Genomic DNA, 72,089 nt, shown 5'->3' with positions numbered 1-72,089 from the left:
CTTCAGGTTTCCTCAGAAAAGAAGTATCTCAAACCAATCGCTTCATGTCATTAAACTTTCCGAACTAGAATTGTTCATTTGAGTCTGATTTCAAATCCCCATACAGATATTCATTAACCAGACATTCGCTATTCATTTGTATTTGCTTAATAAAATCTAAGGCATTTACAATGACATTTGAATTTAGCCTCCATGTTGAAGATGTGATGCTGATTGAATATGATGGCAAGAAATATTATTATAGTGAAGGGATAAGATAGGTTTCATGCGTTATCTATTAGTTGTTGTAAGAAAAAGTTTAAACCGCTCTACAGAAAGGCAATACATTTTATCTAAGGCAAGTTATTCTGTCATGTCATCACTGTTGCTGACACTGCCCTCAGAAATATTGCCAACCTCTCAAATCAATGGTCCATTACAACAGATATCATAAATTTCATTCACGTCTTAAATATCTGTATCTATTGTTCGGCTCCATCCAATCGTTGAACTTCCTTTCATTGATTCACGCTCGTCAATATTGAAAGAAAGTGTTAATGTTATTTCACGACGAGAAATGGTAATAAACTGAATCAAGGAAACACATTACTCCCCATAGCTTTTGAGTCACAAAAATAACGTGGCAACACGCAACAGCAGACCTGGGCAATAAAGTATTTTTCTTTAAATGTTGACAACGTTACAATAAGATATGAAATACTGAAAGTGATGTAATATTCGAAATAATGGAAGGATATTTTGAATTTCTCATAAGTTTGGCCAAGTCCGTACATGCATGGATATATGAAGTAATAAAAATGGAAATAAGAAAGAAGCAACTAGTTAAATGTATACGTATATAGATATGCTTTCTTATACTACAATTTATGTACTGTGTATATCTTAACCGTGTATGGATATAGCAGTGTCAGCGTTGCAAAATATTCTGTTACATTCTTGACACTCAGACGATGAGTGAAAACATAGCATATCAGTATAATTCATTTAAAGTTAATCAAAAATATATTCAAAAACTTAATGAACTTTATTACACGATATTTTTAACATGGTATTATTGCAAACTTTCATCAGATTATAAAAATTGCTTATTGCTATTTACAATAGATGGTAAAAAGCACAATGGAGCTATTGACATAGCACAATATAAAATGGAAGACGTTCTGCATATGTAAACACGCAACCTATACTCTTTTATTCTAATGTAAAGAAAGTTGCTGAAGAAAACAAAATAAAATTTATAAATTATAACTTTCTTGAACAAGTTTAGAGGGTGTTCTCCCACAGCAATTCTTTTATGAGAAAAGATGAAACGAGTAACAAAGGCACGGCGGTTATTGGCAACATTTTCTTCAAACGCTTTCCTTCTTTTGGAGGCAGAGCGGTCCACTGGAAAATAATGATTAAATCATTAACAATGATATAAATTATTTTAACGATATTGATATCACATTGCTAATTTAGGACAAGTAACATAACCGCCAGTACCGATTTTCCTAGCGTTGATTGATAAGCAAGGAATTAAAAGAATACCGTTTTTCCTGCCATATTAGTTCGCGATGCCCCGGGGCATTATGCTGCCAATCTTCTGTTGACTTAATTGCATCTGTTTTGAGGGAAATGTTGAAAAATATCTTTGCGCCATAATGGTTTTTTTGCAGAGCTAAACAGTAAATTAACGACTCGAAATTTATAAAAGTCTAACCCTTTTTGCATATGTTTGTTTCTTTGTATGGTGCCATAAAAAACATAGCTTTCGAAGGTTTGTCTGTCAAATAATTGTATACGTTAAAACATATAAATTAACATATACCATGATTATTTGATAAATTGCATTTTCATCTTTGACATTTCCAAAGATTCATTTAAACGTTTGATATAAAGTAAAATCACATAGCTTGCATGAACATAAAACCTTCCTAAATTATTGACATTTAAATAATTTACGAGCGTTTAACAACAAATATTTCGATAACAGTATGGCAGGAACACATAAATAACTTAAATTTTGATGGCTTCTTCGAAAAATACCAGCTTCCCTAATGGACCTAATTGGGTAAGACGAGATCTAGCGATAATTTTACTAAATGAATTAAATTGACCATAATTATATCCCACTGATGTTTAAGACAGATTCATCTTGCAAACACGCGACCAGTACAAAGCTTAACAGGACGTCAAATCTGTAAAATGACACCCAACTCGCCATAAAATGATTAAGACGAACACTCAGAGCACTTCAGATCTGCGTTTAGTTAGATTTTCTCCTTTGGCGAGACCGTATGACTCAGCTAGCCGTCTATTGATGAGCCGATGTTCTTAGTTCTGGCTGTTGGAGGAAAATAGTCAAATATACACTACAAACAACATCAACGCGTAGTGATTTTACTGCAAAAAACTCGTCTTAAAATAGACGACTCCAAAATACTGAAATTATAATTTTTAAATTCCAATAAGTAACCATATATCTATTATGTCTTTTCTCTGCCCTAGTTTGTCTGAATTTGAATATAGTTATCACTGGTTACATACACATTAGCAATTTTAACAAGAAAACCTACTCATGGGTTAAAACCCAACCTCGTGTGCGTGTGACCGAGTTTTTAAAATGTAATCATATAAATAATGTAACATATACTCAATTCCAAACAATATATTGTAGTTATTCTTTATGGTCGTTACTTATTTGTTTCAACTCCTATTCTTTGATAATGCAGCGATTCGGAATAAAATGTCTAATACCTAAATAGAACGATCTATCAACTGAAACTGCTTCATCCTTCTTAGAAAAAAGTCATGAGCATATCCAACAGAAATAATCAAATTGGACTTCGTTTACACGGTGTGTGTTTGTTAATTTGCTTACTATAATTTGCTTAAATGTCCTATTTCCAATGATGAAAACAACTAGACTCAACCCGATATCGAGGCCGTAATAGCATGTGAAATAGCCATAGCGGTCATTTTAAGATACTATTTCTTAAAATAAAAAAGCTTAAATGTGTCTGTTGGAGCATGTTTGACAGCTTTAGCAATCAATGTTATTGTGATTGAAAGGTCGGGAGTACATACTGGCAATGAAATAGGATCAAGAAAAGATATACAGGTAACGAAACTGCAGAACATGACAACCAAAACGACTATAGCATGTAAGTATTATATTTAACTTTTTGTTTGTACATAATTAGATCCGGAAAGGGAGCAAAATTATCAGAAGGCTTACTCTGCATTGGATAGTTTTAGACAAGTCAGGTAGTTGATACAGCGTGCTAATCTAACTATTGTGAAAATAATAGTTTATACCGATACTCTGACAGAATCAATTGTTACTAACATTAGTAATGTATTTTATAGTATATACTTAAGGCTATATTATTCATAAAATGTTCAAAATATATACACAATATTGTTTTCTAAATTACAGATATTTTCTAAACGGGGTTATTACCGATGTATCACATCGCTTACATAGGTATCTTGAGCAGTTTTTGCAGATTAACTAGTATTACCAACTCGGCTCGGCCTTAATCCTAGCAATTGTCGCCTCTCTGGTGAACAACATCAGGTTTGCATTCTTTTTTGCAGGAGTACTAAGCCATGATTGATGAACCAGCGAACGTGTGGTCCTGGAATATATTGAAATGTTGAGAAGAAATACATGGATAGGAATAATGCAAATTAATTTTAAGATTGTTGCCATAAATATTACATATATACGTGGTCAGTTCATGTTGTCACAGTGATATAGTGTATTTTGACAAGTACATATAGTATTATCAAATACGAGTAATGTAAAAGAAAATGGATGTGAATTACTTTAAAAGGAAGAGACAATAGATGCAAGATAAAAGAAAATTGAATCTTACTTACCGATGTATCACATCGCTTACATAGGTATCTTGTGCAGTTTTTGCATATTTTTCCAATGCGAAATTTACTTGGTTTGTCTACCACGTAAATCTCAGTGAATTTAAGAATAGCATCGGAAATTGTATCTGTACTACTCACATGACCTTCACATGCTAAATATACACATAATAATAAATGTACTCAATACTTTATTATTAGAATATTACGGTTGACAAATAATGGAAATCTGCTTAATTCCCCATATATTGCGACATTGCTTGCTGACAGTTTAACACTCAGTAACGCTTACGAAATCGTAAGTGAATCAGTTCGATGTCGTTCTATTTTGTAAACCCCCACACCTCTAATGAATATTTCAGAAAAGACGTTACATGCAAATAAAAAAACACAAATGCGTTAGTTTATTCAATTGGTTTCATCTGATAAAGAGGTTACTAAAACTTGTTTCTTTATAACGCAGTTTTGGTTAGATCAGTTGATATGTATGCATCTTTATGATTGTATGTGTAGTGTGTGTCTGTTCGTTTTATTCATGTACCGTTGATGATATTGTAAATGTAGTTACTTACCAATATTTTGATTTGCATACATGTATGAGTGATCAATTCATGACATGACATATTTAGATTAACTTTAATAATGTAGTTGCTGCTTATTCGATATTTGGTCTTTTTTATGTTAGTTTTTTTAATTTTGTAATATATATGCATTAAATTACCTTAAAACAATATACTGTATATGTTGACATGGGCCATGGCCATCTTGACACCTTTTACTTGTGTTTTCTTTAAATTGATTTTTTGTTTGCGAATTGGAAATATTCATGTTATAAAGATTACAAAAAATTGAAGACACTACGTTGCAATAACATGCGTACACTATACAACTACATTTAACCTCATTTTAGGCATGCCCTGAGGTATGGTAAATGAACCCCCGTTGGTAAATCATGTCATATACAATTGATTTGTCCAAGGGGGTATTTTGATTTTGCAGGGTTTTACAGTAAAATAATGGTAACAAAAACGTTTGTTTTATATTTCATTTATTCTGTCAAACCTTTTTGAAATTTCTCGGCAGAGCGTTTCTACAATGAACTGGAATGTTTTATACATCATGTTTATTTCCGATTTAACTTAAAAAAGGAGACTCATGTGCTATCACAATGAAATGCTAAACGTACAAAACACATTTTAAAAAAAACGCAATCGCACTCCCATTTCAGCCGATGGGTTTGAATTTGGAAGTTATTCATTTTAGACTTCTTCTCCTTCCTCTTCTTCTTCTTCTTCTTCATTATTATATTATACCTTGTTGTCTGTACTGAAATCAATTGCTTATACTTCAGGTTTCCTCAGAAAAGAAGTATCGTCAAACCAATCGCTTCATGTCATTAAACTTTCTGATCTAGAATGGTTCATTTGAGTCTGATTACATACAGATATTCATTAACCAGACATTCGCTATTCATTTGTATTTGCTTAATAAAATCTAAGGCACTTACAATGACATTTGAATTTAGCCTCCAGGTTGAAGATGTGATGCTGATTGAAAAAGATGGCAAGAAATATTATTATAGTGTAGGGATAAGATAGTTGTCATGCGTTATCTATTAGTTGCTGTAAGAAAAAGATTAAACCTCTCTACAGAAAGGCAATACATTTTATCTAAGGCAAGTTATTCTGTCTTGTCATCACTGTTGCTGACACTGTCCTCAGAAATATTGCCAACCTCTCAAATCAATGGTCCATTACAACAGATATCATAAATTGCATTCACGTCTTAATTATCTGTATCTATTGTTCGGCTTCATCCAATCGTTGAACTTCCTTTCATTGATTCACACTCGTCAATGTTGAAAGAAAGTGTTAATGTTATTTCACGGCTAGAAAGGGTAATAAACTGAATCAAGGAAACACATTAATCCCCATAGCTTTTGAGTCACGAAAATAGCGTAACAACACGCAACAACAGACCTGGGCAATAAAGTATTTTCTTTAAATGTTGACAACGTTACAATACGATATATAATATTGAAAGTGATGTAATATTCGAAATGTTGGAAGGATATTTTGATCTTCTTATAGGTTTGGCCAAGTCAGTACATGCATGGATATATGAAGTAATAAAAATGGAAATAAGAAAGAGGCAACAAATTAAATGTAAACGTATATAGATGTGCTTTCTTATAATAAAATTTATGTATGGGATAATCGTGTATGGATAGAGTAGTGTCAGCGCTGCAAAATATTTTGTTAAATTCTTGACACTCAGATGATATGTGAACACATAGCATATCAGTATGATTCATTTAAAGTTAATCCAAAATATATTCAAAAACTTAATGAACTTTATTGAATAATATTTTTAACACAGTATTATTGCAAATTTTCATCAGCTTAAGATTAAATGGCTTATTACAATTTACAATAGATCGTAAAAAGCACAATGTAGTTATTGACATAGCAAAATATAAAATGGAATATGTTCTGCATATGTTAAAATGCAACATATACTCTTTTTTCTAATGTGAAAAAAATGCTGAAGAAAACAATATACAATTATTAATTATAACTTTCTTGAACAAGTTCAGAGGGTGTTCTCACACAGCAATTCTTTTATGGGAAAAGATGAAACGAGTAACAAAGGCACGGCGATTATAGGCAATATTTTCTTCAAACAATCCTTCTTTTGGAGGCAAAGCGGTCCACTTGAAAATAATAATTAAATCATTAACAATGAAATAAATTATTTTAACGATATTGATATCACATTGTTTATCTATGACAAGTAACATAAACGCAAGTACCGATTTTCCTAGCGTTGATTGATAAGCAAGGAATTAAAAGAATACCGTTTTTCCTGCCATATTAGTTCGCGATGCCCCGGGGCATTATGCTGCCAATCTTCTATTGACTTAACTGCATCTGTTTTGAGGGAAATGTTGAAAAAATATCTTTGCGCCGTAGTGGGTTCTTTGCTGAGCAAAACAGTAAATTAACGACTCGAAATACTATAAAAGTCTAACCCTTTTGCATATGTTTGTTTCTTTGTATGGTGTGATTAGAAAACATAGTTTTTGAAAGTTTGTTTGTCAAATAATTGTATGCGTTTAAAATTATATATTAACATACCTTGAAAAATTTAATAAATTGCATTTTCATCTTTGACATTTCCAAGGATTCATTTTAACGTTTAATATCAATAAAAATCACATAGCTTGCATGGACATAAAACTTACCTAAATTGTTGACATTTAAATAATTTACAAGCGTTTAACAGCAAATATTTCGAAAACAGTATGGCAGGAACACATAATTAACTTAAATTTCGATGGCTTCTTCGAAAAATACCAGCTTCCCTAATGACTCAAATTGGGGAAGACGAGATCTAGCGATAATTTTACTAAATGAATTAAATTGACCATAATGATATCCAACTGATGTTTAAGACAGATTCATCTTGCAAACACGCGACCAGAACAAAGCTTAACAGGACGTCAAATCTGTAAAATGACACCCAACTCGCCATAAAATGATTAAGACGAACACTCGGAGTACTTCAGATCTGCGTTACAATTTTCTCATTCGACGAGAACCTATGACTCAGGATTCTATTATGGAGCTAATGTTCAGTAAACATGTTCTGGTTTTTCAAGGATAATAGGCAAATGATACAATACAAAAAGCATCAAAGCGTATTTGATTTTACCACAGGCAAACTCGTCTAAAATTAATGTTGCAGAGAGGCGATATCCGCAACACTTTATTTATAATGTTGCCACAACTAAGAAGTTTGTTGCCATAACTTAGAAGCTTTTTGCCATAACAAAGTAACCATTGACCTCAAGATAAAGGTAGGTGAATGGAAAAAAATATACATTTTAGTAAAGGAAGTCGTTTTACCTGGACCTCAACATTTGCAAAAGCACTTGGAATAATATTTTCCATTAATAGAGATTCTTTTTTTACCAACAATATTATATCAAAATAACAGGAATTTAACAAATGTCTTAAACAATGGCAACATAGAAAATTAACCCTTTTTGGAAAAGTTAATTTAGTCAAAACATTCGCCCTACCTAAGCTATTTTTTCCTTTTACTGTGTTACCAAATCCTCCTGATCAACTGATAAACGAGATAACAAAATATATTTTTGCTTTTATATGGGATAATAAACCTGACAAAATTAAAAGAGAACAGCTATACCTCTCCCGTGAAAATGGGGGATTAGGTATCCCGAATTTAAAAATATTTATACAAGCTATTAAATCAAGCTGGATTAAAAGATTAATTGATGATTGTAATTATGGGAAATGGAAAATATTTTTTAATAAAATACTTTATAAAAAGGGTGGAAATATCATATTTGATTGTAATCTGTATGAAAACGATATCAAATTTTTATGTGGTCAAAACATTTTTTTTCAAAACATCCTTACATCTTGGAACATGTTTAAAAAGAAACAAGCCAACACACACATAAGAAAAGTCATAATTTGGAACAACTCTGAATTAAAATGAAATAATGAAACAATATATTATACAGAATGGCACGACAAGGGGATGCTCAATCTCGAACATATCTTCGCATTTAGATTTAAGAAGTTTTATTCATTTGATAACATGCAACTTCTTTACGAAATCCCCAATATTGACTATTTAAAGTATCTACAATTTTACAATAATATACCGCAACATTTGAAAAATGAACTAAAAATATCAGATATTACTGTTTTGGATGAAAAAAATTCGATGTTGGAAAAAATTAAGACCCAAAAAAAGATCACACAGTTTCTGTATAATAAACATATTCAAAATAACACTATTGAAATAAAACATAAACATATATGGGAAAAGTCTTTAAACGAAACACTTAATTGGAAGGAAGTATATTCACTGCCATATATAGCAACAATCGACACATGTATACGAGCCTTTCAGTTTAAGATAATTAACAGAAATTATATCAACAAATAAATATCTTTTGAAATGCAAATTATCCAATTCGAGTTTATGCAACTTGTGTTCCAGCTTTGAGGAAACAATAAACCACATGTTCTGGGAGTGTTATATCATACAAGACCTGTGGAATGAATTGAAACGCTTTCTCCACTCAAAAAATATTAGAATCTAACTAAATTTAAAAAAATGTTTTATTAGGAATAAAAGTTGAAATAAACTATAGCTGCATTAACTTCATAGTTATACTTCTAAAATACTACATTTTCTGTTCAAAAAACAGAGAAACAATTCCTTACTTCCGAAATTTTGAAAAATACTTATATATTCGAATCAATATCGAACGTGAAATAGCTATTATGAAAGATAAGCTAAATGTCCATTTGCAAAAATGGGCTTTTCTTTTATAATCATCTTATATAATACATTTTAGAAAGCCAGTTTGTCTCTTTTCTTTTTATTTAAATCCTTTTATGGGCATTTTCTTTCTTTTTATTTTTTATTTTTTAGCCCAATCCTCCCCCCTTTTTGCGATATCAGAAAATCGCAAAATAACAGGTTTCTTCATATGAAAAATACATTGTTTTCGATCTCATTTCATATGAGTTAATTAAAATATATGCTTATCTACAAATGGTAATCATTGCAATGACCATTATCTGCTAACCAGTTTGGCCTTCAAAATAAAAGAGCATCGGTGGTAATAATTATATTTAGCAGCCAAGCCTCTACACTCTTCATGTAAACACAATCGGATTTTAGGATTGTCACAGCCATAATTCATTCAATCTCTTTATGCGTTGTGCATTAGGTTGGATCATTGAAAATGAGTAATACAAATACAATTCGGCACGACAAACGCATGAACCCTTGTAATATGTAATGAAATAAAGCACCATCCTATTATTATCTAAGTCTACAACTTATACAAATTATTGAAAGCATAACCATCAGTATTAGTTTTACCACTGAGCCAAGTTACCATCCGAAGGACAACTTTTTCAAGTGTAATTAACTGTTTATTTCATCGCTCATGAAAATACTAATTTAAAATACCAAAGTTCTTAAAGACGCAAAATATGCTCGTTTTGTCCTTATGTTCTGGCAAATACTATAATAACAGATACAAGTATCAAAGCGCGTTATCGAAGTATTACTTACTCATAACGGCAAATGGAAAACAACTCTGAATTGGGTCGTTTAATGGTATATAGATGAAAGATAAGTAGAAAAAATTGCGTTTAGTATAATTTAAAAGTTATTCTATAAACAAATACTCGGACGGCGCCTCTGAGACTCCGAGTATTAGTAAAAAAAAGCCAACATGGCAGATTAAGGTATACAAATGCCAAATAAAAATATCAATAATTCATAGTGGCAAACAGAAAGATTAACTGTTTTGGGGGGCTAAAACGTAGAGATTCGCTGAAAGTCAATAAGTGTCAATTTATAAATACGAGGGATTCACTGCATCAAAATCCAGTTGTCGCGCCCCGAAACTGGTCGGCCTTCATTTGACTGCGGCTTATCCCTTTCTTCTCTTCTCTCGGTTGCGCAACTGTCATTCATCGTTGTTAAAGAACCACACTTTTGGGCTATATTGTTCCTTTTGGCTGTATACCGCATTCAAGGTTGAGTGTTATATCAAAAGGAAACAACGCTAAGGCCTAAATTATTATTTTTTTATTTGTTTGGCCTTTACCGACCCTAAATTTTACAGGTGGGTCGGTAGGTAGGAAAAATATTTTATTTTTTTCTGGAAAATGAGATCTATCAGGTAAATTAAAAGAAAAGATTTGGGACAAAACGTTGACATATTTCATAAACAATTATATTGTAAACCTATCTATTGAACACCATGAACTCTGGGTTTTTTTTTTGCTTGCAAATTTTTATGACAAATTGATCATTTCTGTAGAAATGTCTGATACTATCATACAAATTATAGCCAAACGAACAAAAAATGGTTGTACAGAATTAACATTTATTTAAGTATCTATAAAAAGAGTTTTTCATAGAATAAAACATTATGATGCACATTGTAAATATAAAAGATACTTAAAGTACAAGGACATATAAAATATTTAATTATATATATTAATATGATTTAAATGGCTGTCATAGGTCAGAATGTTATAATGTTTTGAAGTGATCATATTAGTAATACAATGCCTATATGGAAACTTTGGAGACACGCTCTGCAGTCAAACATTCAACAAACACCGTGTTAAGAGACACCGAATTTGGGCCCAACATACACTAAACAAGGGACACACGACGTAATAAAACAATAAAAGAAGACTTGTGATAATTTACTTACATATTATATTCTTTTTAAATTGAATACTTGTAGACATTGTGTTATTTCGTATATTCGAAAAATAGAAATAACATGCATGACAAGCAGATACGTGTTCTCGTATATAATCCCTAAATGGATTGCTTTCTTGGTCATTGGTAAATATCTTCTGGAAGCACGTTCACAATGAGTCTTAGGTTCAAGGCAAATGAACTTTAAATACCACTCCAAAACACAAATATATAGTGCTTTTTGCTTGAGGTTTCTTCGTCAAGATTATTATTTCCATGAAATAAAACAATTGAAACAAGAGGGGCAATCCGAGCAGCTAACACATGAAAGAATTTCCTGTTTAATTGCACAAGGTTAAGGCTTAACATACACTAGACAAGATAATCAAAACGTCAAAATCAGCGCGTACAGATTAAACATGCTTTTAAATACATTTATTTCCGACACATAATTCGGAGTGCAGACCGTGCGCATGTAATATAATTGCTCTATAGACCTGGACTAAAGATAATTATTATGTTTTGATGCGGAATAAATATTGCATGGCTGGTTTTAGCTCCTATGTTTTATTGGCTCGTGGTACTTATTGGCACTAGGTGCTGTTTTCACACTTTGTAATTTTGCTTCGCTCGATCCTGCTATATGCTACGATCAATTTTGTAACTAATACTGCAATATGTAACGCATTAAACAATTGCAATAGTCATTCAATACAGTGTCAGCCCCCTATCCGTACGTCTTTCCACAAGTCGATCTCTAATACTTGTCAGAATCAGACCACTACAAGAGCGCCAGTGATAATTAACTCACAAAATCCATTTGTACCTGTTCATACACGGGCAATAGTACATGCAAAACGAATGAAATTCATTAGAAGCAGCACCAGTCACCATGGAGACAGTGAAATCCAATTACATGAGGTTGCCTTCCATTGGTAAATGATGTAAATACGGTTTGGCAAATCTGATTCAACTGGAACTTTATGTCAAAGCAATTACTATTTAAACAGGGTAAATGATGAAGGCGTCTACATTGGAAGTAGTTAAACCTAACATTGACATGACACAGAGACATGCTGAAGTCTTAAAACCTATACTAATGTTAAATGTGATACAGTTCAAGAAACGATCAGAGTCAATGTGTCTTCATGTACTTGTAAATAAACAATATTGGGAAATGTTTTCTACATTTTCAAACAAATGCTACTATTCCATAAAACCCTCTAAATAAAGCCAACTATGCTCAAATTTATTTCATTGATATACGTTGAGTTAACAATGTCTGTCTTAAAATCTTTCAACTTAAATAACAAACGTCAAATAATAATTTAAATTGATACCTTCAGTAAATTATAAAACAGCTTCTTTACATTTCTCGTAATGAAATCGATTTCGGAGAGATAATGTCAGTTTATTCTTCACGGAACCTGATCATTTTGGCGTAGCATATACATCGCACATAATCAATACAGTAAGCATAATTTATTTTCAATTCAGATCTATCAAGTTGGCGGATTTTAGGTTTTTTATAGGTTATAATATGTTGCCTAATACAATATGCAAAATATGAAATTACTCGAATATTCAGATTATGAAGAAAGTTCAGTCATATTGGCCATTAATGTTGTCGTCTGGGAATTAACATGTACACATGCGAGAGTCAGATGAAAATGTCTTAATCAGTCGTTTATTTGTACCTGACGTAATCTTACTTTGTAAGAAAATACAATTTTACATTAGACGGCATTAGATACATCACCAATGGGAATTGCTTAGAACTCCTAAATGCATGCCTTTGAACGAACATGCCTATCAAATCAAACGTTAAACATTCCAAACATCATAATTTCAAAATACAGTTTCAAAAAGTTATAGTAATTAAGCTAACTGGATAACATCCATGAAAGAATTTTCGATAAACGAACATTTACTATATAGAAGTTAATCGATACGGATTGATAGCACGTATTTTGTATGTTTTGTGCCTAGTTCCAATATCCATGTCAGAGAAAGTAATTTCCAATGAGGACGGTACTAACTTCCGGTTGTATCATGCAGCGCTTTCAAGAGTTGTACTTGTGAAATGACATTTATTCAATGGATGGATCACGGGGTCATGTAGCAAAACACAGTTAGACTCTAAATAAATGGAGGCCAGAGTATAGCAAAGAAATGAGGTTCAATTATTTCAATGATGAAGAAATACTATTATGATGAAAGTTGATTGAAAACAAAACGTGTCTAAGCATACAAAACAATGTATGAATATATATATAGAACAGCATCCCAACAAACCAAATTGGTGTTCACTCACAAAAGATCTTCTTTGTAGTTTAGGTTTATATGATTCCTGGTTTTATCAAGAAATTGGAAATGTTAAGATATTTCTGTGTCTTGTTAAACAAAGGTTGAAAGATAATTGTATTCAAGATTGGCAAAGTAGATTAGACATGTCCAGTAGGGCTTGATTTTACAAAAATGTGTGGATTTAGATTTCAACCATATTTTACCATACTAAATATTACTAAATTTTGAATGTCGGTGTCCAAACTGCGGCTATCGTCACATAGATTAAGCATTGAAACGGGTCGATGGAATAGACCGCATTCGAAGCCACTAAATGATCGTAAATGCACTGTTTGTTCTTTATTAGAACATGAATACTACTTTCCTCTAGAGTGCACATTGTTTTATGAACTAAGAATGAGATTTATACCTAGGTATTATAGACAATATCCTAGTATGTATAAATTAATTGCGTTGATCAATACAGAAATTGAAACTATCTTTAAAAAATCTACTTAGGGCATTAAGGTGACCGTATATTTTTTACGGCATTAAGGAGACAATTTGTATATTTTTTGTTTTATACTTTATTTTGCTTTTTTGTTGATAATTTAGTATTGAAATGATCATTTATTATGAGTACAAAATTTATGTTTCTTAAATTAATTAACAAAAAATATACGTAATTTGCGGTCTCCTTAATAATTTGTAAGTATGTTGCAGGTTTTAAGGGGACAGGTATATATGTAGAAGGGTTTATGGAGACCAGTGTATATATAATATTATTTTTGAGGCATTAAGGGGACCATCCATATTTTATGGCATTAGGGGGACAAATTATATATATTTAACTTTTGAGAGTATAGGCTCCCGTAACCTTAAGAGACAACTTGGTGATAGTATTTTTTATAATTGTGTATAATAAATCCACAAACAATGACCAGTCGAAATGGGAGGACTGCAAATTTCATAGGATATTCATCGGAAAACTTTTACAGACCATCTCATTCATTAAATGCAAGTCAGATTCAGTCACTTGATCTCTGTACCGTTTGATAAACAAAATATATAATGACCAGGGGCGGATCCAGGAATTCTCGTTAGAATGGGGCGTTACTTAGGGGCGTTTGCAGGAGGATTGAGGGTTACTCAATCAAGTAATTTTTAACAATTTGTAGTCGGAAATGATGCATTATGTGTATATTTTATTATTTTCTTCTCATATATTGACACAAAAAGTAAACTTGGATGATTTTAGAGGGAGCGCACGCCAACTGCACCCCTTCTCAATCCGCTAGTGAATGGTGACTTAATATTTGATATATTATGGTTAAATAGAACTTTCAGTTGAATTATATAGAAACTGTAAATGCTAAATACAAGTTCTGTGCTTGTAAAAACAATAAAAGTTTCGTCTGCACACGAATGTGTCTGTTAACGCTTGAACAGTTATATAGCTCATGATTAAAGAACATTGTTCATTGGGTTCATTGTGACCCATGGAAGTTTTTTTTATTAAATTCCAACTTCCCCTTAAATTTTACTTGCCTAAAAGTTTAACCTTAGTCAATCAGGGGCCATAACTTGTATTAAGGACATGGAGTTATGTAACCTCATTGGCTTATGGTCCTGAACAATTGTGTGAAGTATTAAGTCAATTTAATGAAGGGTATAGAACGCCTTAACCAATAGGCTACGGAGACGGTTTTAATGCATGTACTCAATTGCAGATTCAGGGGGCGGGTTGGGGGTGGGGGGAATCGGTCCCAGCGCGCGCGCCGTCCCCCACCCCTTTGAATCGTCCGTTTATAATATGTTCTCAGTCAATATCGGGAAAAATACAATATTAAGATAAAAATGCACTATTTCGGACTATAAATTGGGGAAGTCTAACCCCCACCCCGGTCCAACATTTCAAGCCATTCAATTTCTGTTCTGAGGGAGGGACGGATGTGGAAAGATTAAGCCCATGAGTTTCACGTACCCCTTCTTAAGTCAATTCCAGAATCTGCCACTGATATCTGTAATCAGATTTGTTGTTTCATAATGTTATTGTTCCTTTAAACAGTTTAAACCTTTTATGTCATCAACATAAACAGACGCATGTTCAGTAAAAAAAATACTCTGTATACAACGTTCTCGTACTCCAGAGCGATGATGCTATGCATTATATTTATCACCATCTGACTGACTGAGTAACAGTCAAAACTTTTCCGTTAAAGAGACTCTCTCATGTTTTGGCACCAAACATATTTTTTCTCGTAATGCATCTGAAAACACTTATATGTATATTTATTTTACTCCTTGGTACTGAAATTGCAGAAATAATAGTAACCAGGTTGATTTTCTTACTTCAATTGCATTTTTAAAAAACGATTGAAGTATTAAAGATTAATCTTGTTCAAGTTGGGAGCAAGCACATAGGGGTGCAGATAACACATAGAATAAAAAACGGATCGCTTATCCACTCGCCCACAGGGACTCATACTAAGGTGTTGAATATTTTAACCTTAATGGAAGTTATTGGTTTATCACGTGATTATGTCAATCAACTGATTGTGCAACAGCCTTTTGTTGAATCGGGTTAGTAACGCATTTCCAAATATTGGACTTCAAAGACTATATGTTAGCACATATCAACATTTATTGAAGGGTTTCAGCCATCAATAGCTTAGCTTTAACACTTCGTTTGATACGCCATACTTTATTTCGTAATAACAATCTATAAAATCCAAGTAAGAGATGCATTTTTAAAACCCTTAACGCTTCATAATCATATCCTCTTTAGCGGCTGAGGAAGCCGGTCCAAACCATTCACATACTTTCCGAGTTTCTTAATACGAGGGTATAGCCAGAAGTTCGTGGAATTCCTTAATACAATCAACACATTTTAATATTTTTCAACGCTCGCTATAAAATCTATTTCAGCTGTAAATGACATAGAAAACTTCAAACTGATACATAAAATATAAAGGAAACTACAGCTTTTTCATTAACATGAGATCAGTATAGCCGGCGCAGTTCGAACATCAGAATCTGACGTCAACGTCATAACTTATCAAAGTAAGAGCCGTTCGCCGCAATACAACGTCGAAGTCTCTCTACCCACTGCCGCTAAATGTCACTGAACCACTATGACTTGTAAAAATACAGGCGTGTCTGAGCTTCACTCTGTAGTGCCTGAAAGTCATTGAAGCGTTTACCTTTAGTTCACATTTAAGTTTCGGAAATAGGGCAAAATCGCATGGTGGTAGGTCTGGCGAAAAAGGGGGTGTGGGGGGGGGGAGGATCTCCGCTTCAAGCTGGATTGTCGCGGTAGTCGGTGCCTCCTCCGATCTATGCGCTGATGCATTTTCCTGGTGAAGAATCCACCCATCATGCAACGCCAGTGGTCTCTTAAATGCCATCGCCCTCTACAAGTCACGCCTCAAAACCTTAAATGGAGAACATAACTGAGGCTTATAACATTTGTCGCGTTTTGCGTACTTCATCAAATATAATTAAAACTAACACTTATTCAATCCCATATTTTTAATCATAAACTTTTTAAAACATTGTTTTATGCAGATTTTATCAAGTCCTAAATATTGATAAAAATGAATTTTGTTATATATCACTTTACCTTTTAGTAGGAAGCACCCGTCACAGATTGGCTCTGCGGAACTGCATGGAGTAGGATAACATCGTGCACATCAAAGAAGAAAATGAACATATACTTTCCTATCGAGCAGGATGGTCGTGCCTTCTTCGGAGGCGGGGAACTGGTAGTCTTCCATTGACTGCTTTGCTGTTTTGTCTCAGGGTCGAAATAAAACAGTCAGGTTTCATCGCAAGTGACTATTTTCTCAAGAAAACGGTTTCCTTCCTTTTAGTACCGAGCTAACGATCGGCGTGATTCCCGTACTCTTTTGCTCATCTCATCTTCTGTCAGCAGCCGTGGAACCCAACGCGCACTCACTCGACTCATTTTCAAACTGTCTTTCATTATCCTCCGTACCGACCCATAACTCATGTCCAACATCTTGCATATTTCATAAAGAGTGACTCGACGATCAGCGTCAACGATGTTATTCACGGCCTCGACGTCACACACTGTAGTTTGTGAAACCGGTCGCCCAGACCTCACGTCGTCACAAATGCTTTCCCGCCCCTCACTGAACCGCTTGTGCCACTTGTAAACGAGCATTCGCTTCACTTGAGTTTCACTCGATGCTTCATTCATCAGTTTAAGTGTTTGCGATGGAGTTTTCCCTAGGTTTACACAGAACTGTATCACTGCCCGTTTTATCAATCTGTCTTCTGGCGTCATTTTAAACAAAATTTAACTATTCCGTTCAAGCTAAAATGTTTCCTTTGAAATAAACAAACAAACGCACTGACTTAAAACTTCACTTCATCACACGTTATTAACGTCACGTCAAATGTGCAAACCTTCGCGCCGTTTTATTGGTTTCAATGTGAGTGGTCAACAAAACAAGATATTGTCATGGGTTATTTTAGCAACTGCGGAGGAATGCGCGACCACCTGTTTCCATAGTGATCACTACGTTGTCGTTATAACATGCTTTACGATGAATCTCGCATTCTTAATTTCAAATTACCTGATTATTATTGTATGAAAGTTTAAAAGATATGCTGCATATTGTTTTCATTTTATCAAGCTTTTCCACGAACTTCTGGCTATGCCCTTGTATATAAATCTCTTATAAATTTGCCAAATAAAATTCAACATGGGTAAACAATTATAAAAAAATAACGTATTTTATGTATTGTAACATATTTATAAAAAATAGTCACTTGAATCAAATGAACATTTTCAATGTACTTTCTTTCTCGCGGAAAGTGGACATTTCATCTTACTCCAACAAGTGTGGGGTATGGTTGATTCTCTTCGTGACTGAAATCAACTTTTTTAAACACTTGGTGCATTTCAAATGTAGTCCATATAAACATCCCCTTCAGATTATTTGACGATTGCATTTCCATGGGAGATCACTGCGTAGGATAAACATACAAGTGTTGTTTAGCCACACTGTGGTTTCAATTATGTCAGGGGCGTAGCTACCCCTCTATTCATGAGGATTCATAAACGTGCTGGGGGTTCGGGGCAAACTTGAAAATTTTGAAAACCATGGTGCAATCTAGTGCATTCTGGGCGTTCCGATGTGCATTATTCAGTACTGGAAAATAACCAGTTTTAGATTCATGTAGTCAAGTTCGCATACTGCAACTTTGGTTGATTTTTTTGTCAGAATCATGTGGATTCAGCCGCGTATTCACGTATAGGCGGCTACACGCCTGTATGTTGTGCATATGAATGTGTCACCATGTGACTTTCTCTTTCAAATTCTGTTAGAAAATTTATTGTTCTTTTTTTTGGTTACATCTTATTTTTCTATGATATTTACTTTCATAATTTCCTAAAGAGACTTTTGTCAGTCATTCTAATTGCAATTGAGTGTTTTGACATTTCTGATAAGATTTTCCTGCTTCCTCTTCTTAATTATTATCAGTTAATTATCTCAGATCATAATCATAAACCTTACTCTTTGAGACTTTGACACTTCTCAATTATCTCAGACTTAATCTAATTGTAAATTTTATTTTTGACAATAATTATTTTTGAGTGACACTTTCTAAAATCTTCGATCATTATCTTTTTATCACTTAATTCTGATTGGTAACTTCTACTCTTTAAGTTAGTATATAAGTATGTACATTTTTCATTTAAGGAGAAGGAGAAATATATACATTAGATATACATATAGACTAGGAACTTTGTACTTCTTCTTTTACTAAGGAAATATCTTTGAACTACTTTTTTTGTGACTATATAATTAATTCACTTACTTTCATAACTTAATATATCACATGGACTATTGAATGTTTCTTGTTAAATAAGTCTTTGGATTTATCTTTGTTAACTATTCAACTCAAATGTGGAATTAATAAAGAACCAACTTTTAAACATCTTAATTGGACTTGAGTTGTTAATCAAAGTGAACCATTAAACGTGATCTGAACTTAAACGGTAACTCGCAGTTGTGCCAGCTAATTCCCCAAATTAATGGCCAATTGCACGTGCCCCTTAGACAGTGTGGCTCGGGCTCGGTGACCACCCCTACTATACCGGAGTGTATATACTGGCCCGTTCCCGACGCTGCACGACTTAACTGGGGTGCACGGTGCCAAATGTATAATTTGGTTTAAATGATGCATCCTTAATATAACACCTCCTTGCTGCTACACCAATAGAAACTTCATGGGATGTTAATAGTAAAAGAACTAGCACTGACGTTCCCATTTTTGTCTGGGTCATTTAAATAATAGAAAACAATTTACAAGATAAACAAATTTGTTTTGACTTCTTTAATGAATTATATAAAAACATTGTACAAAGATATCATGACACTTTTAAACAATAAGTATGGTTGTTAATTAAACAGTATGCAAGCTTTAAAGATTTAGGCAAACCATTGGAATTTTACAGCGGTCTTAAAAGGTGTATTTAAAGCTGCAATCTCACCGATTGATCGTTTTGACTACCGGTACTCTTTTATTGTTTGTCTATAAATGGACAATTTTTTGCATAAATGTCTAGACCCAATTTTAAGTGATATAAGACTGCTGAAAAAAGATCAGATAGCAGTTTATCATATTTATGTTAAAAAAATGATGTTTTATGGCTAAAAGCATTACGAACAATTTAATGTAAATGAAATTTTCGGCACTTTTACATTTCTGATGGGTTCTATTGTGAATTATCTAATATGACTGAATTAAAGGAATGATAACCAAATCAGCAGATTTTGAGACAATTTTGTGTCTTAACTGACAATCTGTAAGAGTGCAGCTTTAAGTGTTGATCTAAAGCTTCATATACACATTGTTATATTGTCAATAACTGTTTAAAAGGTCTCATGTACTAAATAAGATAATAATTTTCATACAATATCTAAAATTGATCAAAATAAATAAAGTACCATTATACCTATTTCTTAAAAGTGCCGTTTCTCATCTGACAATACCATTCAAAGCCATCATTTCAACTATGAATTTATTTTTAACTTTCAACTTTTCTATAGCATATGCAACAAAATACACCAAAAATACAAGCCATGAACAATATGATTATTCAACTTGCATTATCTTTGGCCTTTTGAAACGACCATTTTCCAGTTTTGTCTATTTGTAAGTTATGCCCTGAGGAATAAAGTATGACTGTATGAAAATAAAAAGCAATAAAAACACTAAAAATATGCCCCAACCCCTGTAATTTCTAATACAGTAGTAAAATCAAGAAATTAAACATTTAGAGCTGCACTCCCACAGATATACCGTTTTCACAACTTTTTTTGTTTTTGAATGAGCAATTTTTTGCGTAATTATCTGCAAACCAATGATAAAAGATTGCTGACAAAAGATCAGATCACAGATTTCATATTTCCGTTCAAAAATTAATGTTACTAACGGTTTAAGAAAAGTGCATAAAACATCAATGTTTTAACTTAAATAGAAAAATCTGCCATTTAATTTTTCGCAAAAATTGGATGGTTCCAATCCAAGACATAAAATGAGAAAAGTTGTCAAAACGTCCAAAATGTGAGTGCAGCTTTAACGTTTGAAAGTAACTCTGTTTGCCTCGTGCCCCTAAACAGGGTTTAATTATATTATATGCCCAGTGGGTTTGTCCCTGTATATTTGATTGTATGATTGCAGTAATGGATACTGGTCTAATTATCTTCTGACAATTTTTCACCAATTTTAAAGAAACAGAAAACACATATTAAGCTCATATAACGCTGTACAATTTAATCTCATTCATTAGGATGAGAAAAATTCCCTAAAAATATTAATTGTGGAAACATATCTCATTTAAATACATACAGGAAATGGCGACATCATGTACCCTTTAGTATGAAAAATGCAGTTTCCTGATATTTGAATAGCGGTTCTTTATTTAAGCATCTCAATTCATTCAACATACACATAGTATGTATCAAGTTTCAAAGGAAACCAAATCATCGTAACGATGGTTTTCAAAGCAAATATTCACACTCTTGACAAACTTCTTTTCCTAGTTTCAACTTTTGAGACTTTTTGATGAGCCTGCACCTTCCCCCTCTTATGCTGTGGCTTCAAGCAATAAAGCTACCAGCTCAAGTTGCACAACTGGTGAACAAGACTGCTGATAGTCGACAAACTGCACACCTGATGCCATGATAAATCATGTCCATCGACTTCCAGAATGAAGAAATGACGCAGCACAGAATTGATTTCAATTGGACCTCTCTGTACTTTCATCCCCTTGTTGTAGTCAAAGACTATATCTAAGTGTGCAGTGCGGGATCTTGAGAAGCTTTCTGCTCCTCTGATGAAGTAAGTTTGGCAGAGTGTGAAACATGCCTGGACACATGTGATCTATGTCTTCTTGTGTGTGCCCAACCATCACCTGAAATTTTTTTAGAGGAAGTTAGTGCTTGATTACAAGTCAATGTGACAAAACAAGGTCTTTCATTTATGCCACCAAGAACTAGTATTCCAAGTTTCATAACTCGTATGTTAACTCAAAGCAATTGAGCAGAAACTGTTTGGTAATTAATTTTAAGTCACTGCTTCCACTTATACTATCAGTAATATTGAACGTGAACCGACTGACCCAAATGCTATTCTAAATAATTTTTATGTGCAGAAACCTTAATCCTATTGACACATAAGTAATCCAATAGTATGTCTTCACAAAACATTCTACAACAATATTTTGTCAATTTAACTCAAAGATTGATTATTGTTTATTTGTCAGACAAACACAGAGATGGCCCTATATCGCTCACCTGATTTGAGAAAGGATTCTAACTTAGTTATTGTTTGGACACTAACTGGACACTTTTGGTCTGACTTTATAATGCTGCTGGTGAAAATATTAAAAGTCCCTAAATAATGGGCTTACAAAAACATGAAATAAAATGTATTTGTTTAAAAATTACAAAGGGCCATAACTCTTACAATATTTAAGTTTGTATTGAGCAGAATAAAAGGCTTTGCCTAAAATACAAACTTAAAACTATATTTACAAGTAAAACAAAACAAGAGCACCGCGAAACGGAGCATTATACGCCCGAAGAAGATTCGGCTCGAGGTCCTTTTAATGTAGTGATGTTTTGTATAAAGTTATTTGAAAATCGCTTTATTAGTTACCAAGTTATGGCCCGGAATTGCTAACGGACGAGTAACAAAGATGTGGCCCGGACACAGAATTGCTAACGCCCCCCCATGGTGATTCTAGTCTTTGAGGTATGGACCTGGAAATTGCGCGCGACACACCCTTTTAATGTAGTGATGATTTGTATAAAGTTATTTGAAAATTGCTTTATTAGTTACCAAGTTATGGCCCGGACACGGAATTGCTAACGGACGGACAGACTGACGGACAGACAGACAGACGGACAGACGATGGAGGCCATAACATAATACGACCCTTCGGGCGTATAAAAATCTACAAATATGTTTTTTGTATCTGGTTTTTGAGAGAGAATGATCGGAAGAAAACATCACACATTTACAATCATATTAAAAAATAATTTAGTTTTTTTTTTAAATTATATTCTATTTCAAAAACACTGCAAAAGACAAGACACTTACGTTTCAATTTCTTGATTTAATACATTGATGATTATCAATTCTTATGAAGCGAGATGGGTCTTACACTCTGACCAGTGCAACATGCATGTTCTTAGTTGCTCAGTTATTACCTTTCTTAAAATTCTTCTTTTGTTGTATTTTCCATCGGAATGTATAGCACCTCTGTGTTTCTGTTTGTCTCCTGAAATAGTAAAAGTTTATTAATAATAATCACAATAATAATAATCAGTGACTTTTACTGAAATTATTTTCACTGATTGTGCCTTGCACATTGGGGAACAAAGTTGACTTCTGAGGAGAAGATTTTTCCATATAGACATATAACAAAAAGTAGCTCCGCACCCTGGAGCAATGATTTTTATGAATCAATATCCGGTAAAGAAAATTCATACAGGGTATTGAAACATTTTTTTTCTTCAAATGAAGACTTTTAAAAAAGATAACTTAACTAGCTCTTCATCATATTAAATAAAAATTAGCAGTCTATGCCGCACACGGAGCCCCGCATTTGATCTTTTACCATAGTTTGATTGAGAGTTAAGTTTCACATCGACAAGTCTTTACAGGTCTATTAAAGCTGCACTCTCACAGATTGAACGTTTTGAAAAAGGTTATAATTTTTATCTTGGAATGAACCAATGTATGCAAAATGCATGGAAACCTGTGATATAAGACGGCTGACAAAAAATGTCTTTGAATTCCCGTCAAACATGTCCGAACCAAATTCAAACTTTGGATAATCACTGTGATTCACGATGAAATTCAGCACTTCTTGCCCAGTATATATACGTTCACTTTAAGCAAAAGGCAAATTAAAACAAACACATTTGTCCGAAAATTAATCAAGCTTTAAATGGTAGTAGAATTGTCATTTGTTCATGTAATTTTCAAGAATCAGGAAAGGAAATAAATGTTCTCATGTTGCCAATTTAGTCTCGATCATCTAGACGCTTGTATTCAGATCTATATCGTTCATTGACTCTAATTAGAGCGGCTTCATGATTGAGACTAGCCGGTTCTTTGATAATTGTTACGATCGAACAGTGGTTGAAAATGTAAAGTGAGACCTGTTTTTTTACCTGTTATTGAACAAACTATTATGTTGGCAGGACTGTCCTCCTCAGCAATGCAAAGAACAGCAATGACTGGCTGGCACTCTGTAAAATGGCGATTAAAACATTATGTCCAATTAAAACTGTCCCATTCTAAACAATCCATCAGCAATATATATAAATGAGCTGCGCCATGTGGAAATGTGTCTTGGGAAGTTGACATCATTCCATGTAATGATGTCATAAAGATGAGCAGAAGACATTACTTACTATGCAGTAAAAGTTCTTACTTTAACAGTAAAGATATCTTTTTTTGAGGAAATTAATCAAAGTGAGCTCTTTTATGTCATGTTTCTACAGTACCGTAGGTCTTGTACACATCTATGTTACATATATAAATAATAAACAGGAATAAAATGAGGAGTTGTGTACACACTAATTCCTCCTTATGTACTGTGTAACTCAAGAAAAACAATTCATAATTCTAGTAAAAACAATCCATAATTCTAGTAAATCTCTAGAATTCCCTTACTTTTCTCGCTGTACAAAAATGAATGAGGAGTTGCAAACAAGCAGGGCCATAAAACTTTTGCCATTTAAACTGTACCACAACAGCAATTTAAAGACAGTGATACTCATTGATGGAATAGGCACTTAGACAGCTACATTTTCTGAGAAATGGAGATCAGACTAAATTCTCCAGAGATAATTTATAGCTTTATTTGAAATAAAGAACATGTTACAGTGTTTATGTTAAACTTGTTACTTATCCCTGATAACACAATCATTACCTTCAAAATGGTGATAAAATAAAAACAAATATACCTTATTAAACACTGTTTACTATCACATCTGTACCCCCCCCCCCTCCCCCCTTCTTACATACCTAAGCGGCTCTTACCAAAGTAAAGAATGAAAGGTCCACAAGGCCAATTATAAACCATGAACCATGAGAATCCTGTTTACTAATTTGATTTTAAATCACCCAAAAGGCTTTCTACACATAATGGTTCCTTAATTTAAATCTAGCCTCCAAAGTTGTGATTTCATTGAAAGACTTGAGATACCTTATTTAAAAAAATGACGAAAGGAAAGCTTAAACGCAGAAGTCTGGACGGGTATACGAGCCTGGAAATAAATACACAAAAGCTCACCATGCTGCTAAGGATTCTTATATAATTCCCGGCCCAAGTTCAGCTGGAGATGTTGATTCCACACGGCTGGATAACCGGCCCAGTGCACCCAAGCTTGGCAGTATCTGCAAGAGGAGGGTGTATATCTGGGAAAACGCATTTATAATCAATTTGTGAAAGTTCTTATCCGCCATAAGTAGTGAACATGTATGTGGCTTATAGATTATCTGAAATGAAGTTTAATAAAGGAGACAAGGTTCGGTCTGGGATCTAAACCTGGATTTTGATGCTGAAATTGTAAGTTTTGTTCAAATGAAGTATAAACTTAAAGTGAGTACAGAGATATCTTGAAGCCCAGATTTATCACTTACCTGAAGTTTGTAGGGCTACAATTTGCTGTAAACTGCAGGAACTGTCCCCATGAGCCTTTTGTCTGTTAGGGGAATGGTGACTTAGGTAATTGGTGGTACCACTCTGCATTTCTTATCCACACACAACACAGTGTATCTGAAAATGACAGAGAATGGCCATGCACTTATGAAAGCTATGCTAGAAATACGCCGTTATGAGTTTATCAGATGACATTTCCACACAGAAATTGTGAGGCCACCAATACAGCAGTACTGACATCAATGACGAAAACATATATATCTGTCATGGAGCTGTGCTGGTTCTGTGGCGTCAAAACCACTGCAACTTGGCAATTCACTAGAAACATCTTTTCAGAAAAAAGAAACAACCAATACTGGGTAGCCTTTGTCACCCAGTGAACACCCAGAGCATCTTGTTACTTTGAGCATCTATTTACTTAGAAGTACAATGTAGCGTCATTAAGATCTCAAATTAACAAAAAAGTGTATCCGAAAGCTTTAAATACTGAACGAAGTGTAACTTTGAGGCGGGCTGCGAGCAAATACTTTCAAGGGCAGAAATCTCCCAGAAGTTTGAAAAAGATTATGCAAAGCTCTAGCTTGATGATTTTGGCCCAATTTCAAATTGTTACTCAGTAACACGACGGCGTAAATTTAATCAAACATCAATATAGTTACACAGGAAAATAAGAAATAGCTTTAAACTCTCTCACATTCATGGCAGAGTGTCTGGTGACGGTTAAACATTCAGCCTGGTGGCTGGGGTAACAACATATCTAAATCCCTAAATGGATGATCTGATCCCAGCCAACAGATCAGCGAAACACGAATTGTATTGCGTGTCCGGGGGGGGGGGGGGGCCAAGGATATCTTGACCCAACTTACCATAGCCGCCTTGCGGTTTTGTTCACAAAGCCGGCACACACAGTTCATTCTCAGTTTGCATGTTGTGTACTGAAAAGTTCCAGCTTTCCATGACACTCGCAATAAACCTATCCATGAATTAAAACAAATTAACAAATAACTACCAGGTAATTATGGAAATATAAATGTCATTTTTTACTTAAATTATAGATAAATACAACTTATATTGCAGTCAAACTGGATAAAATATCAGGAAAATGTGTCCTGTTCCAAAAAGTGTGTTTTGAAGTTGCAGACAATAGACCAAAGACCAAGAATTTAAGTGTTCAGACAGGGGCAGGCAAATCTTAAAAAAAATATCAAAATTTTAAAACTTAAATAAAACTAAAATTATACAAACCTTATATAAATCATGTGTTAACTTGAAAATACATACAAGAATACAATGTACACATAATCAAATGCTACCTCAGAGAATCATTTTTTTCAAGAACTACTTAAAGGGGTACTGCAACCCGCAAGCCTTTCGTTGTGGGCCGACACCTTTAAACCTCTTTCCCGCACATTAATTAAACACGTCTTATGTTTTGTCAGTGCCGGTTTTGAAGACCAGTATAAATCCAAAAGCAGTTTTTCTGCCAAAATTTACCCAAATGATTTGGATGAATGCTTAACAAGAAAGTGCACTGTACACAATCAAATAAAGTATTTAGTGTTCCAGCAATAATGAGCAATCTGAAATCTGACCCCTTACATTCCTTAAATATTCACAAAGTGTTAAGTTCATGTGTTTGTTATCTTTTTATGATTCAAATGGTAAAAAAATGGTGCAAATGTGAGAAGCCCTGAAGAGGAAAACTGATATTTTAATAGAAATAGTGATGAAATCACTGACATTATGTTTACTTAGCAACTAAAGCAACAGACCAACCAGACCTACCAGTATGCTAATCTATATTTAACTGCTAAATTTTAAAAACCCAAAACATACAGATAAGATCTGTGGCGCAGTTGTTTACATTGTGTGATTTAAATGCATATATTTTTGTTGGTGATTAGTTTAAATCCAACTGAAGCAATCTTTTATCAATATAAACGTTAGTTCATCCAACAAATTAAATATTTGAATGTTAGAGGATTTGTTTTCAGAAGATCAGCAATAATGTTTTTTCTTTAATTGTCTCAATGAAAAATGTAATGTTCAAGTTTATAGGCGCTGTTTTATCTGAGAATTTCCCTGGGTGTGAACCGCTTACTGTGTCCAAGTTATCCAAGCTGGATCTAAGACATTACTACAATATGGGCAATTTGCTCTGCCATTTTTATAGATAATACCCGGTAGTGTATTCCAAAGGTATTCTTTTGGTACATTGAACTCACAACAATATTTGAACTCCTGACGTCCAGCACCGCTGTCAGATTATCTAATCCAACCACTATGCCATTGCATGCTCTTTACTGAACGAAAGATAAATGAATACTCACAATTTTGAACAGTATTTTTTTGGTCACAGATAGCAACCTTTTAATCCCACTTAATCCTGTCTTCCCTATTTGGCAAACGGAGAATTTTTAGAAAATTTGTTATCTGATGATCCTGTAAATTTTGTGTGGATTGACTAAATACTGTTCGAATTTAGCAAATCAAAACTAACATTTTGGGTTTATTCAGTGTAGACCCTAAAATATCAATTTTGATTTATAAGTATGTAGGTTTGTTTAAAAGCTCAGTACAGTTTACTTTACTTGTTAAGTTATCCAATTTCTGTAAAAAAATATTACTTAACTTGACTATAAAATACTGTAGGGGGGCGTGTCGTAAAGTTAAGAAAAAATCCAAATAATGCAACAGTCAATTGCAGCATGGGCCCCCAAGGTCCTGCTAATAGCGGGGACTTTGACTTTCGGTCCAGCCAATCCCAGGTAAAATTCCCGCTCTGCACAGACAAACAGCTGGTAAAAGCCCTGTCAAATGAATTATGATCATTTCGTAACCGCTCATTGTTGGTCATTTCGTAACCATTGTGTTAGTCAATTCGTAACCGTTAAGAAATCGAATGGTCATATCTTAACCGTTGACTCCTATAATTATGAGGAATTAATTTAATACCATTTGAATTTACAAAATAAGTTTACTGTAAGTATAAAACATATAAATGACAACATAAACAAAGTTAAATCTAGTAGTTGTATTCCTTCTTTATTCCTAATAGTGTAGTGCGATTTGCCAATAAACTCTGAAACTATGACAAATAGAAACATTCACACTAGCTATTTTTTTATGTTGCGAAGGAAATATTATAAGCAGGCTGAATATTAAATGTAATAATTTTTTAATTCATAGATGTTCTACCATTGAGAGGAATTGTGACCTTAAGCCAATACTTTTAAATATATAGACCATATTACTTTAGAATTTCTTTTTTATTAAATTGCATAGAAGTATTGTAAAATGTAGTGAGTTTGCCGAATGAGATTATGCGCTTTTTATATGCTTATTGTATTAAGAATGTGCCGATATGTTTAATTTTGTATCTTGTTATTGGAAATTAATACCATAAGGCCAAATAAAAAATAGGTGTGTTTCAGGTAACACTGCTAAAAAAAATAGGGTAGGTAGGTCGGAATATTTTTTTTTATTTTTTTATTTTTTTATATTTTTTTTTTTTTGATATATTGATTTCAGTAACTGTTGACTCAGAAAGTAACAAAAATAAAAGTCATCAATTTTCAGGTTTATCAGTAGTTTTTAAACATGTTACATGCTTCAAAGGAAACATTCTTTATTTGTCTGGTTAAATACTTTTGACAATGATGGTTGGATTTCAACTAAGTTATGGTACACCACTCTGCTATTATTTGAGACTTTCCAGGAACGGTTTTACTTTTCTTTATGCACCCGTTTGCTTTCAATCACCCTCTGTAGAATACTAACCTCCTTGAAACATAATTACATGAAGAGTGGGACGGCAAATTTACCATATAAGCCATTAGCCAAGGAAACCTCAATGCTGTCAAGAGGACCTGGGGGTTCAGGTTTGAAGAACAAGTAACATGCAGGTTTTATTGCCAAAATTGCACACTTAAGTCTGACATATCAATCCGAAAGTCAGTATCTGACACATTTGTATCTGCCAAGAAAATATAGTTCAAGAATTGAAACATACCTGCCACACAAGCACAAACGTAATTCACCTTAAGAGTTCGGACATTCTATAAATTCGGACATCCATTATTATTTTCAAAAATAATTTATTTTAGGTACCTAATTTTCGGACACCCAAAGGACATCGACTGAACTTTTACAGTTACTAAGTCTCACAGACAAAAATTATTGATCTTTATCGTTACAATGCCTGGCTAGATTACCTAACCGTATACATCACTGTGATAAGTTAGTTGGTTACTACCCATCCTAAACGATTTATTGCCTGGTGAAAAGGATGTGTGATATATTCAATGGAGGATTAAAGAAACAACAAGGGCAATGCAGAGATTAAGAAAACACAGACATGACATGTTTGTAAAACGATCCGCCAATTAACTTTGAAACTTGTATCACACTTTTAATATAGACTTTATGAAGCAATAATCGTACAGTAATACTCATTGAAACATCAATCATGCCAAGAAATACCAGCCAATTTTTCCACTTTTCATTTCTACACAAGAGCCAATTTCAGCTACACATTAACCCCTAATTGACCGAGAATCTGACCATGTGTTTAATCATGTTTTCATATCTAGGGAGTTGCTGTGGTTTGGATCAAGATTTGGAAGAATGTATTTAATTTTGCCCAGAAAGACGTGAAGAAGTATCAAGTGTTAACTACAATTAATTAAAATTACAGAGTACTTAATTTAGTAAAACTTATTATTTACTTATTCTTAAACAAAAATATGATGTTTTTAATGAGTAACATTATCGTTTTAGACATACATGTGTATGACAGATGTTAATGAAAATGGTATGCTTAACCAACCGTTTTATTTGGAATGAAAATGTAACCTATATTACATTATATATGAATCTGGCCGTCTGGTAGGTCGAATTATATTTAAGGGTATGCTTTACTAAGCGTATGGATATTGATTTTAAAATGTCAGATTTATTGGGTTCACATTTTTTAACAAAAACACACACTCTTATTGTTCATTTTTAAAGCTTTGTTGTTTTTATTTCACTGTAAAAAATATTGAGTTCGTAAGTATACGTATACACCATGGAAAATGGGAAATATAAACGAAACTTGAAAAAATATATCACATTGGCGAAACTGAATCTCCGAATGTTAAATTTACTTCAATTTTGTTCATATTATCATGAACACATGAGGCGGTTAAAATGCATTTTCGTATAACTGATTGGGATTTGTTTTTGCAATGTTTCAATCTAAAAAAATTGCTTAGTTTTGTGTTCATCTGGCATTGTCTTCATACCGTGACCTGTGAAAGAACATGTTTTGACCGACATAAACTCACAACAATGGTCGCTGTCCTTGAGTGACTCCTTTTCTGTAAAATATTGACCCACCCCCACCCCAAATAATAACATGACTCAGAACGTTACTGTAAATAGGTATTTAACCCCACCGAACAGAACCGACTATGTTGGTCATTTAATATGTGTGCTCTTAAGTCTTAGTAATACAGGTGGTAATGCTGCAGCTATTGTTGTTGATACTGCCACTACTGCTTCTGCTATTGCCAATGTCAACACCACCGCCACAACACCACCGTCAGCACCACCACCACCACCACCACCGATGATGATGATAATGATGATGATAATGATGATGATGATACCCCTAAACTACTGCCGCTCCTGCTGAATTGTTGTTGTTGTTGTTGCCACTTCTACAACAACAGCTACTACTATTCCTTCTACTAACTATCATATAACTTCTACTGATGCTGCTAATCTTGCGTTAATCAATTATATGTTGCTGTGAATGAAGGAACTAAGCTTTTTGTATCAATGCGAAGACCCTTCATTTATCTATTTATAATGAGCGCAAAGTACAATGAACCCTTAAAGGGACTGTACACCAGATTCGCACCAAAAAAGTTTTCTTCTGTAACGAATCTCAGGACAATTATCTAATGGACTGTGTTACGCTTTATCATAATTGTAAAAAAAAGTACCAAAATGTAAAAAAAAAACTGTGTTGGAGACCGGGTTCTTCAGTTAGTAAGTTTCAATGCATTGTACTCATCAATGCCAAGTTTATGTCAGTTTTCGAAAATTTTCTCTTTTTTTTCCGCTATTTTATCATACGGAGTATAGCCCCTTTATGCAGATTTTCGACATCCACAGATAAACAACTCCCCGGTATCATTTTATTAAATATACATGAGTCATAACATTTTGAGCCGGAAGTTGATAAGTTTGACTGAAAGTGAAAGTTTGTGATTCTATTTGTTTCAAAAAACTTCCTCACGCCGGCCAAATCCTAAGAGCCTCTTATAGAACAATACCGTACTCAAGTTGTTAAATTAAACGACTTGATTACGGTATTGTTCTATAAGAGGCTATTAGGATTTGGCCGGCGTGAGGAAAATATTTAGCTGTCGGGGAACTAAGAAATATAGTTAGTACATTTGTACTTGATGTTTTCAATCTTTAAACATAATTAAACATAATAACAAGAGTGTGGTTTAGATAGTTAAATATTGTTATCAAGGAGATTGTTCATAAACAATATCAAAGATGTAATGCTTAGCTTAGTTAATTAATAATTATACTTTTTATAGTTAAGAAAATCATGTCAATACTTAATAATAAACTATTATTGAATTTTTATTTTTATTTTTGACAAGTGTCGTAATCAACAAAATGAGATGAAGCGTTAAATCTAAGAACCATGCACTATAGAAAGATTTTTCCGAAAAATGACCAAAATTATTGCTCCCCTGAATTTCATGCTGGTCGTAATGGCCATTAAATGAAATGAATTAGCTGTACAGCAGATAACTGATAAAAAATTCATGGAGAACCAAGTCAGTCCTTTAACCCTTAGCACAAAACCACTGAATGGAACATAATGCATATGCTGCTAAAATTCAGGTATATGCTGGCATACAGGGGTTTCCTTCTTAATTGAAAATTGGATAGGATTTCTTGGCATGAAAACAATAAAGTCAACACATTCAATGATACAGGTAACTATTAAATGTGATGAATTAAAGTTATAAATGCAATACTCAAGTTACAATAAAAAAACACCAGACACATTAATCCTGCATAACAATATCCATGCTCTCCATGAGATCCTCGTGGGTATAACTGAGTTATGTGACGTCACACAATGGGACTGTTTGATCTGAAGCCGATAAAAGGTGTTTACCGTAAATGACTGGGTATAAGACGATAGGGGGTATTAGACGCAGGGAAAAAATCTGTGAAAAATCCGAGAAAAAAACTTTTAATCTATGTTTTTGGTTAAAAGACGCATAGAAAAAATGTCAAAATCGCCCGGCATTTTCAGCCACCATGTTTGTTGACAGTGACAAAAAAAATTTTTTCGTGAAAATGGCGATGGTTATCTTTAAAACCATACAACCATACTGTCGAGAATGAAAAGTTATGTTATGCAAAAAATATTTTGACAGTGCCCAACTTTGCTTTTTTATATGTAAGTTTGATTATTGTTTAATTCAATTTATTATTCAAAATAAAATTGAATACCGTAATTCACAAGAGTTCGGACACTATAAATTAATTATTTTTTTCGCTCTCCGAATACATAGAAAATTATCATTTTTACATTTTATTTACATGTTTGTTTAACCTGCCTTTTTTCTTCATGTTTGCGTTTTACCACTTATTAATTTATCCGTAGTAATCAATGGTCATAAACTTATTTATTACGCCTATAAGTGTAAATCCTTCTTGAAGTTAATTAAAACACCATTTTATACATGCACTGAACTGAATAAACACATTCTATCGGCTTCAGATCAAAGAGTCACACTGTGTGACGTCACATAACTTACAGTTATACCCACGAGGATCTCGTGGAGAGCATGGACATTGCTATGCAGGATTAATGTATAACTATACGATTATTGCTTCATATAGTCTATAAGTGTGGTACAAGTTTGAAAGCTTATTGGCAGATCGTTTTACAAACATGCCATGTCGATGTTTTCTTAATCCCTTGATTGCCCTTGTTGTTTGTTTAATCCTCAAATAAATATATCACACTTCCTTTTCAACAGGCAATAAATCGTTGAGGATGGGTAGTACCTAATTAAATTGTCACAGTGGTGTATACGGTTAGGTAATCTAGCCAGGCATTGTAAAGATAAAAATCAATAATCTTCGTCTGTGAAACTTGGTAACTATGAAAGTTATGATTGATGTCCTTTGGGTGTCCGAAAATTAGGTACGCAAAATAAATTATTAATTAAATTAGGTGAATTACGGTAACTTTAATCGAAAAATATTGGAAAATTGTTGGAATTATAAACGTCTTACAATATACCGTATCCCGATCTTCAACTGCCGTTTTAACCCGTATATACTCGATCAATATGACGCGAGTAACATCCCTTTCTACATAAATCTAAACAAACTCTCGGCTTGAAATTGACCTCAGAAAAAAAGTTCAAAAAATTGTTACTGGGTATTATACGCAGGCATTTTTTTGCATCAAAATCTGAGGGAAAAAAGTGCGTCTAATACCCAGTCATTTACGGTATTCATTTCAATGCATGTATAAAATGGTGTTGAATGGGATTTTAACCATCTTGATGAAGGAGCTACAGTGACTTATAGGCGTAATAACCATTGATAACTACGGATAAATTAATAAGTGGTAAAATGCAGACATGAACAAAAAAGGCAGGTTTACCATACATGTAAATAAAATGTAAAAATGGTTATTTTCTATGAATTCGTAGAGCGAAAAATTAATTATTTTAAGGTGTCCGAACTCTAAGGTGAAGTACGGTAAATACATTAAAAAAATCCAACTCTAATACTGTCAACTTTACGTACATACATTTCGTAACAAATGCTTTTCGTACCCAAATCACATTTTTTTCAGGGAAAAATAGGTTAGGGTCGGCGGGAAAAAATAGGGTCGGTCGGGTAACCTGAAACATACCTATTTTTTTATTTGGCCTAACAAATAATTTAAGGTTGTTTTTTGTCGGTTTCGGATATAAAGTATGCAGAATATGAATCAATTGAGAAAAAAACAGAACAAAATTTTGTTCGTTTTAAACAATTCAAACAAATATAGTCAATGAAATAGGTCAAGAATGATCATTTATGTAAACGTAATTTTACTCAAAAATACATCGCGATCAGTCTTTAATTATTGTTTATAAGTAAGCAAAATGTAAGAAAATAATTAACATATTTTGGTAGTATATAAATCATTTCTACTTTAGCATGATATATATATATCTAATAACTATTGAGTAACATAAATTATTGGCTTGTTACTAGTGAGAATTCGAGTAATGTCTCCCAATTGGTGTCTTGGTTGCTGTGCCATATACATCCAGGTTCGAACAATACACTTAACGAGGTGCTAAGTGTACTATTTATCACCTTGTTAAATGGTGGTTATTATATGAGCAATTGATTACTTGACGGTTACGAATTGACTAACAGAATGGTTACGAAATAACCAAGATCAGCAGTTACGAAATGGTAAGGTAACGAAATGACCAGATCATCGTCAAATGCCCCTGGGGACATCCTAGGTTAGGCCCAATCCCTGTTATCAGCGCAAAAACAATAACACCGCATTCACTCAGCACTGCCGGTCCACCTGGAAGGTAAAAACATGGCCCATTTCCCCTGCTATCCCCGGTATAAACAAGACCTGGGCGCCATTGTTACAATTGACTGGTGCATAACTGTGGCAGAATAAGGGAAACATTTTATTGTTGCATTTATTATCAAATATGAGAATTTAAGACACATCCAAAAAGCCACAATACGAATTGGTGATAGTGTTCGTTCTGTTCTGCTATTCAAAGGTGATGAGAATGACTAATGACATGACATTGACAAACAAAATGTAAGGCATTTGTATCCTTTCGTCTTTTATTTATTAAAATCTGAGATGTTATGGGAGCAAATCACTTTTTAGATTGGAACATACCAAATAATAATAAGCGACGATGTACAGTAGTGGTAAACCAAGTTTGCTAGAAATCAATCGAGTTTCTCCAAAATACAAGCAAAAATTACACCGGATGTTGATACTAGTGATTTATAGGGCACCCGTGATTTAGTTTCGGATGAACAAAATCCGGATAAATCATTTGCTTTTCATCCAAAGGGTGGACGATTTATACAACTGTACAAAAGTCATAAAAATAAACGAAAAAACGTTGAATATGTATTTTAAACACTTACCAAGTTACCATTCTCTTTCTGTAAGAGATGAACGCCATACTGCATAATTGCACGGAGATGGTACCACGGAGATACCCGAAAATTTCCGTTATATTCCGGAAAGTTAAATTTCTGTACTGAAAATTTGGATGCTGGCCCCAATTTCTCGAAAATTCTTAAGTACGTTAACTCAATAACATGCTCAGTAAAAATAACGCTCTCAGCTGAGTAGGTTAGCTAAATCCCATTTCTTGAACGTGCTCAATAAGCTACTCAACTGAGTAAAAATAACGCGATTATCTTTTCGGTCATTTCGGTTAAAAGAGAGCTCTTCGGTAAAAAAGGTAAGAAAGTATAAAGTTCGGGAAAATCTGACAACAGACGATAGAAATGGACAATGGAAGCAAAAGAGCTCCCAACTGGACAGAAGCAGAGAAAAGTTACTGCCTCGAGCTGATATCAGTCGAGTCCGATGTACTGTTCGGAACATTTCGAGGGGCCACACAAGGTGGCAAGCTAAAAAAAACAGCCTGGGAAGGCGTTTGTAAAAAGCTTAATGCGTAAGACACAGCCCTTTTGTTCACATGTTTTTTATCAAACATGCATTATTACAGTAATTAAATAACTATACGATACAATAAACATGTTTATACAATAATTTATTATTTTGTAATATGATTTATTAAACGGTAAACAATACAGGCATGAATTTCAAACTTTTGAAAGAATCTTACCGCAAAGAATCTAGTGCCTTCTATCTTTCATTGGCTGCAACTGTATCATTTTTATTTAATTGTTAAGTCCTGGTTCACATATTTTATGTAACGTGTAAAGTTTAGTCCACCTGGTCCTTTGACGTTTATTATTTATTGTGCCAGACTCGAGACAGGGATACAGAAGAAATGTCAAAATAATAAAAAATATCCCTGATCGCTCTCGATTATTGTGGCTATTGTAAATTTAGCTTCGATCATTGTGAAATATGCTAAAAGAATCCCGTAAAAATTGAACACACCGTTGAACACAGTTGTGTCTATTTTTATCAAGACACCTTCAGCATGATTTGTTTTCACTTCCTTTTTCTAAGTGTTTGTCGATGTAAGCTTTTATATATGAGAAATAGGTTTATTTCAATTGTCTGTAAAAATCACATGTTAAATGTACTGGAATAACAGCAACTATTGTATTAACTGAACCAAATCTGAGAAAGTAGATATGGAAATTCAGCCCTATTTCCATGCGGTACTTTATGTTAACTTTCACTGATTATATGTACATCATAATATCAGTATATTACAAAAATGTTAACACGGATACACGATAATTATACATCCATTTTTCTCACAAATATTAGATTTGCACTGTGTAAAAGTATGACCGCTTTCCCTCAGGTCTGACGAATGACTGATATTTTTGAAAACTTTACACATGTCAGACATCGAACGATGACGTCATCTACACGAGCAATCAAACTGCGTGTGCGTGTTAAATTTGTGTGGTATAAAAGTTCATGTAATAGTGTATTGAATTTTTTTATCAACAGTCGTGACCCTTATTGGTTTAATACATAACGATACATATACAACAACCTTCAATCGATCTATGTTTTATTTCTTATGTCTTGCCATTACAGAACTATGGGATGTACTGCAATGTATCACCATTAATCGCAATTAATCAGTCCCGTGCTTTTATAATATGCATTCTATTGAATGCTAGTCTTTGAAAAAAAAAATATATATGATATTGTTTGACAATATTTTAACTTGTTTATATTCTATGTCCTAATTTTGTTTTAAGATTGACGTTTTGTTTGACACCCTAACATTATGATGTAGAACTCGATAGTATTTTGTATCTTTTTTTTTTTAGCTCTGGTCTGGTTACGAACATGAGGAGTGTTGACGAGATTAAGACGATGTGGAGAAACGCAAAAGGAAGAGGTTCGCTTAATACGCTTACTACGATAAACTGTCTAACCCCGTTTGCTCTAACTCAGGAAAAATCGGGCTAGGTGGGATGTCTAACCTTCAGAATATAAACATCGGTCCTTCATATCCAGTTCGATCAGCAATTCTGGCCAAAAGAGTTCGAGCCAACGGGGTGCGGCTGTATTTAAAAGTTGAATAATTATTCTTGTGTCGCCTGTGCGTATGACTGACGGTCAGTCAAATATAAGGAACCGTTTGCCACAATGTATTATCTATAAAAAAGATAAAATTTACTTCAATATGCTGTACTATGTGAAGAATCTACGTCAGTTAATTTGCCTTTGCTTTTAAATCACCGCCGCACGTATTTTGTTAACCGCATGGTGATATTTACTATAAAGCATTGTAGCTGTACTGATACTTGAATTTTGCTTTCTGTTTTCAATGCATTTTCATACACGGACGTTATTTTATTCAGTAAAAGAAAAGGTAGATAAAAGTAAAATGACTGGTGCTGGTGTGATTGAGCCCCTAACAGCATGCGAAGAGTTCGTTAGCAACCACATGTACGCTAACAATCAGTGCCAGTTGCTAGGGATTCCCGGAGGATCAGAAACAGGTGAGATTACTGAATTCGTACATATTTCGACTGTTGTGATTGTTCAATTTGCATTTTATTAACGTTACTCAATCGCCAAAATTCAAAACATGAGAAACATTAGAACGCTTTAAGGCCGTGTGTATTTGTGCGTAACGATCTGTAACTATAATGCACCAGTCAGTAACCACGGCCCCTCCAGGTCCGGGGAATAGCGGGGACTTTGACTTTCGGTCCAGCCAACCCCAGGTAAAATCGCCACCCTACGGGGACGAAGTGATGGTCAAATCCCCGCGAAATGCCCCCGCACCCCAGGGAGCCTAAGTAAGGCAAATTCCACGCTTTTTTGCGCAAATACAAAACCACCGCATTCAACCGGCACTGCGGGGCCACATGAAAGGTAAAAACACGCCCCATTTCCCCCGCTGTCCCCGGACCTGGTGGGGGCGTGGTTACAATTGACTTGTGCATAATTGTTAAGAATAATATATTGATTATTAATATGTTAATTCTTTTTTTCAGCCACTTATGTTGCACAGTCATTACCAAGCGGCCATGAGATTACTAGAGACGATGGTCTGATCGTGCTACACCTTGACGACAGCATGAACATGTAACTTATACTTTACACAATAAACTGACAACTAATTATGTTAACATTTGCGAAAGGGAATATTTACCGAACTGTTGTCTGAACATGACCGTCTATCAGTAGTAGTATTGCAATGGAAGTAGGTGATTATTGAAGAAGTACTATTTGACTTTATATGAAGAACATATTATTTAAATTGTATGATGTGTATACAAAGTTCCTTGATGCATATCAGTTAATGAATGTATGTTTTGTTTTAGCTCGGATATAATACAAACCCCAAGCCCAGTGCGAGATGAACAAGATTGTGATCGCCAAGCGGCAGAAAAGAAGCCGATGTTTAAAGGTGGTAACTAAACCTTTATATAAAATCATCAATCTGTTTGAAGGCCTCATGACCGCAATTACAGATAGCCTTTACATTCAATGAGCACATTTTAGAACTTAAATGTTATAGATTAAAGGCATAACACATGTTTGTCAATAAATGAAAATCAAGAAATAACATACTAAATATTTCTTAACAGGGAAGAAAAGCACACTGAAAAGGAAAGGAGAAAGAACGGAGGATTTGTACGATCTTGAGGAGCAGCGCTTGAACGCTGAATTAAAATCATTTAGGGCCCAAGAGAGGTATTGGATGGAAAAGAACAAAAGGGAGGCAGCAGTTCATGAACTTAACATTGAACTTTTGAAGAGAAGAGTCGAAAACGAAAACTATACTTAAAATATATTTAAATGAATGTAAAAATCCCAACATCATCTTAAGAACCAATTCTTCGTATTTGTCATTTTAGCTCGACTTTTCGAAGAATAAGGAGGGCTATACAACTCGCCCAACGTCTGCGTCCGGTTAACGTTTTAGGGCAATTTGGGCTTTTCACTATAAATCGAATAGCCTTCATCTAATTGACTTAATACTTCACACAGTCGTTCATGTCCGTTACAGGATGAGGTAAGGTTACTCCATATTATCCTTTATACAAATTATGGCCCCTGATTGATTATGGAACTTATGTTAAAGCAACTGTGCACCAGATGATTAATTTGCAAGAAAAAAGGAAATTGTCGAAAACTGACAAAAACTTGGAATTAATGTGTACAATTAATTGAAAATAACTAACTGAAGTACCACATAGTTTACAATTTATTTAGGTTTAACAGTTTTTCGTATTTTTCCATTAAACAAGAGGGCCCTGAATGCCCTCTATCGCTCACCTGGTCCAATTCAATTACCTTGCTGTAGTAAGTACATTCCGATCAGATTTCATATAGATATAGTAGAACTATGGCCTCAAAAGTTTTTTAACAATATTTGACTTGACTTTGTGACCTTGTTTTTGAACTCATATTACCATGTTTCAAACTTGACATAGACTTCATAAACACAAACATTCAGACATAGTTTCATGGTGATCAAATAGAGAATGTAACCTCTACAGTGTTTACAAAGTTTTTTCTATAATTTGACCTAGTGGCCTGGTTTTTGAAAAACAGGCAGAACTCTAGAGTTACTCGGACAATTGATTTACTCCATGATGGAACTTGCCTAGAACTTGCACACAAATGCTGTGACTGAGTTGCATCATAATTGAATAATAATTTTAACTTAAGTAGCTGCGTGCATGATATATACACAGGTCTACTATTTTTAATGTAAAATGGGCATAACTCTGGATAAACTAGGGCGAATACCCCCAAGATCAAACTTCACCGAAACCTGAAACCCACAAACAAGCACTGTGACCGAGTGGCATCATAGTGGGATAATAATTATATAGGTTTTGAAAATAATGCAGTTGAACTTAGTTGATATATGACTTGTAAATAGCTCATTGAAATTGAAACAGTCAAAAAGGTTGATCACCGCATGTTAAATACATACATGCAAATAATAGAAAGCTGGTTGGGTTTTGTTGCAGATTATAATCAAATTTCAAAAATCAATAATTTAGATACATAAACCCATAAGAAGATGGCTAAAAATTAAATTCATTTATTAGTTAAAGGTTAATACAGAAATCAAGTCGCACAATACTACAAAATTGTTGTGAAAGTAATTACACCCAAGAATCCCTTGTAAGGAATATACGGTTATTTTCATTATAAGTCTAAATTAAGACAGGTTACATACATTGTCAATAACAATACAATAACATTCAGTAGGCAAACGTCCAAAGAAGATAAACTGAGATCTAAAGATATGTTTGTCATTTTTAAGAGATTTTTCATTTGTACTATTCCTATGGAATATTCACGCAGAAATTTCCATGTAAAATATTCTTCATAGTAACTTTGCAATGCTTTGCATAAACGTAAAATGTAGTCCTATTTTATGTATGTCAGGTTTAACACATTTAAAATAATTCTTATATATAATTTGAATAAGAACATTCATCCAAAATCCTGGTTTTACAGTTAGTCAAACATAACTTTAACCTTAAAACCATGAAAAAATATTCATCTATATAAAGACGATTTTGTAAAGTATTTTTAGATAAGGAAATGATCATTTTGTAATATTATAGATATATTGATTGAATATCTAAAACAAAGCAATCAAAAAACATAGAAATATGATTCTTATACCCAAGTTTCCCCCACAACAAGACCACACTCTAAGTAAAATTGTGCCAATGAGTGTGATTAATGTAATAGTAACTTCAAAATCATAAAATAAATAAGTTTAAACTAAACCACTAAATTTGAACCATAACTCAAAAGTCCGCGGAAATAAATTGTGTTGCCTGTTTGGAAAACACAGTATAATATCATTTTTTATGATAAAGGAGCGAAATTTTGTCGTTAACTGATAACTTCGTCAGATTATTAAATACAATCAGTCAGCTAATTGCAAATTAATGTTAAAGGGATATAACTCTGGTGTAACTTGAGCGATTTATCTAACGAACTATGTCTACAAACGCTGTAACTTAGTTCATTATTGTACTGATCGTTTTATAATTAAGTAATTGTCTCTGCAAGTAATTATGCTATTCTATATTTCACTGTAAAAGGGGCATGACTATCGAGCTACTGAGGCCATTCATCCAATAACCGAACCTGACAGAGACAGTATGCCCATAACCAATGAGAGTTACTGGAGCGATTTACGCCGAGACATAATGCCCACAAACACAGTCACCAAGTTCCATCATGATCAGACAATACAAGTTAGTAATTTCCTGTCGGATGCTTAAAATACCAATTTCCTATTGTTAAAGAGGAATAACTCTGGATCTATTGACATGCTTTACTCCACGATGGAACTTGACGGTGACTTGCCCACAAATGCTGTAACCGAGTTTCATCATTATTGGATAGTAAAAAACTTAACTTACTGCCTTCATAATATATAAACATATTATTGTTTAATGTACAAGGGGCATAACTCTGAAATTACTGACATGGTTCACTTCACGATGGAACTTGACTGAGACTTGCCCACCGTTGAAATGCTGACTGAGTTTCATTATCATATGATAATGAAAACCTACTAAATTTCTCTTTACTGAAAGTCAAACACCTTATTTTAACTTCAAAACCATAAAAAGTATACATCTCTTTAAATAATGATTTTTATATAAGTTAATGATCATTTTGTAAAATCAAAGATCTATATAAAGAACATAAAACAACAAAAGTAGTAAACACCAAAATATAATTGAATAAGTGTTTAATAGTATTACAATATTTACACTAATTCGTTATCCTAGTGTTTTGCAAAATTAAACTGCAAAATACGCTTAATATTGATTTGATACATGACTGTCATAAAGCATCAATGGCTTTTCTGACTAATTACAAAACTTCTGAGACTGATACAACATTATTTTAGTATTTCCATTCTTGATTTATATAATTAGCAATGTTCATTCAGTTTGATAGAACTCGGTTACAACGAATAAATAAACGTATGTTGAACATTAAATATGATTGCTATTACTATTCACTTGCTCAAACAGCATTGAATACATGGTAATTTCCGCCAGAGAGAGCAAAATCACGACTGATAAAGAAAAGGTGTCAATTTGCATTAAAGACCTTCAGTGAGTCATTACAGTTCATTCCGACAACTATGGCACATGTGTGAGGACAGAAGGACACGGACCAGGGATTGGTCAGTCCGTTCTTCTTTCCCAGTATTTCCGCCATCTTGCCGTCACTCTCCGTTAGCAGCATCACGTTGTGGCTGTTAACTCCACACACGAGCAGCTGGCCGGGCCCTACCTTCACCACGGCCTCGGGTTTGATGAGCCGAATATCTTGGTACTCCCGCAGGACCTTCCCGTCAAGGGTCAGCTGGAGGACGGTGTGGGCACGGTAGTCAGACACGTGAAGGGTCGGCGGTGTTGAAGCTGACACAGTCAGGTAAAATGGTTCTTTGAAAAGTTGTCTTCTATCATCTGTTTGGAATGTACTTATGATATGCCCATCCAATGTCATCACTTCAACACGCGGGGTTTGTGTATACGAAACGTATAATCTATTGTTGTTAAACGCAATACCAAAACACTCAGATGATACTTTAATTTCCTTTCCACACGATAACTGTCCTCCCTTTATAGACAGCAGCTGAATAATATTCCGGAGAGTGACGGCGGCCTGGTCATCATGGAGCACACACACGTCCCATGGCTTGCCTGGTAGCTGGAGGCGGGATGTGACGGTGCAGGTGCTGATGTCTACGAATTTGACACAATCGTTACCACGGTCAGCCAGGAGGAAGAGACCAGGCGAGATCAGAGCTGAGCCCGTGATACAGCAGGTGCCCAGGTCCTGAGATGTTCTGACCAGGATATCCGCCTCCTTCTTCCACGTCACAGTAGCGAGGTCAGGACCTGGAACTAAAAATAATAAGGGCTACATGTATATCTTTAGTCACTTTGATCTTATAAATGTAAGTGTAAATACTTGTATAAAGTCACAACTTCAATAGCCAGTTTGTTTAAGGTAAACTTACACGACAGACACCACGGAATAAACAGTAATTATAAATACATGTTATGATGAGGATTTCGACTTAGAAACATGTTTGCTTCAACAATTTACGTGTGCAGACTTGGAATTTAAATATAAAGCGTTAATAAAAATATTAAATAATATGAAATGAGTACTTTTTTTCATTGAAAAGGACAAAGAAGTTGTTAAAATCAAATAAATATGTCAATGTTCCCATCACTATAAATGTCGTTATGTCAGCGAAACACACTATTTATCGAGTACAGTTGTCCTTGTATACATATTCATCAGGCTAATTAAAACACTGTTTTTAACATAATTGGACTTCACTTCATAAAGGCATGGACGCAAGCACTCGCACGCTCGCACCTGAACAAACTGGCACCTGCACACACTCCAGCCCGCATCCGCACACACTCGCACCTGCACATACTCTCAGGCGCACCTTCGCAAACTCAACCGCACCAGCACACACTCGCACAGATTCTCTACCGCACCAGCACACCCCCGCACAATCACTCCTGCATACACACACACACCCGTAACCGACCACACTCTCATTTGCACCCGCACACACTCTCATTTGCAACCGCACGCACTATCACCTGCACCGCACACACTCTCACCAGGGCACACTCTCACTCGCACCTACACACTATCTCAACCGCACCCGAACACACTAACCTTCACTCACTCGAACATGCGCAAAGTCTCAACCGAACCCGAAAAACCCTCATTAGCACCTACACACATTTTCACCCGCACACACTCTCACTCGCACACCCTCACCCTCACTCGCACTCAACCTAACACGCACCCGCACAGAATCTCGCTCGCACCCGCACACACTCTCACTCGTACACTATCGCACCTGTACACACTCTCTACCCCACCATCTCGACCTCACTCGCACACACCCTCATCCTCAACCGCACCCGCACACATTCTCACTCGCGCACGCACACACTCTCACTCGCACGCAATCTCACTTGCATCCTTACACACTCGCAGCCGCACACCGTTGCTACCGCACCTGCACACACTCTCACCCGCACTCGCACACACTCTCACCTGCACCAGCCCACACTCTCACCCGTATCCGCACACACTCTCACTCGCCCCTGCACATACTCTCATCCGCACCCGCACACAACCTCACCTGTACCCGCAAACACTCACCTGCACCCGCACAAACTCTCACCTGCACCCGCAGACACTCTAACCCTTACCTTCACACGTTCTAGCCCTCACTTGCACTCATTCTCACTCGCACCTGCACACACTCTCACTCGCACACACTCTCACTCGCACCCGCACACTCTCACTCGCACCCGCACACACTCGCTAAAGCACACCGGTGCACCTGCACACACTCTCACCCGCACCTGCATAAACTCTCAGCCGCACCGAACACACTCTCACCCGTATCCGCATACACCCTCACTTGCATCTGCACACACTCTCATCCGCAACCGCACAGACTCTCACCCGTACCTGCACACACTCACACCTGCACCCGCACTCACTCAACTCTAACCTGCATACACTCTAACTCAAACCTGCACACACTATCACTTGCACCTGCACACACTCTCACTCGCACACACTCACATCCGCCCCGACAAACACTCAAACCCGCACCCGCATACACTCGCACCTGCACACACGCTAACCCTCACCCGCACACTCTCATCCGCACACACTCTTACTCGCACCCGCACAAACTCTCACCGGCACCCGCACCAATTCTCAATCGCACCCGCATACACTTTCACCCGCACCCGCCCACACTGTCATCCTCACCTGCACAAAATCTCAATCGCATCTGCACAAACTCTCACTCGCACCTGCACACATTCTCACTCGCAACCGCACACACTCTCATCATCACCCGCACAAAATTTCACCCGCATCTGCACAAACCCTCACTCCCACCTGCATACATTCTCACCCGCAACCGCACACTCTCAATCGCACCCGCACACACTCTCACCCGCATCTGCATAAACTCTCAGCTGCATCGAACACACTCTCACCCGTATCATCATACACTCTCACTTGCACCTGCACATACTCTCATCCGTAACCGCACAAACTCTCACCCGTACCTGCACACACTCACACCTGCACCCGCACTCACTCAACTCAAACCTGCAAACACTCTTACTCAAACCTGCACACACTATCACTTGCACCTGCACACACTCTCACTCGCACACACTCACATCCGTCCCGACAAACACTCAAACCCGCATCCGCATACACTCGCACCTGCACACACGCTAACCCTCACCCGCACACTCTCATCCGCACACACTCTCACCCGCACCCGCACAAACTCTCACCGGCACCCGCACACATTGCCAATCGCACCTGCATACACTTTTACCCGCACCCACACACACTCTCATCCTCGCCAGCACAAAATCTCACTTGCATCTGCACAAACTCTCACTCGCACCTGCACACATTCTCACCCGCAACCGCACACACTCTCATTCTCACCCGCACAAAATCTCACTCGCATCTGCACAAACTCTCACCCGCACCCGCACCCAATCTAAACCGCACCCGCACACACTCTTAATTAAACATGCATACACTCTCACTTGCACCTGCACACACTCTTGCTTGCACGCATACACACTAGCACCCGCAAACACCTGCACCGCACACTCTCTCACTCGAACTCGCACTTGCAAACAGTCTTACCCGCATCCGAACAAACTCTCAACCTCACCCACATATACTCTCAACCTCACCCACACACACTCTCACTCGCACTTGCATACATTCTCACCCGCTGCCACACACACTCTCATCCGCAACCGCACACACTCTCATCCACACCTGCACTAACTCTCACTTGAACCCGCCCATCCCCTCACTAACACCCGCTCACACTCGCACCCACTCCACTATCACTCGCGCACTCTTTCACGCGCAACCGCTCACACTCTCACTCGCACCCGCACACACTCTCATCTGCATACACTCATACCAGGGCAAATTCTCACCCGCACCCGCACACACTCTCAACCGCAACCGCACACACTCTCCCCCGTGACCGCACACACTTTCACCTGCACCCGTACACATTCTCACCCCCACACACAATAACTCAAACCTGCACACACTCTCAGGTGCACCTGCATACACTCTCATTGGCATACACTCACACCCGCACCTACACACATTCTCATCCGCAACCGGACAAACTCTCACCCACACCCGCAAACATTCTTATCCGCCCTCGCTCACATTCTCATCCGCACCCACTCTCACCGTCACCCGCACACACTCTCACGCACCTGCACTCACTGTTACCTATACACAATATCACTCGCACACACACACACACACACACTCGCACCCTCACAATCTCACTCGCACCCGCTACTGCACACCGTCGCACCCGCATACACTCTCACTTGAACCCACTCTCACCCGCACCCCAAACACCTCTCACCCGCAACCACACACACTCTCCCCCGCACCTACTCACATTCTTACCCGCAACCGCACACACTCTCACCTACACACACTTTCACCTGCACACACTCTCACCCGCACACACTCTCACCCGCACCCACACACACTCTCACGGGCACCCGCACACACTCTCACCCGCACACACCCGCACCTGCACACACTCTCACCTGCACCCGCACACACTCTCACCCGCACACACTCTCATCTGCACACACTCTCACCTGCACACACTCTCACCTGCACCCGCACACACTCTCACCCGCACACACTCTCACCTGCACACACTCTCACCTGCACACACTCTCACCCGCACATACTCTCACCCGCACACACTCTCACCCGCACACACACACACACACACTCTTACTCACACCCGCACACACTCTCACCCTAACACACTCTCAACCGCACACACTCTCATCCGCACCCACCCACACTCTCACCTCTACCCGCACACACTCTCACCTGCACCCGGACACACTCTCATCTGCACACACTCTCACCCGCACACACTCTCAACCGCACACACTCTCACCTGCACCCGCACACACTCTCACCTGCACACACTCTCACCCGCGCACACTCTCATCTTCACCCGCACGCACTCTCATACGCACCTGCTCACACTCTCACATGCACCTGCACACACACATACACACGCACTCTCGCACACGCGCGCGCACACACACGCATCCGCTCATGCAAACACCCATCCCCCACACACACACACACGCACGCACGCACGCACGCACGCACGCACGCACACACACACACACACGCACACACGCGCGCGCGCACCGACGCAGGCACGCACACACATACACTAATTGGATATATTGTGAACAATAGGTTAGTTTTTATCAACAAAATTACACTTTTAATGATGTCAAATGCATCTATGGTAAAAACGTTGTAGTCGTATGATATTCAACTTAAAATCTTCTCTGTTAAATCAATCAAATGTTTAAGCATGTCAAGGTGCTTGTTTATTGAGTTAAATTAGTGCTGATCTTTAAAAGTACCAACAAGCATTATTTTTAATACGATCCTAAGGCACAATTTGCTATTTTAAACCACGTTTTGTGACGAGATTTACCTCGGGGACAACTTTGCTACCGTGGCCAGATTTACCCCAGGTGCAAATATGTGCATATAAACGCTAAATCCCATGTCTGGAGGTTGAACAATTTTGCCCCCTGTCATATAATGCAAATATTGATTTGTCCCCAGTCGTATTTCTATTTTGGTAAGGGCGGTAAAGATTCAACATTACAAAAGATATTGATTTTCTCAATAGCCATAAAAACGCGTCCAAATCTTACCCCATGGACAAATTTGAATATATAAACGCATCACTTCAATGAAATCGGTGATAATTGTCTTTTAAATAGTATTTCGAACTGAAACTTAGTACCCAATGGTGCTACAGACAATAAGCATGTATTAAACAAGGTCAATTACTGTTATAATTAACGAGTTATAGCGAATGGGGAAAAACAGACGAGCGCTGTTGTTCGTTTAAAGGCCCTCTTTTGTTTATTTACAGTGTACTTGAAACTAGACTGGTTTACCCAATTGACCTGTAGATACTTAATGAAGATCAATAAGCTTGTAATAAAATATTGAACCAAAGTATGAAACTGTATTTCATAATTTTAGCAATTACCTTTTATAACCATTCTTAACAAGAACACAACATACTACACTAAGTCTAACTTATTGGGAGATAGTAATAATTAAGCATTCTATTCCTACCAAGCTCTCCCGCCATGTTCAGTGTTCCAAGGCCCATTTTCGATCCCAGCAGCCGTTTCGTGTCCGCGTCTTCAACAAATCGATACTTCCGGGCCGCCTTCATCCTACCAGCCATCTTCTCCATCTTGTTATGAATCTCCCGTAGTTCCTTCTGGGCTCTCCTTGCCGTCACGTACCGCTGGTTCACCGAGACGTCCACGGAAGTCAGTTCTGTCCTAGTGGCCTCAAGTCCGCATTTCGCCAACTCACAATCAGTCTTCAGTTCAGTCAGCGCGCTTTCATCCTCGGTCTTCATTTTCTGGATGTTGCCGAGCAACTCCTTCTCGCGTCGGTCCAGGTAGGTATTGATTTCTGCACGGAACTTTCTCAGTCTGTCGATCTCATCCTTAGACTTGTGTTTGACCTCGTCAAAAAGCTCCTTTACTTTACTTATGCACCCAGATAGAAGATCTTCCGCTCGTTTAATAGATGGTTCCAGCTCCCTGAATTCCCTTTCATTGGTGAAATCCTTAGACACATCAGCAATGTAGTCGACTTTGCACGTGCGATGACCGATGACTACACAGTCGCTACAACCAAGGTCGCTGTGGGTCGGACAGTAAAACTTGATCATCTCATTCGGATGTGTTTTACAATATTCAGTTACGCCCAAGTCAGACTGCTTAGTGGACGGGTAGAAGGACGGCATCTTATCTTTGGACAACATAATGTGGTTCCTGGACACCTTGAATTTCTTATGGGCCATGATACAGGGATCACACATGTACTCTTGGCAGGTCTGGCAGAATCCCTGGGCTACAGAGCGTTTGCCTTCCTCTTCACACGGCTGACAGTAGACAGTTGTGTCATCGGAGCCCTTGTTAAGGTCAGGGTCACGTCTCTTTCCAGATACCTCCATCTATGAAGACAATTTTAATAAAGGACATACTAATAACAATGCGTTTTCTTAATGTATTTATACAGATAGACGTATACGTTAGTGTGACAAGCTGAACAAATGTGCATCTTGTAGGAATGGCGCCCATGACACCTTGCCCAGCATGATCTACAAGCGGACACTGTCGCGTAGCTATAATCACAGCACAATCTTGACATAATTACCGCTAAATACATATCAATAACACGGTTATGTGGTCGAAAAAAGAAACTTTTATAATAAAGAAACATTTTGGCGCTTATGTATTTGAACGTAAAAAAGTTTTGTTTCCCAGAACAAACGAACACATATTCACAATAGTTTGTCCCATATTATATTACCATGTTTTTTCCGTTTCTTATTAATCCACGTTTGCTTCTAAGCGGTCTTTTCTAGTCTCCTTTTGACTTTATCTGAGTATCCTCAATTGACCTAATACCGTTGATATCATTGACAGGTTTATCTCATTTATTCGTATATCAGAAGAGAAAAGATAATGAAGATACACATACAAATGTTTTGCTAATTTAGCGTTTATTAATCTATATACAATGCGTAAGAATATTGTTTAAAAGAAAAACATTTAAAAAACTTCATCAACATCATCATCATCATCATCAACATCATCATCATCATCATCATCACCACCCGTACCACCACCAATACCACCACCAATACCATCATCATCATCATCATCATCATCATCATCATCATCATCATCATCATCATCATTGTCGTCGTCTTCGTCGTCATCATCATCATCATCATCATCATCATCATCGTCATTTGAGATACCTAATAAAACTTTACACAGGTTTTTGCCAAAGCGCACGAGGAGTTAATTGTGCATAGCATTATACTTGTATCTCCCAAATTAATCACATATACATAAAAGCAAGCAGGGGCGTAGCTAGGCCTAAACAAACTTGTGGGCCCGATGGTTCTAGGTGAAGTCGGGGATACCCACCGCAAGTATTTTCTTCTAAATAAGAAGAAAAATAGTGCAATTTGGAGCATTTCAAGACAAAAACAAAAGGCAGAGTCATAGCCATTTTATATGCACATTACACAAACTTAAATACATAATTATTACAATAAAATCAAGCAACACACCAGCACATAGTTTCAATAAACAGCAGACTTGCTTTTGTTATAATAACGTTACATACAACTTTTGAGTTGTTATTAGTTTTTAGTGCATTTTGGGGTTATATAAATTTTGTCATTTTCTAAAGAAGTTGTAGGCCGAGGCCTACAAGGCTTATATGTAGTTACGCCACTGGCAAGATTTGTTTCCTATTCTTCTGTTTCAATATGGTACCTTCCAGTCTCTTTTTGCAACAGCTGAATGTCCCCAGTTTAGCTTTAACAATAACGTAAAAGAATACACTCGCATAAATGTGAATGCTTTCATTTTCCATATTTCATTTAAAGTTATCTAATTGATTCTTCTATCAGGTTATTATACATAATGACGGTTTATACTGATAGATAATATTAAGCGTATACCAATCGAAGGACACACGGGCATGTACATTGTTATAGAATAAAATAATACAAGAGTTTAATAATAATGATATCAAGAAAACCTGCCCACCATCCGCTTAACCATCCAACCACAACCGATTGTTGGCAGCCAGGCTATATTTTACGAATGGTAATTGAATGTATATGTTTTGTTTTGTTATAATTGTCGAATTATACCGAATATGGAAAAAAAGACGAACGTTGGCGTTCGCCCAGAGGCCCTTATTTGTTTTAGTTACAATGTATTTGAAACCAGACTGGTTTACCCAAGTGTGTTATCATAATGTTGATAGAGACAATAGACACCTATAAGCAAAGTCATTAACTGTTATAGTTGCCGATTTGGAAAAACAGACGAGCGTTGGTGTTCGTTCAGAGGCCCTCTTGTGTTTATTTACAATGTACTTGTTACCCTCTGACATCGCGAATGAATCTAGTAAAATAGAAGGTCCTGATGCACTGAAAACATTTATCTACATATATCAGGGTTATATTACATTTAGATACATAGGTTGATAAATGTTATCAAGATGGACAAAGTGGTCATATGAATCTCATACACATATACATAATTAAGATACCCCAATTACTATACGTTGATATGAGAATCAACAGAAGAATGCAATTTACAGGTAACCGATTTTTCTTTGTTATAGGCATACGTTATAAGTTTTTGATGAGCTATTTCAATGATTCCGCTGGCGAACGCCAACATCACCAATTGCGACATTTAGCGAAAGTAGTACTCCATCTTACACCGATTAGTCCTTTTTTGGAAACCTACATAAATGAGCTATTGATCAAAGCTATGTTATTTTTACGTTGTTGTTGTTTTGGCAAATAAACATGATCATATTTACCGTGTTTGTACTTTTATTGACATGTTTTTCTTCTACGATATGTGATCATAGTTAGTACCTTGTTTGTTGTGTGTTTACATCCCCGCATTAATTGCATAATCATGTTTTATCCTTCTACCATATTTGATCATAGAATGTACTCCATAACCGTGTTTATGTGCAGTTATGATTGCAACGCCTCGTTAACCTAGTGGTTGCGCGTTCAATGTGATGCAGGAACGGTTGAAATATGGTTCCATTAGATCCATTGATTTGCGGTCCGTATTATAGGGTAGTTATGGGAATTTTAAATTAATTTTTGAGTACTCAGCACTGATTTAAACCAAGGAATCCCGTACATCGTTGCTTTACACATGGCAAATCAAAGAGCTTCTTTCTTTATAATCCTGGGATTTGCATTGTATTCTCCTTGTATGTAACCCTTTTTAATCAACTCTGCAAATATCTTGGTGTGACTGGGAATTGCAGTTACCTCTATGTACTGTCACTTATCGCACTAGAAACTCTTTGGTTTTATGGCGCCCTGGTACAGCCAGGCTGTACTGCAGTCAATGAACGCATGCAAACATAAACTCAAATTTCAGGTTTATGAACAATAATAACAACTTATGTCTACAAACATTGTCACTTAGTTCATTATTGTACTGACTGTATACTAATTAAGTAAGTAATTGTCTTCACAAGTAATAATGCTATACTATATTTGACTGTAAACAAGCATGACTATTGAGCTACTGGGCGATCACCAAGCCTGACAGAGACAGTATACCAATAACCAATGAGAGTCACTGGTGATCGGACAATACAACTTGGGATATTTTCTGCCCCATACTAAAATACATATTTCCTTATGTAAAAGGGGCCGAACTCGGGAGTTTACTGACATAATTCACTCCAAAATGGAATATGACTGAGACTTGCCATCAAATGCTGTAACAAGGTTTCATCATTATTGGATACTAAAAACTTAAGATGTTTTCTGGCGAATACTTAAAAGAACTATTTCCTAATGTAAAAGGGGAATAACTGGGGAGTTTACTGACATGATTCACTCCATGGTGGAATTTGAAGGAGACTGGCCATCAAATGCTGCAACAAAGTTCCATCATTACTGGATACTAAAAACTTAAACTAAAACTTAAAAGAACTAATTCCTAATGTTAAAGGGGCATAACTCTGACATGATTAACTTCACACTGGAACCGGACTGAGGCTTGCCCACAAATACTATAAAAGAGTCGCATCATTAATGGATAATAAAAAAATAAGTATCTGCCTCCAATATATACATACACCTACTTTTTATGGGCAAAAGAGTCAGAACTCTCGATTTACTCGGACAATTGATTCACTCCATGATGGAACTTGACTGAGACTTGCACACAAATGCTGTGACTGAGTTGCATCATGACTGAATAATAATTATAACTTAAGTAGCTGCGTGCATGATATATGCACCTACTATTTTTAATGTAAAGGGGGCATAAGTCTAGATATACTAGGGCGAATAACCCCAAGATCAAACTTCGCCAAAACATGAAACCCACAAACAAGCACTGTGACCGAGTGGCTCATAATTGGATAATAATTATATAGGTTTTGAAAATAATGCAATTGAACTTAGTTGATATATGACTTGTAAATAGCTCATTGAAATTGAAACAGTAAAAAAGGTTTATCACCGCATGGTAATTACATACATGCAAATAATAGAAAGCTGGTTGGGTTTTGTTGCAGATTATAATCAAATTTCAAAATTCAATAATTTAGATACATAAACCCATAAGAAGATGGCTGAAAGTTTAAAATTCATTTATAAGTTAAAGGTTAATACAGAAATCAAGTTGCACAATACTACAAAATTGTTGTGAAAGTAATTACAGCCAAGATGCCCTTGTAAGAAATATACGGTTATTTTCATTCTATGTCTAAATTAAGACAGGTTACATACATTGTCAATAACAATACAATAACATTCAGTAGGCAAACGTCCAAAGAAGATAAACTGAGATCTAAAGACATGTTTGTCATTTTTAAGAGATTTTTCATTTGTACTATTCCTATGGAATATTCACGCGGAAATTTCCATTTAAAATATTCTTCATAGTAACTTTGAAATGCTTTGCATAAACGTAAAATGTAGTCCTATTTTATGCATGTCAGGTTTAACACATTTAAAATAATTCTAATATATAATTTGAATAAGAACATTCATCCAAAATCTAGGTTTTACAGTTAGTCAAACATAACTTTAACTTTAAAACCATGAAAAAATATTCATCTATATAAAGAGATTTTGTAAAGTATTTTAGATAAGAAAATGATCATTTTATAATATTATAGATATATTGGTTGAATATCTAAAACAAAGCAATCAAAACACATAGAAATATGATTCTTATACCCAAGTTCCCCCGCCCCACAACAAGACCACACTTTAAGTAAAATTGTGCCAATGAGTGTGATTAATGTAATAGTAACATCATAATAGTAAAATAAATAAGTTGAATCTAAACCACTAAATTTGAACCATGAACTCAAAAGTCCGCGGAAATAAATTGTGTTGCCTCTTTGGAAAAAAACCGAAGTCAACCACAGTATAATATCAATTTTTATTATAAAGGAGCGAAATTTTGTCGTTAACTAATAACTTCGTCAGATTATTAAATACAATCAATCAGTCAGCTAATTGCAAATTAATGTTAAAAGGATATAACTCTGGTGTAACTTGAGCGATTTATCTAACGAACTATGTCTACAAACGCTGTAACTTAGTTCATTATTGTACTGATCGTTTTATAATTAAGTAATTGTCTCTGCAAGTAATTATGCTATTCTATATTTCACTGTAAAAGGGGCATGACTATCGAGCTACTGAGGCCATTCATCCAATAACCGAACCTGACAGAGACAGTATGCCCATAACCAATGAGAGTTACTGGAGCGATTTACGCCGAGACATAATGCCCACAAACACAGTCACCAAGTTCCATCATGATCAGATAATACAAGTTAGTAATTTCCTGTCGGATGCTTAAAATACCAATTTCCTATTGTTAAAGAGGAATAACTCTGGATCTATTGACATGCTTTACTCCACGATGGAACTTGACGGTGACTTGCCCACAAATGCTGTAACCGAGTTTCATCATTATTGGATAGTAAAAAACTTAACTTACTGCCTTCATAATATATAAACATATTATTGTTTAATGTACAAGGGGCATAACTCTGAAATTACTGACATGGTTCACTTCACGATGGAACTTGACTGAGACTTGCCCACCGTTGAAATGCTGACTGAGTTTCATTATCATATGATAATGAAAACCTACTAAATTTCTCTTTACTGAAAGTCAAACACCTTATTTTAACTTCAAAACCATAAAAAGTATACATCTCTTTAAATAATGATTTTTATATAAGTTAATGATCATTTTGTAAAATCAAAGATCTATATAAAGAACATAAAAAAACAAAAGTAGTAAACACCAAAATATAATTGAATAAGTGTTTAATAGTATTACAATATTTACACTAATTCGTTATCCTAGTGTTTTGCAAAATTAAACTGCAAAATACGCTTAATATTGATTTGATACATGACTGTCATAAAGCATCAATGGCTTTTCTGACTAATTACAAAACTTCTGAGACTGATACAACATTATTTTAGTATTTCCATTCTTGATTTATATAATTAGCAATGTTCATTCAGTTTGATAGACCTCGGTTACAACGAATAAATAAACGTATGTTGAACATTAAATATGATTGCTTTTACTATTCACTTGCTCAAACAGCATTGAATACATGGTAATTTCCGCCAGAGAGAGCAAAATCACGACTGATAAAGAAAAGGTGTCAATTTGCATTAAAGACCTTCAGTGAGTCATTAATTTCCATTCCAACAACTATGGCACGTGTGTGAGGACAGAAGGACACGGAGAAGGGGTTGGTCAGTCCGTTCTTCTTTCCCAGTATTTCCGCCATCTTGCCGTCCCTCTCCGTTAGCAGCATCACGTTGTGGCTGGTAGATCCACACACGAGCAGCTGGCCGGGCCCTACCTTCACCACGGCCTTGGGATGGATGAGCCGAATATCTTGGTACTTCCGCAGGACCTTCCCGTCAAGGGTCAGCTGGAGGACGGTGTTGGCAGTGCTGTCAGACACGCACAGGGTCGGCGGTGTTGAAGCTGACACAGTCAGGTAACATGGTGCTTTGAAAAGTTGTCTTCTATCATCTGTTTGGAATGTACTTATGATGTGCCCATCCAATGTCATCACTTCAACACGCGGGGTTTGTTTATACGAAACGTATAATCTATTGTTGTTAAACGCAATACCAAGACACCCAGATGATACTTTAATTTCCTTTCCACACGATAACTGTCCACCCTTTATAGACAACAGCTGAATAATATTCAGAATCTGGAGAGTGACGGCGGCCTGGTCATCATGGAGCACACACACGTCCCATGGCATGCCTGGTAGCTGGAGGCGGGACGTGACGGTGCAGGTGCTGATGTCTACGAGTTTGACACAATAGTTATAACAGTCAGCAAGGAGGAAGAGACCAGGCGAGATCAGGGCACAGCCCGTGATCCAGCAGGTTTCCTTGTCCTGAGATGTTCTGACCAGGATATCCGCCTCCTTCTTCCACGTCACAGTAGCGAGGTCAGGAACTGGAAATAAAAATAATAAGGACTACATGTATATCTTTAGTCACTTTGAGCTTATAAATGTAAGTGTAAATACTTGTATAAAGTCAGAACTTCAATAGCCAGTTTGTTTAAGGTAAACTTACACGACAGACACCACGGAATAAACAGGAATTATAAATACATGTTATGATGAGGGTTTCGACTTAGAAACATGTTTGCTTCAACAATTTTCGTGTGCAGACTCAGAATTTAAATATAGAGCGTTAATAAAAATATTAAATAATGTGAAATGAGTACTTTTTTCATTGAAAAGGACAAAGAAGTTGTTAAAATCAAATAAATATGTCAATGTTCCCATCACTATAAATGTCGTTATATCAGCGAAACACACTATTTATCGAGTACAGTTGTCCTTGTATACATATTCATCAGGCTAATTAAAACACTGTTTTTACATAATTGGACTTCACTTCATAAAGGCATTGACGCAAGCACTCGCACGCTCGCACCTGAACATACTGGCACCTGCACACACTCCAGCCCGGACCCGCACACACTCGCACCTGAACAAACTGGCACCTGCACACACTCCAGCCCGCACCCGCACACACTCGCACCTGAACAAACTGGCACTTGCACACACTCCAGCCCGCACCCGCACACACTCGCACCTGAACAAACTGGCACCTGCACACACTCCAGCCCGGACCCGCACACACTCGCACCTGCACATACTCTCAGGCGCACCTTCGCAAACTCAACCGCACCAGCACACACTCGCACGCATTCGCTATTGCACCCGCACACACCCGCACAATCACACCTGCACACACACACACCCGTAACCGACCACATTCTCATTTGCACCCGCACACACTCTCATTCGCAACCGCACGCACTATCACCTGCACCGCACACACTCTCACCAGGGCACACTCTCACTCGCACCTACACACTATCTCAACCGCACCCGCACACACCCTAACCTTCACTCACTCGAAAATGCGCAAATTCTCAACCGAACCCGCAAAACCCTTATTAGCACCTACACACATTTTCACCCGCACACACTCTCACTCGCCCACACTCACCCTCACTTGCACTCAACCTAACACGCACCCGCACAGATTATCTCTCGCACCCGCACACACTCTCACTCGTACACTAACGCACCTGTACACACTCTCTACCCCCACACACTATACCTCACTGCACACTCTCATTCGCACACAATCTCACTTGCATCCGTACACACTCGCAGTCGCACACCGTTGCTACCGCACCCGCACAAACTCTCACCTGCACCCGCACACACTCTAACCCTTACCTTCACACGTTCTAGCCCTCACTTGCACTCATAATCACTCGCACCTGCACACACTCTCACTCGCACACACTCTCACTCGCACCCGCATACTCTCAATCGCACCCGTACACACTCGCTACTGCACACCGGTGCACCTGCACACACTCTCACCCGCATCTGCATAAATTCTCAGCCGCATCGAACACACTCAAAACCGCACCTGCATACACTCGCACCTGCACACACGCTAACCCTCACCCGCACACTCTCACCCGCACCCGCACAAACTCTCACCGGCACCCGCACACATTCCCAATCGCACCTGCATACACTTTTACCCACACCCACACACACCCTCATCCCCGCCCGCACAAAATCTCACTCGCATCTGCACAAACTCTCACTCGCACCTGCACACATTCTCACCCGCAACCGCACACACACTCTCATCCTCACCCGCACAAAATCTCACTCGCATCTGCACAAACTCTCACTCGCACCTGCACACATTCTCACCCGCAACCGCACACACTCTTACCCGCACCCGCACCCAATCTAAACCGCACCCGCACACACTCTAAATTAAACATGCATACACTCTCACTTGCACCTGCACACACTCTTGCTCGCACGCATACACACTAGCACCCGCAAACACCTGCACCGCACACCCTCTCACTCGAACTCGCACTTGCAAACAGTCTTACCCGCATCCGAACACACTCTCAGCCTCACCCACACATACTCTCAACCTCACCCACCCACACTCTCACTCGCACCTGCATACATTCTCACCCGCTGCCACACACACTCTCATCCGCAACCGCACACACTCTCATCCGCACCTGCACTAACTCTCACTTGAACCCGCCCATCCCCTCATTCGCACCCGCTCACACTCGCACCCACTCCACTCTCACTCGCGCACTCTTTCACGCGCAACCGCTCACACTCTCACTCGCACCCGCACACACTCTCATCTGCATACACTCATACCAGGGCAAGTTCTCACACGCACCCGCACACACTCTCACCCGCAACCTCACACACTCTGCCCCGTGACCGCACACCCTCTCACCTGCACCCGCACACATTCTCACCCCCCACACCCTAACTCAAACCTGCACACACTCTCAGGTGCACCTGCATACACTCTCAATTGCATACACTCACACCCGCACCTACACACATTCTCATCCGCCACCTGACAAACTCTCACCCACACCTGCAAACATTCTTATCCGCCCTCGCTCAAACTCTCACCCGCACCCACTCTCACCGTCACCCGCACACACTCTCACTTACCTGCACTCACTGTTACCTACACACAATATCACTCGCACACACACACACACACACTCGCACCCTCACAATCTCACTCGCACTCGTTTCTGCTCACCGTCGCACGCGCATACACTCTCACCTGAACCCACTCTCACCCGCACCCCCAAAACCTCTCACCCGCAACCACACACACTCTCCCCCGTGACCGCACACACTCTCGTCTTCACCCGCACACACTCTCATCCAAAAACACTCTTAACTCAAGTGCACCTCTACACACTATCACTCGCTAAACTCTCAATCGCACCTACACATATTCTTACCCGCAACCGCACACACTCGCACCAACACACTCTCACCTGCACCCGCACACACTCTCACCCGCACACACTCTCATCCGCACCCACACACACTCTCACCCGCACACACTCTCACCTGCACCCGCACACACTCTCACCTGCACCCGGACACACTCTCACCTGCACACACTCTCACCTGCACACACTCTCACCTGCACACACTCTCACCTGCACACACTCTCATCTTCACCCGCACGCGTTCTCATACGCACCTGCGCACACTCTCACATGCACGCACGCACGCACGCACACACACACACACACACACACACACACACACGCGCGCGCACCGACGCAGGCACGCACACACATACACTAATTTGATATATTGTGAACAATAGGTTAGTTTTTATCAACAAAATTACACTTTTAATGATGTCAAATGCATCTATGGTAATAACGTTATAGTCGTATGATATTCAACTTAAAATCTTCTCTGTTAAATCAATCAAATGTTTAAGCATGTCAAGGTGCTTGTTTATTGAGTTAAATGAGTGCTGATCATTAAAAGTACCAACAAGTATTATTTTTAATACGATCCTAAGGCACAATTTGCTATTTTAAACCACGTTTTGTGACGAGATTTACCTCGGGAACAACTTTGCCACCGTGGCCAGATTTACCCCAGGTGCAAGTATGTGCATATAAACGCTAAATCCCATGTCTGGAGGTTGAACAATTTTGCCCCCTGTCATATAATGCAAATACTGATTTGTCCCCAGTCGTATTTCTATTTTGGTAAGGACGGTAAAGATTCAACATTACAAAAGATATTGATTTTCTCAATAGCCATAAAAACGCGTCCAAAACTTACCCCATGGACAAATTTGGATATATAAACGCATCACTTCAATGAAATCGGTGATAATTGTCTTTTAAATAGTATTTCGAACTGAAACTTAGTACTCAATGGTGCTACAGACAATAAGCATGTATTAAACAAGGTCAATTACTGTTATAATTAACGAGTTATAGCGAATGGGGAAAAACAGACGAGCGCTGTTGTTCGTTCAAAGGCCCTCTTTTGTTAATTTACAGTGTACTTGAAACTAGACTGGTTTACCCAATTGACCAGTAGATATTTAATGTAGATCAATAAGCTTGTAATAAAATATTAAACCAAAGTATGAAACTGTATTTCATAATTTTAGCAATTACCTTTTATGACCATTCTTAACAAGAACACAACATACTACACTAAGTCTAACTTATTGGGAGATAGTAATAATTAAGCATTCTATTCCTACCAAGCTCTCCCGCCATGTTCAGTGTTCCAAGGCCCATTTTCGATCCCAGCAGCCGTTTCGTGTCAGCGTCTTCAACAAATCGACACTTCCGGGCCTTCATCCTACCAGCCATCTTTTCCATCTTGTCATGAATCTCCCGTAGTTCCTTCTGAGCTCTCCTTGCCGTCACGTACCTCTGGTTCACCGAGTCGGTACCGGAAGTCAGTTCTGTCCTAGTGGCCACAAGTCCGCATTTTGCCAACTCACAATCAGTCTTCAGTTCAGTCAGCGCGCTTTCATCCTCGGTCTTCATTTTCTGGATGTTGCCGAGCAACTCCTTCTCGCGTCGGTCCAGGTAGGAATTGATTTCTGCACGAAACTTTCTCAGTCTGTCGATCTCATACTTAGACTGGTGTTTGACCTCGTCAAAAAGCTCCTTAACTTTACTTATGCACCCAGATAGAAGATCTTCTGCTCGTTTAATAGATGGTTCCAACTCCCTGAATTCCCTTTCATTGGTGAAATCCTTAGACACATCAGCAATGTAGTCGACTTTGCACGTGCGATGACCGATGACTACACAGTCACCACAACCAAGGTCGCTGTGGGTCGGACAGTAAAACTTGATCATCTCATTCGGATGTGTTTTACAATATTCAGTTACACCGATGTCAGACTGCTTAGTGGACGGGTAGAAGGACGGCATCTTATCTTTGGACAACATAATGTGGTTTCTGGACACCTTGAATTTCTTATGGGCCTTGATACAGGGATCACACATGTACTCTTGGCAGGTCTGACAGAATCCCTGGGCTACAGCGCGTTTGCCTTCCTCTTCACACGGCTGACAGTAGACAGTTGTGTCTTCGGAGCCCTTGTTAAGGTCAGGGTCACGCCTTTTTCCAGATACTTCCATCTATAATTACGAATTAGAAAGTTCACAAGATATTAATAAATCAGTAAACCAGCTAAGAGCAGCCAAAACGAATATAACATTTTGTTTGTCTAAAACGAAAGTACATGTAATGACCGAAATCCACATTCAGAAGTCCTTTAATGACGTTTTAAACATGTTTTCTTTTTAAGAAAAAACCATAGAAGCTAGCAATTGTGTGCCGTGAACTGAATAAAACACACAATTAAAGAAATACAAATTTTAGTTACCTTGATGTTTGTTGATCATAGAAACCAATAAGGAAGTAAATTGATGTCCTCCTTTGCGCATGCTCGTTCTTAAAGGCCCATATACGCTGTAATGTTAATAAAATCAAATATCAAATATAACTGAAATATTTCAATGTTTTATGTTGTAACGTACATTAAATTTATATATGTTTTTAAAAAATAAAAGGAAATTAAGATTTGAACATACTTGCTTCGCTTTAAGTCCAAAGTTTAATGAGAAGTGTTGAAGAATCCTAATGCATTCAGCAGTTCATTACTTATTTCGTTAATACAAACAAGTTCGTCAAAACAGAGAAGGTGCCTTTAAATATTTTTGATATTCATTTGCGGACATGAAGTACATGTGAATACCTCATGGTTTTACAGAGAATAGTTTACGTAGTACTTGAAACCAGATTCTTAAAGCTGTACTCTCACAGATAAACCATTTTTAGCTTTTTTATTTTTTGTCTTGGAAAGAGCAAGATTTTGCGTAAATATTTGCAAACCAATGATATAAGATTGCTTACAAAAACTCTGATCGTAGATTTTCATATTTCCATGTTTTATGGCTTAACCCGTTACTAACGGTTTAAGAAAAATGCATAAAACATCCATTTTTTGAACGGAAATATGAAAGTCTACGATCTGAGTTTTTGTCAGCAGTCTTATATAACCGGTTTCCATGGATTTTCGCAAAAATTGTCTCGTTCCAAGACCAAAAAAAAAGTTGTCAGAACGTTTAATCTGTGAAAGTGCATCTTTAACAGTCAACCCAATAAGTTGGCATATTCGTAATTATACTATTTACAAGGGTTTTTTACACATTTTCTTTCTGCATGATACATTATTCGGCGGATCAAAAGAAAATTATTTGGTATAAAATATGAATTTGTGAAGATACACAGAGAAAAAGAAGCAAATATCACGAGATTTTAGTTCATTGTAGCAACATTGATTCTGTATTCATAAGTAAAATGGCTACTCCCACCTCCCTGTTGCCTCAAAACTATACTTCTACCTGATACTTGAATTTATTTGTATTTTAGGGCACGCGCGTAGTATACAAATTACATACACATACAAACACATCGTTCCATAAACATGTTCAAGCCACAATTACAATTGAAATACAGAAATATCTTATGATTACGTAAATGACTTGTTTGCAACTGCTTTATGAATTGTGCTAGCAAAACCGACCAATTATTTTGTGTTTAAAGGCGATAATAAAAAAAAACACCGTGTCCATCCACTCCCCAATTGATTCGTGTGTTGTGCCTTATCGCCTCTCTCACCTGAGACTCATGTTACTTGGGCCACATGGGGCGCGCGCTGAGTACGTCCAGCCTGAGTTTGCTAGTATGTAATCATCCCAAATCTACTCAAACCTGGGATTAACGCTACTGGGGCAATAGGGGGAACGCGCCTGGAACGTCCCGCCAAAATTCGCCAGAATGTTATCTCCCCAAACTCTACTCCCACATTGGACTCACGTTACTCGGGCCATAGGGGGTTGCGCGCCGTGTGTGTCCCGCCTCAATTCGCTAGCAAGTCATCCCCCAAACTCTACTCCCACCTTGGACTCACATTACTCGGGCCATAGAGGGTGCGCGCCGTGTGTGTCCCGCCTCAATTCGCTAGTATGTCATCCCCCAAACTCTACTCCCACCTTGGACCCGCGATACTCGGGCCATAGGGGGTGCGCGCCGTGTGTGTCCCGCCTCAATTCGCTAGTATGTCATCCCCCAAACTCTACTCCCACCTTGGACTCACGTTACTCAGGCCATAGAGGGTGCGCGCCGTGTGTGTCCCGCCTCAATTCGCTAGTATGTCATCCCCCAAACTCTACTCCCACCTTGGACTCACGTTACTCGGGCCATAGGGGGTGCGCGCCGTGTGTGTCCCGCCTCAATTCGCTAGTATGTCATCCCCCAAACTTTACTCCCACCTTTGACTCGCAATACTCGGGCCTTAGGGGGTGCGCGAGGTGTGTGTCCCGCCTCAATTCGCTAGCAAGTCATCCCCCAAACTCTACTCCCACCTTGGACTCACGTTACTCGGTCCATAGAGGGTGCGCGCCGTGTGCATCCCGCCTCAATTCGCTAGTATGTCATCAACCAAACTCTACTCCCACCTTGGTCTCACGTTACTCGGGCCATAGGGGGTGCGCCCCGTGTGCATCCCGCCTCAATTCGCTAGTATGTCATCCCCCAAGCTCTACTCCCACCCTGGACTCACGTTACTCAGGACATAGGGTGTGCGCGCCGTGTGTGTCCCGCCTCAATTCGCTAGTATGTCATCAACCAAACTCTACTCCCACCTTGGACTCGTGATACTCGGGCCATAGGGGTTGTGCGCCGTGTGTGTCCCGCCTCAATTCGCTAGCTAGTCATCCCCCAAACCCTACTCCCACCTTGGACTCGCTATACTCGGGCCATAGGGGATGCGCGAGGTGTGTGTCCCGCCTCAATTCGCTAGTATGTCATCCCCCAAATTCTACTCCTACCTTGGTCTCACGTTACTCGGGCAATAGGGGGTGCGCGCCGTGTGTGTCCCGCCTCAATTCGCTAGTATGTCATCCCCCAAACTCTACTCCCACCTTGGACTCGCAATACTCGGGCCATAAGGGTGCGCGAGGTGTGTGTCCCGCCTCAATTCGCTAGTATGTCATCCCCCAAACTCTACTCCCACCTTGGACTCACGTTACTCGGGCCATAAGGGGTGCGCGCCGTGTGCATCCTGCCTCAATTCCCTAGTATGTCATCCCCCAAACTCTACTCCCACCTTGGTCTCACGTTACTCGGGCCATAGAGAGTGCGCGAGGTGTGTGTCCCGCCTCAATTCGCTAGTATGTCATCCCCCAAACTCTACTCCTACCTTGGACTCACGTTACTCGGGCCATAGGGGTTGCGCGCCGTGTGCATCCCGCCTCAATTCCCTAGTATGTCATCCCCCAAACTCTACTCCCACCTTGGACTCACGTTACTCGGGCCATAGGGGGTGCGCGCCGTGTGTGTCCCGCATCGATTTGCTAGTATGTCATCAACCAAACTCTACTCCCACCTTGGACTCACGTTACTCGGGCCATAGAGGGTGCGCGCCGTGTGTGTCCCGCCTCAATTCCCTAGTATGTCATTCCCCAAACTCTACTCCCACCTTGGACTCATGTTACTCGGGCCATAGGGGGTGCGCGCCGTGTGTGTCCCGCCTCAATTCGCTAGTATGTCATCCCTCAAACTCTACTCCCACCTTGGACTCACGTTACTCGGGCCATAGGGGGTGCGCGCCGTGTGTGTCCCGCCTCAATTCGCTAGTATGTCATCAACCAAACTCTACTCCCACCTTGGACTCACGTTACTCGGGCCATAGGGGTGCGCGCCGTGTGTGTCCCGCCTCAATTCGCTAGTATGTCATCAACCAAACTCTACTCCCACCTTGGACTCACGTTACTCGGGCCATAGGGGGTGCGCGCCGTGTGCATCCCGCCTCAATTCGCTAGTATGTCATCCCTCAAACACTACTCCCACCTTGGACTTACGTTACTTGGGCCATAGGGGGTGCGCGCCGTGTGTGTCCCGCCTCAATTCGCTAGTATGTCATCCCTCAAACTCTACTCCCACCTTGGACTCACGTTACTCGGGCCATAGGGCGTGCGCGAGGTGTTTGTCCCGCCTCAATTCGTTAATGTGTAATTCCCTAAAATTCTACTCCCACCTGGGACACGCGTTACTCGGGCCATAGGGGGGCATAGGGGGTGCGCGCCGTGTGCGTCCCGCCTAATTTCGCTAGTATGTCTCCCAAAGTCTACTCCAACCTTTGACTCAAGTTACATTGTCTATAGGGGGTGCGCGCCGTGTGCATCCCGCCTGAATTCGCTTGTGTGTTATTTCCTAAAACGCTACCCCAACCTGGGACTCAAGTTACATGGGCAATAGGGGGTGCGCACCGTGTGCGGTCCGCCTGATTTCGCCTGTGTGTAATCTCTTAAAACTCTATTCCAACATTGAACTCACGTAACATAGGGGGTTCACGACGTGTGCGTACCATCTGAATTCGCTAGAATATAATCTCATAAACTCTACCCCAACCTTGGTCTCACGTTACTTGGATAATAGTGGGCGCGCGCCACGAGCTTGACGCCTGAATCCGTCAGAATATTATCTACCAAGCTCGACTCCCACTTTGACCCTTGATAATTTACCCCAGGGGCAATTTTTCAACGGGTGACTCATACATTTTTAAATTTAAAACTGACAAAGACCGTTCATTTATGATCCTTCGTCGCATGAAAAGTTGTCCCTCGTTGAAAACAAATCAAAACTTACAGTGTTCAATCTTTTGCTTAAATCCTATAGTCATGCTTCATTGAATGTAGTAATTGTTTATATTTGGTTATTTATATCACACAATTCCACTAGTTTTTTTCAATCTTAGATACGATTAAGACCAGTTTTTAAAACCACCCTAAATTTTACGTTGGTCATTTTTTAACGTTGAAAACTGACCACTTCAGTCACATGCAATTTAATAATATTTTGATAGCCAGTAATAAAGTTTCAAGGAAATGTATGCCACAGGCTAAAAATACTCTCGTGTGTGCTTATTTCGAGTTCGTAAGTGCCGGAACAAAATGATTACTTAGGGGATACCATTGACTTTATTGTAAAGAATTGTGAAAATCAAGAACATTGTCCTTTTATTGCTTTGTTTGCTCAACATACATACTGTGTAGCAACATTTTCTCTTCCATTGTTGGTTAAGTGTTGGTCTTATTTCCTGAAGCTGTCATTGTTGTTTTAGAACCTCCATGGTGAAACAATATTGATTTAACCATCTTCATGTTCACCTGATGCTGGTTCATGCACATTTTGAGAACTGATTGTTGCAAAAGTGGCAAAATATAAGTACCATATAATGCTTTATATGCACAGTCCTACATAGACAATACTAGGTTAGTGCCGTGGATTGAAGAAGTTTATTTCGCAAGGCAGAGGAATTTATCGGGTGAGCTGAAGGCGATAGGTGTCAGTGATATTAACTAATAACTATACATAACAGCATCCGGATTAAGTTTGCAAATCCGGAATTTTTGCAAACTTATTTTTTTTATTTTTCACCCAATGTTTTTTATTTTTGTATTTTTAAAATGTGTTAGGTAATACTAATAAGAGATATTTTTTGTTTCCTGAAATTTAATTTAGAAATATGTTTTTTTGGCATTTAAAGTCAACTTTTCCAATGGGAGTCCCATTGGAAAATGGCCTTCCCATTGGAAAATGGCTTTTTCAAGCTTTTCCAATTGGAAAACTGGCTCTATTAAAATTGTGGGAGAATTTGGAACATAATTTTTAAAATTGAAATTGACTGTTTAATTAAGAATATTTTACACTCACTACATGAAAAATAATATATTCATTAAAAATGAAGAACCGATAGATTCATTTAAGGCATTTGTTTGTGAATCCTTCCCATGAGTGAATCTTTCCAATTGGAGGATTCCCACATTCAAAGTGGGAAAGTATGAACATTGGAAAATTCCAATTGGAATATTTGGTTAATGGGAACATTCCAATTGGAGAATAAAGTTCATTTTTAAAATGGGAAATTTCCAATTGGAAGGACAGGTAAGATTTTGTAATGGGAACATGTAGGAAATGGGAATAAAGAAAAATATTGCCATATTTAAAGCAAAAATTAGCAAAATGACACTTCTTACAATGTCCTTACCTGTCAACTGTCGACTTATCCATATTCCTCATCGCTGCTATACTATACAATGGTTAGCATGACGTCTAACCATCGTATTGCTTCATTAACCCTGTATCAGATACTAGTACAATTTTTTATCCGATTGAAAAAAAAGACAAACAAAAAAAATCCATCTTTCATCAATGTCACAAAAACGCTGTCGTTAAGCTTGATTACAAACATCTTGCCATTTAACCGATTATTTTCAAGGTTAAAGGCAACTAAAATTTGGTCAAGAATTAGCATTAATGAAGTTCTTTGAAGTCGAAGATATAAACTTTTTTACACTTCTATCTTTGTTAAAGACCACATGATTATGTTCATATATTTACACAAATTATAAAGGAGTCGGAGAGGTGATGGAGATCTATTGTATGAAAAGGCTTAATTTATGGTATTTATGGGTAAAAATAGTGAAGGAACGACTCGCCATACTGTCATTATTTCATGTACATTGTGCTATATGAAATTATTTTCGTTCACCAGAGTGATGGTGCCATGCGTTACACATTTGATTTATCACTATCAAACCTCTTGTAAATGAGAATGTGTGAATATGGTGTTGATAAATCAATGAATGGTTTAAAAAATAAACATTTTGAATTTTGAAAAAAAGAAGCCTGAACTTGAAGAATACTGCCATGACTAATGAGATGCAATGTGCCAGGCCGCAAAAGTTTTATCAGTGAACATATTAACAGACAATTAAGATATTACATTCAAACAGGGAAAAAGTAATATGAAAACCTATCGCTGTCGCTAAAGTAATGCACCAGTCAATGGTAAGCATCCCCCCCCCCCACCCCAGGTCCGGGGGGACAGTCGGTGGTTTTGTGTTCGCGCCAAAATAGCGGGGAATTGGCCTTGGACCGACTGTGTAGCTCAGGGAATTTGGTCGAAGCGCTAGCGGTCTAAGCGCCCGGCGTGCGCCACCTCTAAAATAATCGAAGTTTACTGTTTTCATCAATATCGGAGAAACAAAGGTAATAAAATAAGCTCATAATGCACCATTTCCGACTACATACATGAGGGAGTAACCCCAAATTCCCGTAAAACAGTTTATGCCATATACTTTCGGTTCTGAGGGAGGAGCACATGTCAAAAGTTGCGCCCCTAAGTTACTACCCCTCTAACATCAATTCCTGGATCCGCACCTGCGATGTGCCATGTTTCCGCAACCTGGGAGATTTAATAAAAACGCTTCTGTTTCTGGGGCTGTGATTACGAAGTTCGTAATCACTGGTTCTGCTGTAATAAACCAAGATGATACTTGACTTCTACTACTACAAGTTACCTAGATTCACGTGCATTATTTAGCACGTTATTGCTATGTGTTTCACAAGATTTATACCCTGTGTACTGCTAATATTTAGCATTCTAAAACATTTATTGTTGAATAAGATTTTAGCTGATAGCTATTTTCTATTTGTCTGAAGATGATGAAAAACATAATCTTATATATTCAACCTCAAGTCAGTTTTCTAGTCTGAATTTTGAGAGGATACAAAAAGTATTCCTGGTTGGTACAACCTTTAAGGTAAAAGACAGACACAAATACATGCATGCCATACTTTTGAGAGGCTTTGCAGTGGATTTTAGTCTGAATTCCAGGGAATATTGGTCTAAAGTCCAGCGGATTTTGGTCTTAACAATATCAACATTTATTATTTAAGACTAAATACAGAAATTTGAATGCATATTTACTTATATTTATTTAATGATCTAGAATACATACAATAAAAGAATAAATAATATATTATGAAATTATAATCAATTGTCAATGCATATGATAAATAAATAATACATAAAACAAGAGGGCCATGATGGCCCTGAGTAAAAGAGTTTAACCTTTGTTATTAATATAGCTTGTTTCTCAAAGAATATTGAACAAGAGCTGTCAAAGTATGTGACAAATGCCCCCCAATGTGACATTGATCTATGAACAAGTACATAACAAGAGCACCGCGAAACGGAGCATTATACGCCCGAAGAAGATTCGGCTTGAGGTCCTTTTAATGTAGTGATGATTTGTATAAAGTTATTTGAAAATCGCTTTATTAGTTACCAAGTTATGGCCCGGACACGGAATTGCTAACGGACGAGTAACAAAGATGTGGCCCGGACACAGAATTGCTTATGCCCCCCCATGGTGATTCTAGTCTTTGAGGTATGGACCTGGAAATTGCGCGCAATTCATCCTTTTAATGTAGTGATGATTTGTATAAAGTTATTTGAAAATCGCTTTATTAGTTACCAAGTTATGGCCCGGACACGGAATTGCAAACGGACGAGTTACAAAGATGTGGCCCGGACACAGAATTCCTAACGCCCCCCCATGGTGATTCTAGTCTTTGAGTTATGGCCTGGACATGGAATTGCTAACGTCCCCCCCATGGTGATTCTAGACTTTGAGGTATGGACCTGGAAATTGCATGTGACATCCTTTTAATGTAGTGATGATTTGTATAAAGTTATTTGAAAATCACTTTATTAGTAACAAAGATGTGGCCCAGACACAGAATTGCTAACGCCCCCCCCCCCCCCATGGTGATTCTAGTCTTTGATGTATGGACCTGGAAATTGCGCGCGACACATCCTTTTAATGTAGTGATGATTTGTATAAAGCTATTTGAAAATCGCTTTATTAGTTACCAAGTTATGGCCCGGACACGGAATTGCTAACGGACGAGTAACAAAGATGTGGCCCGGAAACAGAATTGCTAACGCCCCCCCATGGTGATTCTAGTCTTTGAGGCATGGACCTGGTAATTGCGCGTGACACATCCTTTTGGACACGGAATTGCTAATAGACGAGTAACAAAGATGTGGCCAGGACACAGAATTGCTAACGCCCCCCATTGGTGATTCTAGTCTTTGATTTATGGCCTGGACATGGAATTGCTAACGTCCCCCCATTGCTAACGGACGAGTAACAAAGATGTGGCCAGGACACAGAATTGCTAACGCCCCCCATTGGTGATTCTAGTCTTTGAGTTATGGCCTAGACATGGAATTGCTAACGTCCCCCCCATGGTGATTCTAGACTTTGAGGTATGGACCTGGAAATTGCATGTGACACATCCTTTTAATGTAGTGATGATTTGTATAAAGTTATTTGAAAATCACTTTATTAGTAACAAAGATGTGGCCCAGACACAGAATTGCTAACGCCCCCCCCCCCCCCCCCCCCCCCCCCATGGTGATTCTAGTCTTTGATGTATGGACCTGGAAATTGCGCGCGACACATCCTTTTAATGTAGTGATGATTTGTATAAAGCTATTTGAAAATCGCTTTATTAGTTACCAAGTTATGGCCCGGACACGGAATTGCTAACGGACGGACAGACGGACAGACAGACGGACAGACGATGGAGGCCATAACATAATACGACCCTTCGGGCGTATAAAAAGTTTATCTTGCCTGTATGTGTCAAATACATATTGCAAGTTATATTAAATTGCCTCTGAGCAAAAAAAACACAATCATACTAAATGACAGCCAACACTCTTTATGTCCTCATATTCAGCATTCCATTGTGAATAAACACTTAGTGTATCTTTCACCTTAGAGGTAGGGACATGGGTCTTGCACACGACACATTGTCTTGGTATGTTGAAAACATATGGCATTTTCATTTTAAAATCTGTCCATATAAGAGAAAGTCACAGCGCGGACACGACAGCCTATAATTTCCTTCAGGTTGCCATGGCAACCAGAGTTCTGCAAGGAATTAATTTTTTTTAACAATTTTGAAAAAGCACCAACCAAGGATCATTCCTATGAAGTTTCATCAAAATTGTCCAAGCGGTTTAGGAGAAGATGATTGTAACCAATTGTTGACACTTTTCCTTTAGGT

The 72,089-nt window shown here is 37.6% G+C and overlaps 3 protein-coding genes and 1 long non-coding RNA gene across 4 annotated transcripts; 1 reads left to right on the top strand and 3 right to left on the bottom strand.

Annotated features, from left to right (window-relative positions):
- Positions 1-21,827: 21,827 nt before the first annotated feature.
- Positions 21,828-25,759, bottom strand: LOC128212776 (uncharacterized). The gene is made up of 5 exons (XR_008257613.1): positions 25,624-25,759; positions 25,274-25,377; positions 24,147-24,224; positions 23,178-23,248; positions 21,828-21,877 (listed from the first exon to the last, which is right to left on the bottom strand). It is a non-coding gene; the product is annotated as an uncharacterized LOC128212776 (long non-coding RNA).
- Positions 25,760-36,020: 10,261 nt separating this feature from the next.
- LOC128215231 (uncharacterized) lies at positions 36,021-39,693 on the top strand. Its single transcript, XM_052921939.1, has 6 exons — positions 36,021-36,405; positions 37,718-37,788; positions 38,255-38,395; positions 38,897-38,987; positions 39,227-39,312; positions 39,494-39,693. Exons 1-6 carry the CDS (start codon positions 36,236-36,238, stop codon positions 39,691-39,693), a joined length of 759 nt encoding a protein of 252 aa, XP_052777899.1. The 5' UTR covers positions 36,021-36,235.
- A 9,438-nt stretch (positions 39,694-49,131) lies between these two features.
- On the bottom strand, positions 49,132-50,073 carry LOC128215228 (tripartite motif-containing protein 45-like). The gene has a single exon (XM_052921935.1). The coding sequence runs from the start codon at positions 50,071-50,073 to the stop codon at positions 49,132-49,134; it is 942 nt and encodes a 313-aa protein (XP_052777895.1).
- A 4,708-nt stretch (positions 50,074-54,781) lies between these two features.
- LOC128214376 (uncharacterized) lies at positions 54,782-68,376 on the bottom strand. The gene is made up of 4 exons (XM_052920800.1): positions 68,212-68,376; positions 62,482-62,567; positions 61,339-62,233; positions 54,782-57,163 (listed from the first exon to the last, which is right to left on the bottom strand). Exons 3-4 carry the CDS (start codon positions 62,231-62,233, stop codon positions 56,343-56,345), a joined length of 1,716 nt encoding a protein of 571 aa, XP_052776760.1. The 5' UTR covers positions 62,482-62,567; positions 68,212-68,376; the 3' UTR covers positions 54,782-56,342.
- Positions 68,377-72,089: the final 3,713 nt, after the last annotated feature.

The sequence above is a fragment of the Mya arenaria genome, chromosome 13, assembly GCF_026914265.1.
Source record: "Mya arenaria isolate MELC-2E11 chromosome 13, ASM2691426v1".
Classification (NCBI taxonomy): Eukaryota; Metazoa; Mollusca; class Bivalvia; order Myida; family Myidae; genus Mya; species Mya arenaria.
Note: the sequence above shows the minus strand (reverse complement) of the source record. Positions and strands in the feature narration are given on the sequence as shown.

Coding starts and splice junctions, on each gene's coding strand:
- LOC128215231 (XM_052921939.1), top strand. CDS start 36,236: ATGGACAATGGAAGCAAAAGAGCTCCCAACTGGACAGAAGCAGAGAAA. Junction 36,406..37,717: donor GTTTGTAAAAAGCTTAATGC/GTAAGACACAGC, acceptor TTTTTTTTTTAG/CTCTGGTCTGGTTACGAACA. Junction 39,313..39,493: donor AAAGAAGCCGATGTTTAAAG/GTGGTAACTAAA, acceptor ATTTCTTAACAG/GGAAGAAAAGCACACTGAAA.
- LOC128215228 (XM_052921935.1), bottom strand. CDS start 50,073: ATGGAGGTATCTGGAAAGAGACGTGACCCTGACCTTAACAAGGGCTCC.
- LOC128214376 (XM_052920800.1), bottom strand. CDS start 62,233: ATGGAAGTATCTGGAAAAAGGCGTGACCCTGACCTTAACAAGGGCTCC. Junction 57,164..61,338: donor GAACATGGCGGGAGAGCTTG/GTAGGAATAGAA, acceptor TTTTATTTCCAG/TTCCTGACCTCGCTACTGTG.